Raw genomic sequence first — 72,089 nt, forward strand, 5'->3', positions numbered from 1 at the left:
ATTGGGGAGGCCAAATCCTCCCCTCTCTTTAACGTCAATTAGCAATTTGTGCTTTATTCTAGGTCTCCGACCTTCCCAACTGAATTTAGATATGTCCTTCTGCCAGGTTGTTAAGCAGCCTGTTCCCCCCAAGAAAAAGCATTCTTGGGAGGATATTCATTTTAATTATCAATATCTGTCCCCCAAAAGATAATTTCAGTCTATTCCATATCTCCATATTTCTTTTAATTTCTGACCAAGCCTTAACGTAGTTATCACGGTAGAGATTTATATTTTTTGGTGTTATCAGTATTCCGAGATATTTTGTTCCGAGATATTTCCCATCACAGCCGAAGATTTCACCTCCCATCAGCATTTTATAATTTTTGGCCCCCAAACCATTGTTTGTTATTAGGCAGGTTGTCAGCTGCCTGCAATACCATACAGGGCCCAGGATGTCAGACAAAAGGATTTTTTAGTGAAAATAATGAAACCATGGAAGTTTCCAGCCACAACCTTGTGGGACCATTAAACCCCGAGATTAAGAGTCTCATGCTCTGCTGGCTGAGCTACCCCAGCTGCTTGCGCATAATGGGAGAGTGCGGCAGAACAGCCCCTCTCTAGAGAGGTGGCAACCTTACAGCCCATTATGCAGGAGAATGTAGATTGATGTCAATGATAGCTTCTGCTCAAAGAAAGCCTTCTTGGTTTTTTAATAGCTGTGAATCAAAGGATGTCGTGGGAGTCTACCCCCACCTACCAGGATACTGACGTGGGTGATTTTTGAAAACAGGGGCACTCAGGTGGGGTCTTCCATGCCAGGTGTTGGGGAGTCTATCCAAGAGTTGGATCTGAGCACAGAGCACAGGCTTCCCGTCTCCTCAAAGCCAGTAGCAATTTGTGCTGGCTACCCACCAACAAAAATCAGAGACAGAAGAGAACCTGGAGTTCTTCATCCGCCTCTGCTCCTTAGAATGAAGTGTTCTGTGAAAGACAAAGTTGTGTACACTCCCCCTCCCCACATCATACCAGTGCTAGGTATGTGCGGAGGTTGCATTTGGATACCATCTGTGCTTGCCTCTCTGCAGTCAGAATCTCCCATTCCAATGGAAAAATTAACTCCCTCACTATTGCTGCTGTAAACAGTTACTGATGCAGCATAAAGGGATAATTGAAGAGAAGCAAGATCACTGTTATTTATTATTTTTATTTATACAATTTATACAAATTCGCTAACTTACTGGGAGTTAAATACCAACGGTACATCATCTTCATATAATTTTATTTCAGTGTATAACAGCGCTTTGTGACACTTTCATTCTGGCAGGTGCTTGAGCTGAAAGCCCTGATGCAAACTGCCCATAAACCTTAAGAGAACCTCTATGGCTCCATAAGCCTCAGGTTTGGAGAATGCAGGCATCGTCCCCCCGACCTCACCCCTAATGCCATGGGCCCAGCAGCATTCCAACTGCTGTTTGGTTGCGCTTGTTCGATGTGATTTTTGTTCTGGCAGACGCTTTCATTGCTAAGGAGAAGAGATGATAAGAACATAGGAAGAGCCAATGGCCTCCATTCCATCATCCTTGTTCTCTTCCTGGGAGAGAAGTCATAGTGTTCCTTGCCTCTCAAAGCCAAACTAGGCAAAATCTAGGTAAACTAGGCTAGAGATCCGTCTGTGATTGGATCCCTTTCCTAGCTTCTTTCAAGCAGTCACTGAGGAAGAGGAGAGATTTGGACTGAGTCCATGGCGCTGGGGGAGGAGGAGGGAGCTGAATAATTTCTCTTTCCCCTCTTTTCCAATGCAAATCTTCCCCCTCACTACCATTTGCCCTGATGCAGGGAGGTGAGGCTGTGGCTCGGGACAGATCACCTGCTTTGCATGCAGAAGATCTTGGACTCAATCCCCTAGGTAGGGCTAGTAAGAGACTCCTGCCAGAAAACTTGGACAGCCACGGCCAGTCAGTGTAGTGTAGTGGTTAAGAGTGGTGGACTCGTAATCTGGTGAACCAGGTTCACATACCCACTCTTCTACATGCAGCTGCTGGGTGACCTTGGGCCAGTCACACTTCTCTGAAGTCTGTCAGCCCCACTCACCTCACAGAGTGTTTGTTGTGGGGGAGGAAGGGAAAGGAGATTGTTAGTTGCTTTGAGACTCCTTAAAGCAGTGGTGTCCAAACTTTTTTCAAAGAGGGCCAGATTTGATGAAGTGAAGGGCCATGGGGGCCGACCCCTTCGCTGGATGGACTTGTGGGAAATTGCAGTCAAATATAACTAGCAAACATAGGGCTAGGTAATGCATGAAGGGGGGAAAGACTACAGAGCTGTGTTCCTAGACTCAGTTAGGTCACGCCCCTCACCTGGAAGGAAGTCAAGTTTCCTCCTTTGTTCATTCTGTTTTTCACCATGTGAACTGCAAGCTCAGACCATATGTTTAGAGCTATTTCACCATATTTTTGTATCCCAAAATTTCTGCCTGTTTACTAGCTGCTGCATGGATAAATGCATGAGCCCATGGGCTTAACCAAGGGAGGGATAGCTGCCCCCCCAAATCAATAAAATCAATAAAAATACATAGTGAACTGAGGTTCTGCTCCTACCCCTAACAAAAGGCCTGCTCCCCCTAACAAAAATCCTGGCTACGTCCGTGGATGAACCTGCCTTTTGGAATTTTGAAAGTAAAAAATTTTAAACTTACTAAAGTGTGGTCTGTTTAATGCTAAGAGGGGTAGAAATGGAGACGCTCTGGTAGCCTACTGTGACTTTAAAACTCTGCTGGGGGCTCTTTCTCTTATGGGAGAGCATGTTTAGTCCCACTCTTTGGATCTATGATCCAGCCACGTCTTTGATTAATTATGACTACATGGGTGATCTATATCTATTTTCTTCCACAGGACCCAGGCTCAGGCTCAGTATAAGGTAGCGTGCTATGTTCCTATGTGTTTGCTGCAAACAATGCAGAAATCATAGGGAAAATATTCTGTAACTCCAGGAAAGACCAGTTTAATGAGAAGGCTGACATGTTTATTCATTTAGGCTTAACTAGTTCCTGTTTTAACTAAGAAAATGTGGAAGGCAGCTGCAATATGTCAAGCAGCTGGAAACTACCCAACCAGAATTATTTCAGCTGAGAGAACGTTATGAATTCCCAAACAAAACAACAGCGCTTATTTTTTATTTGTTTATTAGATCATCATATGATATATGTTTTTGGCAAGAAAGAGCCATTTTACAATCCTGAAAGGAGAAGAAATTATACACACACACACACACACACACGGTACATTTGTTCAGAAGGCAAGCTTTTGATGAATTCCAGTCCTTTTGCCACCTACTGTCACATCTTAAATTATGTAACAAAACTAATTTTACTGATAAATTACCAAGGTATTAACATGTGCAGAAGCAATTCAAATGCCTGCTCAGAAACCCTCTTTGGAGACTTCCCCAACCCTTTTCAGTCTTCCGACATGTACAGTCGAAGCCTGATAATTAACCAAAGTGCCTCCAAATATCAGAACACTGCACCAAATAGATGCACAAAGCTTGAGTAATTCATCCTTAGCTGTGATCTTTGTTTCCTTTTGATGTTTTGATTCCCACCCCTACTAGTGTCACTCATTTTTTTAAAAAGCTGATAATAACTGGGACCCTCAACCTGCTCCCGCAGTGATGCTTCTGCCAAGCAGGAGAGAGGAGGTACCATTAGTGATTCCCCCACCCACCTACAGTTCCTTGTGCTCCCCCTCAAATCTGGTCTGGAGGATAATAGATCCCTCCTGGGCTACTTGAGAGTTGGCCTAAAGTGCTGTAGGAGGGAGAACTGGTGATAAATCTCTCCCCTTTCTGCCATCAGGACTCTCAGGTCCCCCCGGATCTTGGTTCTGACTGTGAATCCAGGGAATCTAGTTAGCATCAAAACCATTGTGCTCAGAATCACTACCATTAAGGATCTGTTTCCAGGCGGCTTCTTCCCATGTGGTCATAGCCCACAGCAGACATTTAAAGCAGTATGATACCACTTTAAACTGCCATGGCTTCCCCCAAAGAATTATGGGAGCTGTAGTCTATTAAGGGTACTGATAGTCAGGGGTGCCTGAGGCAAAAACGCCCCCTCTGCCTACATCATGACAGAAGACATGAAGCTCTCGCAAAGCCTTGATATCCTGCCAGGATGGATGAGAAAGCTTCAGAAAGCACTTCTCATGGAGGAGAACCACTTTCTGAAGCTTCCTTCCTGCCTGGCGGCAAAACTGGGTGGTAGAACATTTCCACTCTCAACTCTTTAATTTCCGCCGCCTGAGGCAGCTGCTTCATCTTGCCTCACGCTTGAGCTGGCTCTATTGGGAGTCGTTACAAGACACCCTCTTCCCCTCACAGAGCTACAGTTTCTCTCTCTTTAAATATTCTTTATTGATTTTACATTGATTAATTATATACATTTTCCATTCGTTCTTCAAAATACGTTAACTTATACACAAATGTGAACCAAAATAAATCAATACTTCTTCACACGTGACTTCCCTCCACCTTATTGCGGCTTCTTACTTCTTCCTTATCTTTTAAACTGTGTTGTTTTCCTTATTTCACTTCTCTTGCATAATATATGTTATCTATCTGTTATTTACTTTGCAAACTTTAGTCAAAACACATTAAAGGTTTTGTTTGAGAACAATGTTCTTCCAGGTACTCTTTAAAACAGCCCACTCCTTTTTAAAACTTTGGTTTGGTTGATTTCTAATTCTGTCATTTTTGCTAATTCCAAATAGTCACACAATTTGATTTGCCATTCTTCCTTCGTGGGTGTCCTATCCCCTTTCTAATTTTTAGCAATCAGCATTCTTGCTGCAGCTGTAGCCAGGGCCGGATTTCGATGAAGAGCGGCCCTAGACTGCTCCACTTGTGAGCCCCCCCCAACCCCCCACCCTCACGACTAGAAGAAAATGGAAGAGTGTTATAAACAAAATTCAGTGAAGCCAAGGATGATGATGGGTATTAAAAATTCTGCAATTCTCAATTTCTCCTCTAAAGGACATAAGATGTTATTGTTAAATACCATGGTGATTTTTAAAAATGCATAAAATTAACACTGAAAAACTTTTGCAATACCTGAACTTTGTAAACCTTTTGTGTAATAAGCATTAATTTTTAGGAAAATGAAGTTGTAATGTTATTCTTAAAAAAAAAACACACACCTTGAGTTTACAAATTATATTGCCTGGGAAGCGTAAATAATATGACCATGATTACCTGACAGTGTGGCACTTTTAGAATCTACTGTATGTTGTCATTAAAAAGTCAGTTTTAAAATACATATTAAGAAGTAAACTACAACCATCAAATACTGGAAGGCTAAAATGTTTTTTTCCTAGCCTTCCTCATAGCAAAATCATCCAAAACTTCATCAAAATTTGTTTGTCTAAGTTTGTCACTTTCAATGTGACATCATGGCCCTTAATTCATTTTTAATTCTTTTGAGTCTTGAAAAACTCCTCTCTCCTGAGCAGTTAGTGGCCATAAGGATAAGAAATAGCTGGAAGATTCCTATTGCTTCCACATTAGGAAAGGCCATATGAATTTTGTCCTTATATATAATTTGATAAAGTTCTGTATGAGACAGAGAATGCGCGGCTGTAGGCCTATGGCTTTGTGTCACGTACAGGTGAAAGTGCAAAAGTTCATCAATAGGTTTCAGGTCAATATCTTCTGGGTATGCTTCCATCAACTGTTCAACACCTGGCTTAATTTCTTGCTTAGATGCTGTCAAATTAGCAAGAATGGCAAACAATTCTGCAACATCACTGTGCACAGTACTTCTTTTAAATTGGCTTCAAGTGCATCTAATAATGGGTAAAGGATTTTATCTTAAACTTATCTCTTGAAGAAAGTGCATCTTAGGCATCAGGTGCACTTCTGTCATTTCTTTGCCATTCCCTCACTTCTTTGTCTCCTTGTTTTGTAGTTGACGTTTGGCAAGGTGGCTTTTGCTTGTTTCTCAAGCTCATCAAAATCATCTCTAATTTTCCTCAAAAAATCCAGAAGTGAACTGCACAAACTTGTACAAGAACTCAGGTCTGCTTTTTGAAAAGCTTTGCTGACCTTGTGAAAATGACCTAGCACACAGGTCCAAAAACGCAGCATAAACACAGATTCCAGTTCTTCCATTTTCTGCAAAAGATTGTTAGCTTGGAGCCTGGTCTCCCGCTTCCCATTAACATCAGTCAGGATGAGGTCCAGTTACCAACCTGCAGCCTGGCCTCCTGCCTTCTACAGGTGGTTCTGGATCCCTCCAAGGATCCCTTCCCACTGCTGCCTTCCCTGGTCCCCAAGGCCACTCTCTGCCTGTGGGCAGTCTGCAGTGCATGCTGCAGGCACCAACAGGGCTCTGTGAAGTGTGAAAGATAGACTTCCCTGTCTGGGAGGGGAGAGGCCAGTGCCAGTCACGTGTGCTTGCCTTGCTCTGTTCAAGCCAAGAAGGAGGGAAGGAATGGAAGAGACTTGGGAAAGCCTAGTCTATCTGGCCCAGGCAGCCCCCCACTCGCACTCTCCCACTGATTAAAGTGCAGCACGTGCCACTACTGACCTGATCCTTGAGCTGGGGAAGGCTGTGCAGCTGGGTGTTGACTCTGGGCCTGCTGGCTCTAGATTCTGAGATGGAAAATTTTGGGGTGTGAGGATACTCAACAGTCCAGCTTGTCAGGGCAAAAGTCCCTGCAGGTCTCTGTGGTCAGCAGAAGGAAGTTCCAGCCAAATACAGGAGCAAAACAGCGGTCAGTAGACCACAATCTTTATTGTTGCGCAACAGGTCTCCACACAGAGTAAGAACCCCAAACATGGGTTACAAGCTCTTTGAAGACATTCCCTCCCTACCCAGAATACATTTCCAGAACCGTCATTGAAACATCACTGATACATCACCATCATCATCATCATGTCACAAGGAGGGAGGGGAGTTGTGAGGTTACCCAAGTTCATCAACTTGCCCTGGTTATCAGATCATGTTCCTAGCACCTTAAGAAAAGGTAAAGGGACCCCTGACCATTAGGTCCAGTCGTGGGCGACTCTTGGGTTGCGGCACTCATCTCGTTTTACTGGCCGAGGGAGCCAGCATTTGTCCGCAGACAGCTTCTGGGTCATGTGGCCAGCATGACTAAGCCGCTGCTGGTGAACCAGAACAGCGCATGGAAATGCTGTTTACCTTCCCGCCAGAGCGGAACCTATTTATCTACTTGCACTTTGACGTGCCTTTGAACTGCTAGGTGGGCAGGAGCAGGGACCGAGCAACAGGAGCTCACCCCATCGCAGGGATTCGAACCGCCAACCTTCTGATCGGCAAGTCCTAGGCTCTGTGGTTTAACCCACAGCGCCACCCGCGTCCCAACACCTTAAGTACCTGCCAGCTAAAAAACAATACAACTATCTATGCCTATATTTGCCTTCTGGCCTTCCCAAGGATGGGCTGTGGGAACACCTGGCCTCAGGAAACCCATCAACAGATGTTCACTGTTCCCCTCAAGGGAGGGGGGCTCTGTAATTGACTGTATATCCTAAGGATTATGGAGAGGGTGTATCCAAGTTGAGTACATGACCTCACTTAGAGGATTATGGAGGAAGGCGATGTCCAAGTCCACCTTTCCTTTTGAAGCAAAATGTCATTGAAATAGAAGAATTGGTTATGGAATTGATTTTATGTGATTTTCAAAGGTCCATCACCACGGTCAAGTACAAGGGGATACAATTTTGACACTTTCTTACAACAATGCAACAAGTTTTGCCAACAGAAACCAGATGGGATACAATTTGTGAGCTTTCTCCATTAACAGTGCAAAGGGGGTCCCCAACTGGGGCAATCTAGATGGATTGTATTTATATCTCTAAGATTCCAAGTTGGGCCCCAGAGCTTCAAATTGGGCCCCACTGGCCAGCCCTGAGTCTTATAGTTGCTGGGCCCAAGTTGCCCTGCCCTCGCATGAAGTCTTGGGTTTGCAATTTTGGGAGAGGGGAGCAGGCGGGCTGGGGAGGCCCCCTAGATTTAGAGGCCCTAGGCTCCAGCCTACTCAGCCTATACATAAATCCAGCCCTGCTCCCTTGTTCCTCTGCTTATATTAGCAGGCTGTGCACAAGAGCAAGTTTTTATGCACCCACATAGCCCAGCCTATGACTAGCAATCCACATGATATTCAGAACCAGCTCAGTTTCAACTTGTGTTCACATGCTTTTTGTTTTTTAAAAAACTGAAAGTATTTGGAGGGAAACATGCAAGTAGTCAACAAGTGACTCATACATTTAATCACAACTTCATTTCTTTTTATCTAATTGAGTACCAAATACTTTCACCAGACCATAAGTCTGTCTTCATTAAAAGAGGTAGAATGATCCACTATCAATAACATGAAAAACCACATTTTAGAATTTTTTTACTTTGTGTTAAGTTGGATTTCAATGTACAACATCAGTGGGTTCTACCCAAGGTTAAAAAACAAATTGTCAGTTCTCAAGACACACTGAATTGTTATGGGAAGGGATTACGAGAGTCAGTGCTTTTTTCTGGGGGTACACAAGGGTGCGCAGTGCCAGCACCATTTTTTTCTAGAAGAAAAGCACTGGTTAAAAGTGTGGCACTCACTGTAACAACTTCATTGTGAGTAGGGGCCCTTTTTTAAAGAAGAGTTGTCAAACAACATCTGATGAGTGCAATATTGGCTATACTTGATTTAATGCTTACAGCATATTTTCTTTTTCCTTTACTTAAAAATTGGCACTGTTACTAGATCCATCAAAGACATGTTGGGAGTAATATAAAGCAGCCATTTTCAATTAAAGGTTCGATCTGAGAAGCTGTGCATTGTGTGTTCAAGTGATCTGCATGGGCCACATGTGCAAATGAAAGGTGAAGCTTACACATTACTCCAGTTCAGTCTGAGTAACATTGAAAGCTGATTTCAAAACAACAGAGATTAAATCTAGAATTTAGTATTTACTGCACACACCTAAACAAATTTACTTTGATGCAAATCACCCAAAGTTCACGTTATTTATTATTATTATTTATTAAATTTGTATACCGCTGTTCAAGCAAAGATCACAGGGCGGTTCAGAACATAAAAATGAGAACACAAAATACATAATAAAAACAGATACAAAAACTAAGCAATAACCCCTCTCCATATCCTAGTTTATGTCTTTAAGATTACAGCTTTAGGGCCATTTCACATTATATGTGTCAGACAATTCTGCCTTTTTTGTGAATGCTCCTGTAGAAGTGTCTGCAATGACACGTTCAGTACACACACTTTCTAGATTTGTAGGTACACACTTAAATAGCCTAGGTATACATCTAAGAATCTAATCTGTTAAAAGTCTTTAATTTCATAGAACCAGAGAGTTGGAATGGATCCAAAGGATCATCTAGTCCAACCCCCTGCAATGCAGGAATCTCAGCTAAAGCTTCCATGTCAGATGGCCATCCAACCTCTGCTTAAAAACCTCCATGGAAGGAGAGTCACAACCTCCTGAGGGAGTCCATCCCACAGTCAAACAGCTCTTACTGTCAGAAATGAGATTACTGCCAGAATCTTATTTCTAGTAACTTGAGGCCATTGGTTCGAGTCCTACCCTCCAGAGCAGGAGAAAACAAGCTTGCTCCATCGTCCACACGACAGCCCTTAAGACATATGAAGATGGCTATCATATCTCCTCTCAGCCTTCTCTTTTCCAGGCTACACATACCCAGCTCCTTCAACCATTCCTCATAAGGCTTGGTTTCCAGACCCTTAATCATCTTGGCTGCCCTTCTCTGCACACCTTCCAGCTTGTCAACATCCTCCTTAAATTGTGGTGCCCAGAACTGGACACAGTATTTCAGGTGTGATCTGACCAAGGAAGAATAGAGTGGTACCATTACTTCTCTTGATCTAGACACTACATTTCTGTTGATGCATCTGAAAATAGCACTAGTTTGGGGGGGGGGGTTGGCTGCTGCTGCTGCATCACACTGTTGACTCATGTTAAGCTTGTGGTCCACCTAGATCCTTTTCACATGAACTGCTAGTAAGCCAGGTGTCCCCATCTTATATCTGTGCATCTGGTACTTCCTGCCTAAGTGCAGAACCTATTGAAATTCATTTTGTTAGTTTGGGTCCCGTTCTCCAAGATGTTAAGGTTATTCTGAATCCCGATTCTGTCTTCTGTGGCATTAGCTACCCCTCCCAATTTGGTGTCATCTGGAAATGTGATGAGCATCCCCTCAGTTCCTTCATCCAAGTCATTTATGAAGACATTGAACAACGGGCCCAGGACAGAACCCTGCAGCACCCCACTTGTCACTTTTTTTCAGGATGACAAGAATTCCTATCCCGCTTGGACTCCTTTCTCTTTGAGCATTTCTGACCATGTGATCAAACCCAGGAGCTCCTTCAGCTTTTCGAAATTGGCCTTCTTAAAGTCCAGAGTGTGTGTCCAACTACACTCAGTTTTCCCTTGCCTTTGTATCATGAAACACAGGGGGACATAATCACTTCCTCCCAAGTTTCCAAGTGCTTCCACTTTGTTGATCAGTTCCTCCCTGTTGGTGAGGACCAGGTCCAAAATAGATGACCCCCTTGTTGCTTCTTCCACCTTCTGGGAAATGAAATTGTCAGTGAGACATTTCTTCAAAATGTATTTGTTTGATTACTGCACAACACTAGAACTCATTCAAGGTTCTGAGTATATTAAAACCAAAGTTTGTTTTAAATATTGCTTTCATAATATTGCCCATTATAGCTCAGTCAGAAGAGCATGAGATTCTTAATCTCAGGGTTGTGGATTTGAGTCCCATGTTGGGCAAAAAGTTCCTGCATTGCAGGAGGTAGGACTAGATGACCCTTGTAGTACCTTCCAACTCTACGATTCTATGATCACATTCAATAATAACTGTAAGACATTTTTCTAAGACAGAGAAAAGCCCACCTCTCAAGTCCCTTAAACATAATTGCATACTGATTCCCACTTTCCCTTAAACTGAAGACTGGGGTTCATTGTTGTGGCGTGTGCCTACACCTGGGGTCTCTGCCCGATACTTTGGTGTGTCGCCTGAGGGGCCTGGTTGATACAGCAGGTGAAGGAGGAGAGTGAACAAAAGTGGGTGACGCATATGGGAGAAACAGCCACTGCCTGGCCTCCCAGTTCAGGAGCGGAAACAAAGCAATGGGGAAATCTGCAACCTGGCCACCCTCAGCAAGGTCTCATCTGCTCTGCAATTACAACATACCAAGAGTCTGAGAAGCAAGTGCAGGTGGAATCTTTGTAATCCAAACCCAGAAGGGCATAACAATGGAAGACAAATGAAGGACATTTATCGCAAGCAGAAACTATGGAAGATTCCAGTATTCTTTTTTAAATAATAATAATAAGCTCACCATGATATGGAATGAATCTGTTGTTTTCTAGTGGTCTTAATTTCTACATCATTTCTTCATCATATCCTGGAAAACTGCAATCATTCCCTAGTATTTGGTAACTCTTACATCTCCTATGAAGTTCATTTTGAATAAATCAGTCACCACATCAAAAACAATGAGTAAAAGTCACCTTGAAGCAACTTTACCATGTTAAAAATGAAAGACTCAGGCCCATGAGGAATGCGGAGGAAGAATACTAAACATCCAAATATTACCCATGGGTCATCTGACACATCACACAAAGAAAGGCAAAACCACCAAGTGTGTACTCAGCAGGCTACTGCAACCAATCCTGGAGCTCTGCTGAGTGCCATTCACATCTGTCACACATTTTCAGATGCATACAATGAATATCTTCAGTGTACGCCTAAATAATGTCATGCAAAGGGGCCCAAAGTCAATAGGAAAACTCTGATTCAAAGACTACCCATTTTATTTTATGAAGTCTCTTTAGAGAATAAATATTTTCTAGGCAATCAGTTTTTTTGTTGCTAGACCTCTGCTTATCATTGTTGGCGCTGAACATTTTTACCTTCCACACAATTGCTATGATATTCACACCATCAACAGTACATCACAATTTCAGTTCTTGGCAGAAAGACACTCCTTTCCTCCCAAAAACAATAAAGGGAGCCAGATTTAAGATGCTAGGGTTGGACCACAGGCAGAGCTGCTATAATCCTGTTCCACCCAGTGTTTGTTCAAGTGAAGCAGGGCGATGGATCTTTTCCCGCCCTGGAACCATTTCCCACACTTTATCTTACCATAGTTCCTTGGAGTCGGCATGATCCAGTCGCTTCCTTGATTAACAAACATCACTCATCTCACAAAGACCACTTGCTTCTGCTATTACCTCCTGTCCTGTGCTCCTGGTTTCCCATATTTAAAATACAAGTGACTCCAAGGTTTTTAGGCTGGTATACATTGTTTTGTGCTTATTACCATACTGTGCTGCATCAATATGTTAATACATGTCTTAAAATCACAAATACCATTTTTTTAAGTGTATGAGATTTAAATATAGGCTTCCAATAAAAAGCACTATAAAACTTTCAGTCTTGCTTTGAAGACATCAGAAAAGAATTCCCCCTGGGGCTGCACATCCACCAGTGTCCAAACAGTGCTAACTAGGAGGAGAGCAAGTTCAACAGAGCACTAGCAAGTCTTCTGCTGTTCCCAAGCCTGCTCTCTTCTGCCCAAGTCACAGTTCACTGCAGAGAAGAGAGGTTAAGTGGAGGATTTCACTGCCTGCTCGTATGGTGGTGGTGGGGTATTACAGTAAGAAGGGAGAGGAGGGTAAACTGGGTTCACTTGTGGGGACTTAGGTTGGACGTGGTAAGTCATAGCCATGGGGTTCATCATAGCTCCTTCTGGGTCTGTGTAGTATGCCATCCCTGGCTGCTGGGCTCCTAAAAGTGGGAGACACAAAAGAGTAATGCCGGGCATTGGTCTGTGTTGTTAATATTTGAAAGGAGTCACAGATGATTTTCAAGGCACCAACAGAACCAACTTGTTCACTTCAAAGAAATCCCTTTCTTTATCTATAATACATATGTATTATATGTACACACACACAAAATGGGTGCACCCCTGCTTGCTCCACTCTCTAACCCCCTTGATATTCCCCCCCAGTAGACCCACAGAGCCTCCCCCTCCCTACCCCAGTGCAAATCTAAGCTTGCTATTCACCTTCCCAGTCCTATACTTGGAGGGCATTCTTGAAACCCCCCACCCTGGATCACTCAAGCCAAAGATGGGGTGGGGAGCTTGTACATCTTTACTCCTGATGCAATTCATTTCTGTCATTTTCCAAATTTAACGTCATCCAGCAATAAGGATGTTTTGGGGCCACTTAATAATTTCTATTTGTTCTAATTGTTACATAGGAACAGTTCAGTACTTGCTGTTCTCTTCCATATTTCCTGTCACAGGAAGCAGCAGGCACAGGGAAAGAGAAAAACCAGCAGGAGAGAATTATAAAGTATAATGCAGTTTTAAGTGATCACTTGGCCAAACACATTGGCCGACTTCCTGGTTTTCAGCATTCAGCAATGGCTATAGAATAAGTTACTCACTGGTCTGCCTAGATAAAGGCTCGCATGCTAAGAGTCTGGTTATATTATCCTCAGATCAATCACAACAGTAGTCTGTGGCCAATAATTATTGTCTCACATAGCAGTACTAGTAGCAGGATGCAATTTCTGACCTGCTGCAGAGGGGTTAGGTGGCCGGGTATACGACACGTTGTATGTTGTTTCATCAACCAGCGGTGGAGGATACATCCGCCTTCGGATAAAAAACCCCGCCCCACAACAGAACAAAACTCCCATCATCAGAAGGAACCTGAGCAAAGGGGAAGGAGAGAAGGAACAAATTTAAGCAGAGTTTCCACAATTTGTAAAAACCCTAAACATTTACGGCATTTCCGTGCACTGCTCTGGTTCGCCAGAAGTGGCTTAGTCATGCTGGCCACATGACCCAGAAGCTGTACGCCGGCTCCTTGGCCAATAAAGCGAGATGAGCGCCGCAACCCAAGTCGGTCACGACTGGACCTAACAGTCAAGGGTCCCTTTACCTTTAAACATTTACTCAGTAGTTAATTGCAGATCCAAGTTTTTTAATAATAATAATAATAATAATAATAATAATAATAATAATAATAATAATAAATATTATTATTATTATTATTATTATTATTATTATTATTTACCCACCCCTTATGCTAAAGTCACTTGGGGCATCACACCTGGGGAGAGAAAAAGCTAACTCCCCCCACCCATGATGATCACTGACATCAAAAACACCCCTAGATCACATGGGTCTGAAAGAAACCTTAGATTACCTACTTTAGGTAATGGGTGGTGTGGAGCCACAGCTGGGGAGGAAAAGATTATTTCCTGTCTAGCTGTCACTGCCTTCCCTACTGGCAAAAACATCCCTGTGCACGATATGTTCAAATAATAAATCAGCCTATTCATTCTACGATACTTTTCCTCATCAAGTGTTATTATTAGTAGCAGTAGCAGTAGTAGTAGTAGTAGTAGTTGTTGTTGTTTAGTCGTTTAGTCGTGTCTGACTCTTCGTGACCCCATGGACCAGAGCACGCCAGGCACTTCTGTCTTCCACTGCCTCCCGCAGTTTAGTCAGACTCATGTTTGTAGCTTCGAAGACACTATCCAACCATCTCGTCCTCTGTCGTCCCCTTCTCCTTGTGCCCTCCATCTTTCCCAACATCAGGGTCTTTTCCAGGGAGTAGTAGTAGTAGTAGTAGTTAATTAATTAGTTAGTTAGTTAGTTTATACCTTGCTTTCCCCCTGACAGGGACACAAGGCAGCTTATAGATAAAAGTAATTGCTGAGGATCTCCAGCAGAGACCCACCACACTTGCCCTGAACCTCAGTTCCCAGGATTCTCAAGGGGAACCCAATTATTATTACATTCAAATTAAAACTGATATAAATTTGTAGTGTAGATATAGCCTTAGAGCAGGAGTCAGCAAACTTTTTCAGCAGGGGGCCAGTCCACTGTCCCTCAAACCTTGTGGGGGGCCGAACAAAATTGTTTTTGGGGAAAAAGAATGAATTCCTCTGCCCACAAATAACCCAGAGATGCATTTTAAATAAAAGGACACATTCTACTCATATAAAAACATGCTGATTCCCAGACCATCTGCGGGCTGGATTTAGAAGGCGATTGGGCTGGATCTGGCCCCCGAGCCTTAGTTTGCCTACCCATGCCTTAGAGAATCCAATTAGAAGATGCAACCGTAAACTTATCAATAGTTATCACAGCCTTACCAAAAATACCATAGACGCTGGATAGACAAAGTTCTTATGCAGCATCTTGAACCACAGCAATCTTCATAGGAGCGGCATCTGCATAAGAATAAAAAGAAGAGGACATTTGGAGATTGCAAAGCAAAGATGCAGCCTGGCAGAATAAGGCATTGACAGGAAAGGAAAACCTCAGTGGGCTAAGATTCTGTCAAGCCTCATGGTTTTAGCTGTCAACACATTAGCTGAAGAACAGACGTGGAAGATGCAACAATTCCAATGCAGAGAGATCTAAGAATGTCATTTGTGACATTATACATCTGGAGGCTGTACCGTAGCTGTACCGTGTTGCTATGGTTGCACAAGACACAGCTGGGCTAGGATGCTCCCTTGAGACTCGAGAGCAATGCTAATTTGCGCCTGTAAAGAAGCCAACATTGCTAATGCCCTACAATTGTAGTCACTAATACAGAGAAGTCCTCAGCTCTGGATGCCACTGATTTTTATTTCAATCATATTCATGGTCTTCCACTTGGGATTCTCCAGGAGATAAAAAGAAACACACCCACAGCTCTGAATTAATTTCCTATACGTAGTTTCTAAAACAGGAGGTAACTCTGGGGTGGTTCTCACACACGATTGCAACATCAAGCAGATACTTGTATGCGAATACAGGTCAACCCAAAGAAAAATGAAAAGGTATAGACTCTGAAAGGTGAAAAACACCAGAAACAACAACTAATGGAAATATTTACAAAATCAGATCAATGTTAGTAATATGCAAAAATTCAGTTGTATATTGTAATGCATTTTAACAGACTGTACTATAAATGACTATACCAGCTAGTCACAAAATGCCTGCATGAAAAACCTTATTTAATTTGATATACTGCCAAACAGCAAATAAAACTGGAAATCCACAAAATTGAAAGATGGCTGAACTCAGTCATGGCTGGCAGATCACTGGACCCATTTTCACAAAGCTCTTCACCAGGAGTCAAAGTAAAAAGAAACTTCAATGCTGGTTGTTTAACATATCCTGCCTTTTAACAGGATTGAAGGCAGCTAGGAAATGCCCATGAATCAAATGCAGTAAAAGAAGAGATTAACATAAGCAACACTTTCTTTGGAGGGAAATCAAAGAAACAGGAAAGAAAACAAGGTAAGTGAAAAGGAAAGCTGTGCAGCACTGAAGTGATGTCATCCTGAGGACTCAGGAGAAAAACAAAATAATGCTGAGCTGGAAAAGAAATCCAAAAGTTATATCTGAAATAAAATATTTCTTTGAATTAGTACTTTATTTTTCACATTTCTATCCTACCTTTCTACTACAATGTTCAAGAGCAACTTTAGTGGTGAGTTCAAATGTATTTTAATTTGTGGGAAGAGAGCGCTAAGAATTAAGGTCTGACCTGTTGTTAGGAAGTGTTTTGCAAGACCAATTTACGTCACTCAAAGTCTGGTGCAGAGGCCTGCTTCACACTGGAAGCACATATGGGACAAAAGAAGCACGTTTAGACAGACATGCATCATACAGGTACACAAATCTGAAAGCCAACATTGGCTGCAGCTCCTTGCCATGAGCAAATTCTTCATTGTGAACGCTGGTGCACTGCCACACAATTTGTGGAATGGCATTAAGACGTTCTAGTACTACAAATAACAGGAACAGATGGAGAACAATGAATGTTTCAGCAATGCTTAAACCATATTACTGTGTGAGCATTGCAGGGATATTATTCCAGAAAATAAACAAACAAATGCACACAAAGATCTGGTTCTGTATGCAAGTATAATCAGGTTATGGTCAATCCAGAAGTTTAGTATTTTCTTTCAACCACAGGAACCCCTTCTGTTCCTGATGTGAGCTCTGAAGCCTTAGGACACAGTGCCACACTAGACTGGATCCCAGCCTGTTCATAAGCTGCCAGTTCAAGCCCCAGAGTCCCTGACACTAGGCTAGTTTAAAAAGCATCTGTTCATGGAATACAGAGTTCTCAGAAAGCAACACAAAGAAACCTGCAGATACTATTCGAGTATGAACATAAATCAAATAATACAAAGCCAAGAAAAGATGCATTAGGACTACAGAGGCTTGGGATGTCTCCCTCTCCCACATGGACTTGCAGGGGGGAAAAGATGTTAAGAACACCTCGTTTCTCTTTGTATACAGTAACAGGCTTTGAACAATGACCAAGCATACAATGTGTTTAATGAGTTGGAGAATATCAGATCTCAATATGTCACTGGTTAGACATAACAGAAGCACAAAAGCGAGAGGGAAATCTTCCTTATGACAGCTCATTCACCCAATGTTTATAGATTAGATGCTAACACAACAGAACAAGACCAGATCTCCTCTTAAAAGTGTTCCCAAGGTCCTGGAGGCCCTAACAGTGTTTGGCAGCCTGGCTGGTTTGTACACCAATAAAGAAAATACCAAAATGATAATTAAAAATCTGGGGAAGGAGGCAAAATAAAATTTGGAAAAGATTTCTGGATTTTGGGATGGGAGGAAACATATGTATGGCAGAATCCTAATAAATTCAAAAATTGGTTGTTCTGATTGGATAATCAGCAAGAATAAAAACTAATTAATCTCTTTAAGCCAGGGATGAAACTTGGGCACAGGAGGACTAAATAATAAAAATTACTACTACTACTACTACTACTACTACTACTACCAACATGATGAAATCCCAGCTGTTTTCTACTCAGTCTTCACCAATACATTATCAAGCCCTGACCATGAAGCCTATGTCTTCATGGTGCAAGATTCTTCAGTTAGCAGAACCTTCTGCAAAGTTTTGCTAAAATGTACCATCTCAGATTACAAATAAGGAATAGCATGTTTGAACACTCTCATATAAAAAGTCTTCTGCATATAGAACACTTGCAAGTTAGGGACACAATTGCTTTTTTATTATTCAGTTGTATGGAGCAATGGAGACAGTGTTTTCCTCCTGGCTGGGGATAGGCAATTTGTGGTAATATCACAAATTTTATGGTCTGGCTGTTTTTTTTAAGTATACCTTTGCTTCTTAGGGGCCACCCCACATTTTCTTCAAAAAATTGCTTTGCACAGGTAACTACCATACAGTTATCAAAAATATCAAAAGTAGGGGGTCCTCAGTAATTAGCTAATTGGGAATGACTGCTCTAGAATAAGTGCTGATATAAAGAGCTTAACAGGGGTCAGCAAACTTTTTCAGCAGGGGCCGGTCCACTGTCCCTCAGACCTTGTGGGGGGCCAGACTACATTTTGGAAAAAAAAATTTGAACGACTTCCTATGCCCCACAAGAGATGCATTTTAAATAAAAGCACACATTCTATTCATGTAAAAACACCAGGCAGGCCCCACAAATAACCCAGAGATGCATTTTAAATAAAATGCCACATTCTACTCATGTAAAAACACGCTGATTCCTGGACCATCCTCAGGCTGGATTTAGAAGGTGATTGGGCCGGATCCAGTCCCCAGGCCTTAGTTTGCCTACCCATGGCTTAAATCTATCTCCCAACATTGTAAACACACAGACACACACATCTACAGATGAACACAGAGAGAAAAGGAGGATCACTTACATATAATATGTAGGATACACCCCTTCAAAGTACCAGCACTGCTTTTTGGCCTCTGAATACTGAAAAGAAAGGAAAAAGAGGACATTGTTCATCATTTAAAGCAGAATCTGCGAGTTATACACAGCATTTAACAACTGTATCTACAAGAAGTTTTAACAGAAAATATGCCTTCAGTTCACAAATGAATATATTTAGGATAACTAGAAGCAAAGTGAGAGCTAAGGCAAATGCCACGATGGGGTTTGCAGGGGCTGGGTGCTTCATCCCTCCTAGACATGCTGACCTTGCAAATCCTCACCCCCCCCCCAAGGTTCTTCCAGTTGCAGAGGCTGGTTCTCCGGAAGGGGGAGTCCAGAATGACTTGGGGATCTCTGCAAGGAAGAATATGTCGGCTGGGAAAGGCCCATTGACTCTCTGCAAGTGTTTTCCTGCTCCTGTTAGAAGCAGTCTTAGGAGGAGTTGTATCCTGGAAGGATATTGACAAGTGTAATCAATAAATAAGAGGAAAACATGGTTCTAACTGTGGCAGAGGAGAGGGAATTACAGCAGAGGCATCTTGATTGCCTATTTGACAATCTGCTCCTGTCAAAATAGCCTGTTCTATTAGACTTATTTAAATAACAGAGATTAAAAGCACTGCTCTATGTTATTACATAGCAGATGGTGAATACATTTTTGACCTAAAGCAATGGGGCTATGATTGAGCACAATGCATTTCTCTCTCTTCCAGAAAGAAAAGGTATTCATATTTACCAAGCTAAGCTAAAAAAAAAATTGCATTGTGAATAGGTAATATCTAAGGCAATCAGCAGATATGCAAAAATGAATAAAAGTGTGAAGAAACACAGTTTGCTTCAGCTTCAGTTTAAGGGAAACATGTCTGCTGTAAACAAAGACAACTCACAATTCACTTTTAAGTGGTTAGAGGGCCTATAAGCGACTGTTGCACTCCCATGGTTGTTTCTCCTAGAATAGACCACCATGCTGTGCCTTCACACACAACTGATGCAACAGCTGACTTGCACACACACAAATTGTGTCAATGGCTGCTTCCCACCCAATTAAGTCTATTTCTTCTGGGTCAGCACAGGGACTTTGAAATGATGAGATAGCAAAGCAATCAGGACCCTGGACAGCAGCACAGAGCACAACGAAATATTGCCAGCCTTGGCTGATTGTTTGTTTTGAAAGGTCTGAGAGATGGGAGTTGTAGTCCAACAACATCTGGAAATATACAGGATTCCCCCCCCCCCAACCTACAAGAAATCAGTGTTCTCTCAGTCTCACTGTCCATCTCCAGCAAGGGGATAAGAATTCTGACATCTCACAGCATGTTGTTAGGATTACTAATCTAGCATATGTTAAGCACCAAAAGCACATATAAATGCTGTGTATTATTATTTACATGTTAAAATAGACAATCCTGGTGATGTTCAAATTGCTTAACTTTGCAACCACTAGTGGCTACCACTAGATCTGATACTCATTGACTATGTGACTTGTTAGGGATTAGGCCTAATTCACTTATGCATAAATAAAGCTTCGTGATCAATTTATGAAGATTCATTTCACCTGTTCATGCTTGTGGTGAACTAACCATGTGAACCGGCTGTCAGGATATTTGGCCCCATGAATTCCCTCCCTTGGTTCATTCCAACAATGCTGCTGGTGTGTGCTTATGGCAGTCAACTCATGCAATCTATCTACCATGTGAATATTAAATACAGACAGAAGAGGAGTAATAATATTGAATGAGATAAGCCCAAATTCTGAACACATCAAATAGCTCTAATAAAATGTGAACTTGGTATTCTAAAGAGTACTAGACATTCCGTTTTGGTGACTGCAACCTGGTTGAAGGAGTCATCTGGCATGTAGCTTATATCTCTGAGCTTCTAACACTGGTATAGACAATGGTGCAGCAAATTCCTCCACTTTATTTACTAAAATAAAGCTAAAAATATATATTTAAGAACTACCAATAATATACTTTAACTGAATAGTTCAGGTACACCAGATAGCTACAAAAGATCACAGAGAGCAGGGACTACATATTCATACCACTGTTGTGATACATTCCATACCCAGTGCAGAACCATCAAAGCTTCCAAGTTTTGAATCTGGCACAAAAGAACCACTACTGAAAAATATGAAAATTTAGGGATGAGTTTATATGGAGTCAGGACTGACATATTCTCTCCCCTGCTCCTTTCCCAAGGCTACCACAGACATTCAAAAAGCTCAACTAGTTTTAATTAAACCGATTAAGATTTGCAAACACAATTAATAGATTAATCAACTAAAACTGGCGTGTAACTTTGAGGAACACCACACAGCTCACTGGGTCCTGGCATCTGGCAATTAAGTTACCAACATATACCAAGGCCCAACCTACAGCTCAGACTAATTTTCAGATATTCAGCAGATGTCGAACAAATTAATCTGATTACTATGGATCATTTCTGAAGTAGACTTGGGTGGTTCCTTTTCAAAAGAAAAACAATATAGGCGGGTTCCATTCCCAGTCCCCGCGTATAAGTGTGCCCAACCCCATTCCACCCTCTTCCAGATCCAAAAGGACCCACACATCAGTGACCAGAGATCAACTGGACATGCCTAAAATGGTCACTGCCTGTACTTGTAAAGTAACTAAATTTACAATGTCAGAATTCAGTTCATGTAAACACACACACAATTTAGCTTATATGCTTGCCTAAATATCACAGATATTTTTTCCCTTCAAAACCACAAGAACAAGCATGGGCTGTCCTTCAGCATTTCATCTAAGTCCTCAAGGATTGGACTTCCGGAGTCGGCGCCATCGGCAATGGCGGATTCCCTCTAACTTGGAGGAAGATAGCTCTACGGAAATCGGGTCTTGCCACTGCGGCGAAGCGGGGACCCTTCAAAAAACCACAGGCGGGTGAAGCCTGTGACCGTGGGACTCGGCGGGCACCTTCAGCGCCCACCCAATTTGCAAAGGAACCCAGTTGCGGGCTCCGGAGCGAAACGGGGTGAGTGGCGCGGTGCTGAGAGTCAATTGCTTCTTCCGTGGAGTGAAGCCGCACAGCTGTTGTCGGAGAGCGCTGACTTTTTTCCTGTGACAATTCGGCCAGCAAAACAACTACCGTGAGTAGGTTGAATTTAAAGATTTGAAAATAAGGGAAGAAAAAGCACTAATTTGGTACCAAAAACGGGAAGGTGTAAACAGGAAGTCCGCCTTCCGTTTCTTGTAAACAGATCAAAGCAAAGACTATTTAAACTAAGACCTGGAAAATCGCTTTAAAAGGACTTAAATCCTAACATCAAGACAAAAGATCAACCTCCCTGAATTGCAGGAGAGGGGAGGGAAGAGGGAGAAGTATTTTTGCCTGCAAAAAGAGAGGAAAAAGAAACAAAGACCACTGCTTAATGTCTGGGAACGGGCTGTCAAATGCTAATAAGATTGCCGTACTGTGAATCGCGCTGTTTATGGACATTGTAACCTTTTGACAGTTAACTCTGCAAGAGAGATACTTTTGATTCTGACTGGCTTCTCCAGACTTTAAGGAACTGTAAAGTAACTGAAATTGAAATTGAAACGGTTGTTTACTTTGTTAAATGGGGGATTTGGAAAAGTTACTTTAATGCAACAAGAATTGACTGTTACTGTGTCCCCCTAGAGGAACTTTGCAATTGTTACAACTGGCCAGGGAATTTTCCACTCCAAATTGGCCAGGGGAATTTTCCACAGCAAAATAAACTCCGGCCGTGGGACTGACCTTGAGCTTCAGATAAAGTGTTATGGCAAACTTGCCTCAGGAAAAAACAACAAGATCTGGGAAAATTCGGCAGCAGCGAAGAGCATCAGCATCTGGCCCTTCTGCACCATCAGGGGCAGCACCTGTTCAAGTTGATCCAAAAGGAATGGCATCTGAAGATGCTTTAGCTGTGGCATTAGGCAAAATTAATGAATCTCTGGAAAAACTGAGGAAACAAGTAGCTGAAGCATCAACTATAATTGATCAGAATACTACAAGCATCAATAATTTGGGACAGAAGGTGAATTCTAACACAGAATCTATTGAGAAATTGCTGCAGGAATCTACTTTGACCCGAAAGACAGCTGAAGAAGCAAAGGAAAAAGCACTGGCCGTAGAGGAAAAGATACCACCGATATGTAGGCAACTTGAGGACCACAGGTCAATGTTATCTATGACTGAACTGAAGGAAAGACAGACAAATTTAAGGATCAGGGCGGTACCTGAACCTGAGAAAGATAACCTAAGTGACTTTCTTATGCATGAATTTGCAGACTTCTGGAACTTTGATTCAGAGAAGCAAGATATCAAGATAGTAAGTGCTTTCAGGCTCGGAAGAGGGGGGAGAAAGAACAGGGTGAGAGACTGTTTGATTACCCTCCGAACAAAAGAGGAGAGAGACAAAATATTGAGTCTGCATTTTTAGGTCTAACTACGGAGACCTGGTGACCCTGTTGAGAAGTAATAGAATTGTTTTCAGGTCGGAATTCCCTCAAGGCCTATCTTTTACTTTCAAAGGAAGAAAGTTAAAAATAAGATCAGTGGAAGATAAAGAAAGATTTTTGAAAGATCACGGAGAAGATTTGCAGAAAGAATCTGAAGAAGAGCTAAGAGCACTAAAACCAGGAATATTAGACATATCATCACTATCATTTGGATTGGACAACTTAGAGAAAGTGATACCACCGACAGAACAAGAACAATTGCTGGGTGCAGTTGGAGGAAAAGCAAAGTAACCACGCCATGGCTCTGCAACTATTAAGCTGGAATATTAATGGTTTTAACTCCCCGGAGAAGAGGAAAAAAGTCTTTCATTTATTGAAAAAGGAACAATTGGACTTGATTTGTCTACAGGAAACACATGTGATAAGGCTGCATAGGAAAGTATTGATCAATAAAAGATTGGGTCAAGAGTTTATTTCATTGGACAAGGTAAAAAAAAAAAGAGGTGTAGTGATCTATGCAAAAGAGAGCCTATCACCGAAATTTATGTTTAAAGATGACCAAGGAAGATATGTGGCAATTGAAATTCGAGCACAAGGAGAGGAATTTCTGAAAGTAGGAGTTTATGCACCAAATGAGGGGAAATCGGAATTTTTTAAAAAGTTGCATGAGACATTGCTGGACTATATGGATTATAACATTATCATGATGGGAGATATGAATGGAGTGGTATCCACATATATGGACAAGGCACAGAGACAGGTCGTTACTAAGGATGGCAGACTACCAAAAACCTTTTTTGAGATGACTGACAATATGGACTTAATTGACATTTGGAGAACAAAGAATCCCTTGGGTAGAGAGGGAACTTTCTTCTCTGAAGCCAAAATGACATGGACAAGAATTGACCAAATCTGGATAACTAGAGGACTGGCTCCTAAGACTCGAAAAGTGGAAATTTGCCCTAAAACTTGCTCCGACCATAATGCTGTGAAAATGGAGATGAAACTAACACCAACTGGTTCCTTCAGATGGAGGATGAATGACACCCTGTTTAGAGATGAAGAGGTTACTAAGAAGGCCCAAAAAACCTTGAGAGACTATTTTGAGATAAATATGAACACTACCATTGAAAAAAGAGTAATCTGGGACGCAAGCAAAGCAGTTATGAGGGGGTTTCTAATTCAACAGAATGCAATAAAGAAGAGAACTCAAAATGAGAAAAAAGACAAAATTTTGGAAAAAATAAAAGAGGGTGAGAAGAAACTGAGAGCGAAACCAAAGTCACAAGAGATTCTGAGAGAAATAAAGTTATATCAAGTTCAATATATGAAAATGATGAATCAGGAAATAGAATGGAAAATTAAACAGATGAGACAAAGGACATTTGAATCGGCCAATAAATGTGGAAAACTGTAGCTTGGTAAATGAAAAAAAGACAAAAACTTAACACCATTACTAACTTGGAAGTGGAAGGAAAGAATATTCAGAATCCAGTGGAAATTAGAAAATGTTTCCAGAGGTACTTTAAACAGTTATATACACAAGGGCCACAGAAAGAGTTCGATATAGACCAATTCTTAAAAACAAATGGACTACAAAAAATCTCTCAAGAAAACAAGTTAATGTTGAACTATAAAATCACAGAACAGGAGGTGGAAGGTGCCATCCAGAATATGCAGTTGGGCAAATCTCCAGGGCCGGACGGCTTAACCTCAAAATACTATAGATCTCTGAAAGATTGGATAATTCAACCACTAAAGGAGGTTTGTAATGAAATTTTGGAGGGGGGAAAAGCGCCAGAGTCGTGGAAGGAAGCTTATATTACACTTATACCGAAAACTGAGTCTGAAAAGACACAACTTAAGAACTACCGCCCCATATCCCTGCTTAACGTGGATTACAAAATTTTTGCAGACATTTTGGCTAAAAGACTAAAAAAAGTATTAGTGGAGGAGATACATAAAGACCAAGCTGGCTTTCTCCTGGGCAGACACTTGTCTGACAACACGAGAAATATAATTAATATTTTGGAAAAATTGCAAGTGAATATTAATACTAAAGCAGTCTTAATATTTGTAGATGCGGAGAAAGCCTTTGACAATATTTCTTGGAGTTTTATGAAGAAAAATCTTCAGGGGATGGGGGGATGGGGGTTGGTCAAGGTTTTGAAAACGGTATAGGTGCAATTTACTCAGAACAAAAGGCCAAACTAATTGTTAACAATGTGGTGACAGAGGAATTTAAAATAGAGAAAGGGACACGACAAGGCTGCCCAATTTCCCCATTGCTCTTTATTTCGGTCCTGGAGGTTTTGCTAAATATGATCAGAAGGGACCGTTTGATTAAAGGTATACAGGTCGGAGCTAAACAGTACAAATTGAAAGCTTTTGCAGATGACTTAGTACTGACGTTACAGGAGCCAGAATCTAGTACTAAAAGAGTATTAGAATTGATTCAAGAATTTGGTCATGTGGCAGGATTTAAGTTGAACAAGTTAAAAATTAAGGTTTTTGAGAAAAACTTAACACCGATTGAGAAAGAGAGGTTTCAGAAGGTGACAGGTTTAACATTGGTTAAGAAAGTAAAATACCTGGGGGTTAACATGACCGCTAAGAACTTGAATTTATTTAAAGACAATTATGAGAAATGTTGGTCAGAAGTGAAAAAGGATCTAGAAATATGGTCAAATTTGAAGCTTTCCTTGTTAGGTCGAATTGCTGTTATAAAGATGAATGTATTGCCAAGAATGTTATTTTTGTTTCAATCATTGCAAATTTTGGACAAAATGGACTGTTTCAAGAAGTGGCAGAGAGACATTTCTAGATTTGTCTGGCAGGGCAAGAAGCCCAGAATAAAATTTAAAATATTAACTGATGTAAAGGAAAGAGGTGGATTCGCCCTGCCAGACCTTAAACTCTATTATGAATCAGCAGCATTCTGCTGGTTGAAAGAATGGCTGCTTCTTGAAAACACAGACATTTTGGATTTAGAAGGTTTTAATAACGTTTTTGGGTGGCATGCATATTTGTGGTATGACAAGGTTAAAGCACACAAAGCATTTAAAAACCATATTGTCAGGAAAGCATTGTTTAATGTCTGGATAAGATATAAGGACCTACTTGAAAATAAAACCCCAAGGTGGTTGTCACCGATGGAAGCAAAGGCCCAGAAAAAGCTCAATATGGAGGCCAAATGGCCGAAATATTGGGAAATTCTGGAACAAGAAGGAGACAAACTGAAATTGCAGAGTTTTGAGAAACTAAAAGATAAAGTGCGAGATTGGCTTCATTATTATCAAATAAGGGAGGCTTACAATTTGGATAAAAAAATTGGCGTCCAGGTGGAAAAATCAAAATTGGAAACAGAACTGCTAGATCCCCAAACCAAGATACTTTCAAGAATGTATAACTTGCTGTTGAAATGGAATACTCAGGATGAAACGGTGAAATCTGCTATGATTAAATGGGCACAAGATGTTGGACATAACATTATGTTTGCTGACTGGGAACAGTTGTGGACCACAGGTATGAAATTCACGGCATGTAATGCCTTAAGAGAGAATATTATGAAAATGATATACAGGTGGTACATGACACCAGTCAAGCTTGCAAAAATCTATCATTTGCCCGATAATAAATGCTGGAAATGTAAGGAGGTTGAAGGTACATTTTTTCACCTCTGGTGGACGTGCCCAAGGATTAAGGCTTTCTGGGAGATGATATAATGAAATGAAAAAGGTATTTAAATATACCTTCTTGAAGAAACCAGAGGCCTTTCTCCTGGGCATGGTCGGCCAATTGGTGTTAAAGAAGGATAGAACTCTTTTTATGTATGCTACAACAGCAGCAAGAATACTTATTGCAAAGTATTGGAAGACACAAGATTTACCCACTCTGGAAGAATGGCAGATGAAAGTGATGGACTATATGGAATTGGCGGAAATGACTGGCAGAATCCGAGACCAGGGAGAAGAGTCGGTGGAAGAAGATTGGAAGAAATTTAAGGACTATTTACAGAAACACTGCAAAATTAATGAATGTTAAAATGATGTCGGAATGAAATGAAGCGGTTTTAGCAACAATGTTAAAAAGGAGTATGTAAAAATGATTTGTTAATAGATGAAAATATAAGGTTATAATATGTTAAGATAAAGAACTAAGATAAAAACAAAGAGGGAAAGGATTTGCTGAACCAACTACTCGAAATGGAATACAAAAAAGGGAGGTGTGAGGAGTTCAGGGAAACAAGTGAATGAAAGGCAAGACATTGAAAGATGGACTTATTTTTTACTGTTTTTTCTTTTTTCCTACTCTGTATTTTGTATTATTTGCTTTTTTTCCTTTATTTTCTTATTATTTTTGTAATCTTTTTTTGAAATTTGAATAAAATATCATTAAAAAAAAAAAAGTCCTCAAGGATTACCCTTTATAGTACACAAAGGAGAAACCAAAAGAAAAAAGAAAACTGCCCTCAAATACACTGATATGTCTCTTGATATTCTCTCTGATTCTCTGACCTTTTGCAGTAGAACAACGGAGCTGAAAGCATCAGCTGAAAAGCCACAAGACACTGAGTGCTAGCTGTGGGGTCACAATCCCCAAAAGGTTAAGTGGGGTGGCAGTGGAAGGATTTCTTTGATGTTTCTTAAGGAATCAGAAAAGCCTGAGTAGAGGACTTCAAAGACTTTGTCCCATTCATGTTCTATTTGTGTTTTCTCTCCCCCCCCCTTCCATGGGAGAAAGGGGGGGAAACCCTGATGTGATTGTGTGTTCTATAGTATCTTTCCCCCCTCTTGCTCTTCGCACTTATCCCCAGCATTAGCCATACTTGCTCAATACTTCTTTCAGGGCCAAAGAGAAAATGTTTATCTCAGGAGGTTTTTCTAGAGTGTTTATTTCGGAACGCCAGTTATGAAATCACAAGCCCCTCTGCAGCTTCAAAGTTCTGACAGGCAATGCTTTTGCTCTTGCAAGAAAAAGATAAAAATCGCAGAAAGCTTGACAAATAACAGGTAGAAGGGCAAAGGGCATATGATATCGTTACAAGTCTGTGGGGAGCCTGGACCCTGCTTCTAATTCCTGGACACCCTTTCTAATTCCTGGGTGCCAGACAAGCACAATGTGGGCCGACTATTTGAATCCAAGGCTGCAGCAATGTGAGCCCCTCCACTGTACGCTCAGGTTGTATATACGTGTGAATAAAACATATATCATAAAGACACCACAGTCTCTGCCGTGCCTTATTTCCAAAAGCAAACGCGGACCCTGGGCAAGTACCTGGAACCCTTGGAATCCTACACAGCTTGGAGACTGGGGTGCTGCGCAACTATATATTGAAGTCGAAACAAAATAAAATAAATAAAATAAAATAAAAAAATTCCTTGCAGTAGCACCTTAGAGACTAACTAAGTTAGTTATTGGTATGAGCTTGTGTGCTCGTACCAATAGCTAATTCACCAGACTATACCCTGCCAAACTTACCTCTGGGGTTATAAGGACTGAATTTTTTTTTACTTCAAACTCCCTGTGTCTCTGGTGTTTATTCTAAACTATATTAAAATTCATTTATATTTTGCATTTAAAACTGCCTTCAACTTTTTACAGAGTTGTGCTGTTCCCTGAATCAAGGTGTAACGGACCTACTGCTAAGTCCAATTAAATGTAGCAGATCTCACCGCTAACGGCCCCCAATTAAACCTGTAGTGAACCTACAGCACGGTACGCGAAATAATTACATTTATAAATTCCCACAGGTTATCATTTTGGGTTCTTGTGTGAGGGAAGATCTGGAGTCTTACGCAGAAGCTGAATGAATAAGAAAGGTTTTATTTACAAAACAAAGTTGATAAAACAAAGATGGGTCAATGAGTTGTGCTCGTTCAGGAAACAGTTAACTTATTAATTACAATAATTCTAAAGATGTCACAGGCATTAAAACAAAGTAGTAAATGCACAGCAAATCAGTTGTTATGCTTCAGGTAGATGTTCAGGTTTCTAGAATAGGTGGTAAAATCTTCACTCAGTTTCTGTTATTTGCTCTCATTTCTTTATGTAGTTATGACAGGTGTTATAGTTAAATACTTTGACACAGCACAGCTTCCTTCATAGCTTAAAACTTTGTTCACGAGCAAGAGCCACTTTTTGTCAGTTACCCAACTTCTTAACAATCCCAGTCCTAAGGTATTTCCAAATAGTATAACCGACCCAGGGGATCCCCACACCCCTCCTAACAGGCTTGGGAGTCTTCTCTTTCTGGAAGATCTCTCCCCTCCTGACTGGAAGGCGACCCAAGGAGACTTCATCCTCACAGCTTCTACTTCTCCTGCTCAAACTCAGCCCTCCAGTTCACTCCTGTCTGAACACTTTCCCTAGACATTCAACACCGTCTTCCTATCTAAGCTACAATGCTTAGAAAAAGTGAGTATTTGCTCAAAGAACATGTTTTTTGGGAAACATTTCTAATTGAATTAGCTATTTTTTTACTTAAACTGGAAGCTGGAAGAAGAGGATTCCAAACCAAATTTCCTGCACTATAGCCCATGTTCTCCAGCTCTGCCTTAGTGATCCAGATTATCATGCAAGGAAGCTGTACAGAAGAACTGTTCTAGGACTAGCTAGCATGGGCTCTCACCCAGGGGGACAAAATATAAACCACATAATTGTTTATGGTAGGATTCCTTGCATCAATTCAAAAGAAGGGATTTAAAGTTTAAAATATCTTGGGCACCCTAGTTGGGGCCTTTCCAGGGCACAAACCCAGTTGCTTGTGGTTCTGCCAACTACTTAGAGCTTCAGAGATTAAAACCAGAGTTTTGAATGATGCTGCCTTGAATGCTGCAGAGAGCCAACACAGATGCTGGAGCACTGATGCTCTGTGTTCCCCTGATCAAGAGGCAGGAAGTTTCGTTCTGCAAGAGTGCATATTGCAACAGTCAAGTCCTGAAGGCAAAAAACAAACAATAAATCTTCCTAGTTCTCAGCCTATCCCTTTCCATGTTCTTGCCATTAGGCTAAATGCTCTCTGTTCCTCCACTTGCAGTTGTTTACTGTGCTTATTATTCCACCCGCAAAGCTAAGACCAAGGAACATTTGTTCTAACACAGCAGCATCCACAGCATGGAGCACTGCGCTGCCCATGAGACCTTTAAACTAGTTCCAAGACTCTCAATGGGTTACTGTGAATGCAGGGCAATGAGCAAAGAAAGGGAAAAGAGAGACAGGGATTAGACCACATTCAGCATCTTGTGAACAAAGCATGCTTCTTATCAGCACAGCTGATGAGTCTGTCATGCATTTTCCATTAAAGACTTGAATACAGTCTGCATCCCATGTTCACAGGACAGTGAACGAGGTTTGTGTGTGACCAGCCTTTATCATCCCACATTGCCAAATCCACCCACCCCCTTTTTTAAAGCAATGTAGTAATCCACATTTTTAAACTAGTTAACGCAGCCAGATTCTGGAATTAGGTCTCAATCTTCACTCCTGAAAACACACTACAGAAAGTTCAGAATGTAATGGGAGCTACAATTCGAACAGAGTTTGGAGCTAAAACCTGCTTTGAGTACAATAGCTTGGCATCCATACACACTTTGAATAGAGGACAATAGTTCCAGGTCAGAGGGCATGACTTCCAGGCTTCCTGGAATTAGTCTAGAAATTGTAGAACCACTCATGGGTTCTACTCTTAAGGTAGTCTATTCCCAAGACATTTCGGGATTTTAAGGTTAAGACCAAAATTTGGACTAAGAAACAAATGAGGAGACAGTATGGTTTTAAAATTGGTGAGGTGCATTCTATATGTTTTGGCCCAGTTAGTAATCTAGCTGCTATATTTTGTACTAACTTTCATTTACAAACTACTTTCAAGGGCACTGTAGCCCAGTGGCATCTTATTTGTTATTTGTTAATTTAAATGATGGATATACTGCCTTTTAGCAGAGCTCCCAGACAGTTTGCAAAGATGGGGTAGAGCACACACTTTGCATGCAAAAAGTTCCTGGCCTCAATCCCTAGAATTCACAGGTAGTACTAGGAAGTGCTAGAGAGCTACTGTCAATCAGCGAATACAATACTGAAGTAGCTGGACTATATTTTGGGACCCAGCATAAAGCACTGTTCTGTTTACATACAAGACAAACTAAAATTACTAACTAAGAAATGCATACACACTATGAACATTACTCCAAACCATATTTCCACATCTAGAGATCTCATGCTTGTTGGGAACCAATCTTGTTGCCTAGGACTAGACTAAAACCAAAGAGAACATCTACATTACAGACATAAACATGTTTTAATATTCATTCCATCATTGCACTATATTAACTATATTTTGGGATGGGGTAGATCTCTAACCAAACATTTTATCACTGTCTTAACCCAAATAAACCATTTTCTATAGGATTTGAGCAAAAGGCCCACCCAAATATTCTCCACCCTACTTGCAGATGGTGAAATTAGGAAGGAAATTTGGCAACAATATCCCATGAAGTGGCCAAACCTGTGCAAAAAAAAATCACAAGCAACAAAGTTATGTTTTGGTCTATCATCTTGATTCAAAATGGCGCCAAGTGTTCAATAAGCAATGAAGATTGTTGCACACCTTGGGAATCCTTATGTCAAGTTTCATGACAATATCTTAACAGGCAAGATTCAAAATGGTGACTGATGTCCAAACATCAACGAAGAACGCCCCCCCCCCCCGAAATTTTATGCCAAGTTTGGTGCCAATACCTCGAGAGGCGTTCAACCGTATAGAGAAAAAAAAAAGAAAAAAGATAAAAAGGACAGACAGAAAAATCACGTTCCAAAATATATAGAAGCATGAATTGTGCAGGAACTTAGGAGGAATTGTAACAGTTTTTCTGAAAGGCTCTGTAATGCATAAAAACATTAAAAAATGAAAAAATAGTGAGATTTCCATTCAACTAAAATCAGGAGTGGGGGTTGGGTGGGGAAATATGCACGGTCTGACCCTCATTTCAATGGGAAAGGCTTCCCAACATGTGCAACAGAATGACCCCTATGCACTTGGGTGTGTCTCAAAACAGAATCTGTGCCCACCTCATGTTGTAAAATATAGCTTCTATTATATCAATTTCATTGCTGCTAAGGGAAAAATGCATACTTGACAACATAATTACAGCTATCACTCTAATTACTATGTACTGCATTTACAAAGATTCACAGGCAAGGGGATAAGACCCACTATCTATTTTATTTTATTTGCATTGCATCAAGAACCCATTTTAATAAATTTTAGTGCTAGGGAAAGCCTGTGGACTCAATGCAGATGTAAAACCAGGTATACACAAGAAATCAGGAGACCCTACATGTTCATGCTCTATTAATTCCCATTATGTGAATGCACCTGTGACTTTTGGTTTCGACAATGGTCTTGGTTAGCTCCAAACCAGAGTTTGGAGCAGGTTTAGCTAGCATAATTTTCCCCAGGTGCAACACTGCTTAGTTATTTCTTCATTAACACAGAAACATCTTTATGATTGGTTTATCTTATCTTAATAAGCTTTGTGTGCTTAAATAGAACCATTTTCTATAGATAGAACATATCAAAGGTCAGGAGTGAAATGGTCCAGCTTAAATACCTGATGAATCTGCAGTCCTGAGTCATTTAACACGTTTGTTATTATGCATTTATATAAACTTGCCTTTCTCCCAAACTGGTGATTCAATCTGGCCTTAGATCTAGATTTTGATATTGCTTAATGGTTTCAATATTTATTGCATTTAACCTTTTAGATAGAATCCATCAATGAATGATTCCTGTGTGCCTGCATTTTGTAACTGTGTATTTCTGTGTAAACACTGCATGCCAGCCTTCTTGCCTTATCTGACCCTGGAGGGGCAAATGATGCTTTGCTGAAAGTTATTTGTTGGATTAGCATCTGGGTGACAACCAGCATTTCTCCTTGAAGCTATCTGAGGCCTAGAAAGAGGAGATGGGAGACCTCTTCCATTCTCAAAGAAGGTCTGGTTGCCAAGACAACTAGGTTAAAGTGTGATAGTTGAGACCAAATGGCTTGGGGTTCCCCAATGTAAATGTGGGAAGTTGATATCAGTATGGAGCCATGAATGTATACATCCCATTAATTGTAACCTTTATTGATATATGCAGAAGGATGTTTAAGATGTTTTATGGCTCTATGTGGAGTGTTATATATAAAGGTTAAAAAAAAGTAAAGGACCCTTGTACGGTTAGCTCCAGTCAAATTTTGAAAGCATACCAATGTGAGCAGATCAATAGGAACCGCAGCAGTGGGAAGGTAAACAGCATTTCCATGCACTCTGGCTTCCGTCATGGTTTCCTGTTGCACCAGAAGTGGTTTAGTCATGCTGGCCACATGACCCAAAAAGCTGTCTGCAGACAAATGCTGACTCCCTCAACCTGAAAGCGGAGATGAACGCCGAACCCCATAGTCGGTTTCAACTGGAATTAACCATCCAGGGGTCCTTTGCCTTTACCTTTTACCTAACTCTTCTGGACAGTCCTTCCTAATTGATGGTTTGTTAATAAACTTGGTCCTTGGACCACTAAGCTTGCTATTTTTCTCCTGGTTCCATGTTTTATTTAACAGTGTTCCCTCACTTGGGCAAGAACAGGTGATGTAGAGGTAAATTCTTACCACACTGGGATTCAACATTCAAACACATAATTATAAAATACAAAGTAATAAAAACAAACTAGTTAAAAGGAGTAGTTAAAATACACCGAAAATGCATTTAAAACTAGCATTAAAGTGCAGTTTGCTCTGGCAGCAGCCCAGTGGCCAGCATTGTTTTCAAAGGCCTGTCTGAATAGGAAAGCAAAATAAAAAAATTCCTTCCAGTAGCATCTTAGAGACCAACTAAGTTTGTTATTGGTATGAGCTTTCGTGTGAATGCACACTTCTTCAGATCTGGAAGGAATTTTTTTATTTTGTTTTGACTACGGCAGACTAACACGGCTACCTACCTGTAACTTGAATAGGAAAGCCTTAGCCTGCCGGTAGAAGGACAGCAAAGAGAGAGCCAGTCTAACCTCTTGTGGGAGGAAATTCCTTTTTTTTTTTTTTATTAAATATTTATTGGTATTTTCAAAAAACACACAACAAACAAAAACAAAAAAAATAAACAAAATAAAAACAACACAAAAAAGCATATTCGAAACTAAACAGAAAAATAGAAAAAACACATACAGTTTCTGATACTTATTTTCCTCAACCTTGTTTCTCAGACCTCCTCACACCTCCCCTTCTTGTATTCCAATTTAAATTGTCAATTCAGGAGGAAATTCCACATGTCACCACCAACCATGCCTCCCACTTTGATGGACCGCATCCAAGCAGGTGCTCATCCAAAGATTTTAACACCCAGGATATGTGAGCCCAAGCCATATAGGGTGTTATAGGACATAATCAGGGTTGAGTGATATCTGTTTTCAACAACATGATATATCACCAGCTAAACATCATGATTTAGTGATATATCATGATGTCTGAAACATGGAACTATGGGGGGGTAGAGATCAGACAAAGGAGCTGTCTTTGGCGTTCATGCTGGTGGGAGGGGGAGATTGGGCGAAGGAGCAGTCAAGGAGCTTAATAGGTATGTGCTATCTGCACTGTGGATTCCTCCTCTCAAAGGAAGGTGAGCCCTTGCATTCAGAGAGCGAACTCCTTCCGCTCCTCCCTAGACAGAGAGAAGGAAGAAGCAGCCAGCTACTATTCCTGCACTGGGTAGAGATACCACAGTTACTGGGAGGCGCCAAGGCTGGGCATGGAACTGTTCTGCCATCAGAGGGGAAAGGGAGCCAAAAGGGAAGGCAGCCAGCCAGCCACCAGAGGCTTACAATTACACTGCCCCCTGGATTTTTTAAAGGCTGTGCTTCGCAATACATTGCCAGCTAAATTATTTTGAAACGGTTCTCATGATGTGGTCTACAGACTGGTGTTGGATGATGTATTGACACTTTGCCAAGCCCTACCAGTCAGGGGTGTGACTGCAGCATTTTGGAACCTCTGAAGCTTCTGAACATTTTTCAAAGACCGTCCCATGTGGCGCTTGTATCAGTAGTCCAATCAGGATGTAACAAAGGCATGCATCTCTGTGGCCAGATCCAGCACCTCAAGGGTGCTGTTGGTGCACGAGGCATAATGGTACAAACACACTCCTGGCCACCACCAAAACCTGGGAACCCAGGTTCAGGGCAGTATCCAGGAGTACACTCAAAACTTATTGTGGTACAGACTGAGAAAAGAAAGTTTGGGAGGGTGAGGGGGGGGCTAAGAAATAGAGACGTATGGTGCGGGAACATGAGCACAACCACAAATCAGCTTAAGAGAAAACACTGATTAAAACTGGCAAGAAATAAAATTGTAACACAAATGTTTCTATGGGGTTAGTGTAGCAATGTGGTCCTGTCATGAAATATCATGTAAACGTGGCCCTGAGAGAAACTTAGTATAAATAATAATAATAATAATAATAATAATAATAATAATAATAATACACTATACAACCCCCTGGATGGTTAAGTCCAGTTAAAGGTGACTATGGGATGCAACGCTCACCTCAATTCAGGCCAAGGGAGCTGGCGTTTGTCCACAGACAGCTTTCCGGGTCATGTGGACAGCATGTCTAAACTGCTTCTGGCGCAACGGAACACCATAATGGAAGCCAGAGTGCTGCAGCAGTACCTGTTTAACTACTTGCACTGGTATGCTTTTGAACTGCTTGGTTGGCAGGAGCTGGGACAGAGCAACAGAAGTTCAACCCATCACGGGGATTTGTACTGCCAACCTTCTGATTGGCAAGCCCAAGAGGCTCAGTGATTTAGACCACAACGCCACCCACGTCCCTAATAATACACTATACACTAGGGCTAAAGCAAAACATGGAAGAGACAGAGGAAATTTGCTTATGAGAGAGGAAGAGGAAAATGAGAAAGTTACAGTGCGCTCCCGATCTCCTGTTGGCTAGGAGACTGGGCATGCTACACCTGCAAATGGCCACGTGGCTAACACTTGTCAAGTAAATGCTGGCACTCGGTCTAATTAAGAAAACAAGCAGTATCTAATGGGTAGGGCCATTTTTCAGCTATATCAGCTAAACACAGTCTTGCAGATATAGCTACGCCAAACCAAACTGGCATCTTCCACATCCTGGAATGTTTGGCACTTTAGCAAAGCATTGAAGTTAAATCTTCCTTATTTGGACACAGTTTATATTGCTCATTAATCTGACCTCCCAACTGTATACATACTGGGTTTGTCACACTGCGCTCAAGGAAACATTCTCACCCACTGCAAGCCTCTGCAGGGAACAGATTTACAGAAGCACTTTTGTTACATAATCTCTGTTTTACATAATCTGTACCGTGCAAATCTCCTTACACAACATTAAATACAACGAGGGAGGGACGGTTGTTTAAAATAACTGTGCCACTCTACTAAATGTACAGTCCGAGTCTTCAATAAAGGATGCGGCTTTTGATCTGGAAAAATACGGATGGAAAGCCATGATTTGTGTCACCTCAGACTTGTATATTACTTGTCTCACTTCCACAGTGGCAGAAATGCAGTTTGGCACTATGCTGAAAACTACGCCAGCTTGAAGAGGGGGGAATTCTGTTTTAACTTCCTGCTTCCACAGAACACCTATCAGGCATGAAATCACCTCATTCTCTGCCTTTGAATCCCTTCTCAAAACCCACCTTTTCTGCAAATCCTTTGCTATAAGGCCTTAGCCCTCTCCCCTATGGAATCTGGTCTAAAGATTTGTAACTGTATTTGCATATATTCTTCCATCTTCCTTTCTCTGTTGTCTCTGTCAGTGTCTACACTGAGAGCTTATTGAGACAGGAGTTTGTTACATCGCTCTATAAAACAATGGCAGTTTTATACTTCAGTCTCCCCCAAATCAGACAGAACTCTCATTAGTATTTTCCCTACTAGTCCCAACATGTAATCCAAAAGGTAAAGAGGGAAAGTTTTATTGGATCTGTTATTACATTTTCTGCAAAATGTTGAAACTGAGCTTCACAATGAGAAACAATTAGCAAGAGCCAGATAATAAAACTGCACCAGTGTGACTACAATATTTTGCCTTTATCAATGCTACTGTGATCTGCCACGCGTCTGTGATGCTTATTTAGATAGATGGCATTTAGATAGATAGCATTTTCATTTCTGCAGTTCAACAACCAAATAAGCATATGCATCTCAGGTACAGGAACAGGTTTTTAATGCACCATTGTTTTCCATGCCAGACATGCAAATGAGATACACATCCTTATACAATACAAAGGAGCTCAGTTTGAGTTCTGAAAATATATGCAGATGTGCATTTCCAAAATCTTGGTGATGGAAATGTTTGAGAGTAACATTAATCTAGTGCATTTTCATTCCCCCAACAGCAAAGAGGCCGGCCTGTTTGACATACTGTAGCTCTCGCCATTTCCAAAAGAGCAAGACTCCATTTCAGAAATCAGCAGAGCCCGGCTGCTTTGGTTGGGATGTGTATTTCCTTCTACATCACCTAGGCAACCAAACACTTGGTCTCCTGCTCTCTGTATTGCCAATATAGTGGCTGTCATCCCTTCCTGTTTGAGCATTCTTAACCATTACTAATTTCTGGCCATTACCTCTTCCTGTAACAATTACCTCTTCCTGTAAGCATTGGTTTTAATTAGAATGAACAATGGAACAGGTTATAATGGAACAATTATCAGCCTGGATAACTCCATTGATTAGAGCAGGCTTCCTCAAACTCGGCCCTCCAGATGTTTTGAGACTACAGTTCCCATCATCCCTGACCACTGGTCCTGCTACCTAGGGATCATGGGAGTTGTAGGCCAAAACATCTGGAGGGCCAAGGTTGAGGAAGCCTGGGTTAGAGCATAGCGCTGATAACGCCAAGGTAGCAGGATCGATCCCTGTAGGGGACAGCTGCCTATTCCTGCATTGCAGGGGGGTTGACTAGATGATCCTCAGGGTCCCTTCCAACTCTGTGATTCTAGGTGGAAAGCATTGGGCCTTAAGAACTTGCTCCCTCTCCCATTTGGCCTTCCAAGCCATAACAGAGGCATGGGTTAAGCAAGATGGCGAGTGCAACAGCCGTGCCGAGCTCATAGGGGCCGCCAAGACCAACAGGGTGCTCTGGCCGGTCCCCACACCGCCAACACCGATGCTGCCACAAGCAGGGGGGAGCCAGGGGGGCCAACGTGAAGGTCGAGAGGGCTGTATGCAGCCCCCAACCCCCTATGACCTCAGCTCCACTAGGACTGGGATCGCCCCATAAGTGATCCAGCAGAGCTCAGAGGTCTGGAGGCTTCGGAGCTGAGCAGACAACTCCTCAGCTGAATGCCCCCCAGCCTCCGCCACCACAGCCGCTGCTGCAGCCATTGAGAGAGAGAGGTAGGAGGGGATCAAGAGAGCCAGGGAGGCCGCCTAAAAGTGTGCAGCCCAGTCCAAACCTGGCCCCAACCCGACACCTCTGGTGATCAGCGCAAGGGAAGCGGGAAGGGGCCCATTGGGGAGCCGCGCAAAGGTATTGCCTGGGAGAAGACAGGCGCTGGGCGGCCCCTCCCCTGCTGGCGGATGGAAACGGACACAGAATCCAAAATTTTTCTTTTCTTAATTAAAATAAATATTTTAAATACATTATTCATTCATTCATTCCAACTCTCAAGAATTAAAATGACGGTGCCCATAAAGAGGCCCTAAACCAACACAGGCCACTTCCTGCCACCACAGCTTCAGCCGTGATCCCTCTTCTTTTTTGTTTATTTTTATTTTATTTTAATTAAATGGGGGAGAAATGGGGGACAGTCTTTTTCTCCCTCCCTCCCTGCCCTTCCATTATTATCATCACCTCTCTTCCCCCCAAAAAAACTTTTTATTCCACTTTATTGTTATTGCTATTATTTTTCCTTTGTTCTCTTTCCTTTTTCTCTTTAAAGTGTATCTATCTATATCTATCTATCTATCTATCTATCTATAATAAATAAATAAGTAAATAATAATCCCCCCTCTCAAAAGGGTTTTCTATATACTTTTTATTTTATATATAGATAAATAAATAAATAAATATAGATAGATATAAAAAAACCTTTCAGATACCACCACCTCAACATCTTCAGTTTTCTTCTTCTTTTTCTTCTTTCTTAACTCCTAAACTCTCTACTCTTTCCATCCCCCTCCTTCTTCTCTCTTTTCTTTTCTCTCCTTCCTCCCTAATAATAATAATAATAATAATAATAATAATAATAATAATAATAAATCACATACCTACATACATATATCTCCCCATCTACCCTCCCCTTTTGTGGTCTTTTACTTCATACTATAACTTGAATCACCACTGCAATTTTTTATCATTACTAATTACTAATTGCCCCCTTTATTTTTATTTTTCATTTCCCTCTACTTTCCCTTTCCTCCCCCCCTTCTCCCCCCCCCTTTTTGAATACAACCTTGCCAGCCTTTGATTTTTAACTTTTTACTACGAAGCCCTAACCCCACTTCCCACCCTTAACTGGACCCTACTCCCTCATTTGTGGTATGAGTGTGTAGGCATCTGTGTATCCACAAACAACCCCCTCAACACACACCCTCCCTCTGGCCCCACCCCATGGGTCTCTTGCATCTCTGCTTGTTAATCCCTTTATGTCAACTGTTGGTCTGTCAGTCTGCTTGTCTGCCTGCCTGTCTGCTTGTCTGACCCCCGCTTCACCAACCCAGCTGAGGTGACTACAGTGACCCTTAAAACACAGCCCAGACATGACAAAAATGGCCACCTAATCCTGACACTCTGCAAAAGCCACCAGTCTACTGCGTCTGTTCAACTCAGCAACTCAACAACATCCAGGAACCATCACCACCAAAACTCCTAACTACAACACACTCTGCTCCAAAAGGACATCTCAAACCAAAGCCACCAGAGAGACTGAAATGGCACCAACCAGGGAGATGGTGAACAGCACTGAGACCACGACATCCCCACAGGATGACAACAACCCAACAACAAAATGGGACCTGAGGAAAATAGAACAAAGACTAGCAGAACTACTGAAGAACACAGTGACTCAGGAACCTGACCTCCAAAGTGGAAACACTCACTAGGACCATCTCCACTCTAGAAAATAAAAACCAAATGCAAGAAAGACAAATAGAATGGTACTGAGAGGCTCTAAACACACGTGTGAAAAATGAATTGGCTGAACTGGTAAGGCACCTGGAAACAAAGCACATAAATGAGAACTAAACAAGCAGACCTTGAAGATCACAGTAGACATTGCAACATCCGCTTCCGCAACTTCCCCGAAAAAGGACAAAACCCAGCAGACCTCATTGTATGCTGGCTAAAAACTATGATTCAAAGAACCCCTGATGCCCTACATGACTCACCTATTCAACAACATCATAAAAGGAGGCCCCATTCCTAAAACCTAGACCTCCTCCAAGATAGTCTCTATCCCAAAACCACTCAAAGACAGCCTCAAAGTAGAATCATACTGCCCAATCTCATTAATAAACCAAGACTACAAGATATTCACATCAATCTTGGCTAACCGCCTAAAAAAATTCCTACACAAATTAAATAGCCCTGGACCAGACGGGCTTCATCTCTTGTTGCAATGTAACAGACCTTATCAGGAAACTACTGAATCTGATCAAACACAGCAAGGCAACTAAACTCCCACTGACAATTATGTCCCTAGACAACCTCAAAGCTTTTGATTGCCTAGAATGGAAATACCTACTAGCAGTACTAACTAACATAAAATTTGGTCCCAACTTCTTACAAACCCTCAAACAAATCTACTCCTGAGCCTCAGCAAAATGCAGGACTAACAGTATGGACTCTAATACCATAGCAATCCAAAGAGGCACAAAGCAAGGATGCCCACTGTCTCCCTTCCTATTCACCCTGGCTCTGGAACCTCTAGCAATCCGAATCTGAGCAGCCACAGACATCAAGGGAGTGGAAATAAAAGGCAGAACCTATAAATTACGGCACTTTGAAGACGACCTGATGGTCACAACACCAGACTCCAAAAACACAGCAACCTTCCTAATCAGAGAACTCAACACATTTGCAATGGTGTCGGGCCTACAAGTAAATTTTGCAAAATCTGAGGCTATGTGTTTCAGCACCCCACTCGCTCATATCCAAAAAGAATTCACCAACATCACCAAGATAAAACTTTGTTGCCCAAAATTCAGATATCTAGGGGTACAAATAACCAGAAACCTCAACAAACTATACCTCCACAATTACAACCCCCTGTGATGACAAATCAATAAAGGTTTGAGGAGATTGTACAATATCAACTTCACTCTCGGACAAAATAGCCATGATCAAAATGACCACCCTCCCAAAATTAACCTACATATTCCAAACCCTCACAATCTGGATTCCCCCAACCCAACTCCACAAAAAATCAAGAATAAACCCCAAATCCACCAACCAAATGCGCCACATAATCCCGTACATTCTGGAAGACGAGACAAAACAATGGGTACACTTGGAGAGAGACATAACCGGAAATACCTCTACCATAGCATACCCGTTCCTCCCAAACAACTTAAGGGAAACCCCCACAACACTAAACAGGTTCACACAGACCATGCTTAAATCATGCAAGGAAGAAGCAGGTAAACTGTCCACAACCCCATCCCCACTAATACCCCCTGGTATACCAACCCCTATTCCACGACGCAGCATGTAACCTCTAGATAAAAACTTGGCAAGCCAAAGGCTTATTCTACCTAGCAGACTTCTACATGAGAAGACAGGCTCCAGCAGACTGAGTGGATGAGACCAAGAGGAGGTCCAACAGTCAAGAAGGCGGCTTCTGCATGTGCTGTAGAGGGAAAGGAGGGGCAGATGGGGCTTGTCAGCCTGGGAAGGTAGCCCATCTAGGAGAAGGAAAACTCATCCTAAACCTCCGCTACTGTGTAGCTATTCTCATTTATGAGGAAGGCTTTGGGAGTAAACCCCAAGGAAAAAATCCTTGCAGGACATCTTTGGGAGAAGAAAAAGCTATGGAGTAAACCCTACGTAAATGCAGAGTTGGGAGTCCCAAGGGCAGTTGGATGGTGTCTTGTATGCAGTGTTAGAAACTCAGATATATAAGTTAGGCACCAAATGGTTCCTTAAACCAAAGTTGCAGTCATCAAAGTGGAATATCTGGTTGGCATTTTGGGGTAAGACAGTTCTAAAGTCTTGTTTTTCAAATGATGGACTGACTGTGATTGATGGTCAGTTAAACATCTGGCAAATTCAGGTGACAACCTTGAGCTAGGTTAACAGCTCTGAGAACTTAAAGAAGAATTTAAAAGATCCAGGGACAGTCCACATATATATTGGCCTGTTCCCACCTATTTTTCTTAATGGTGTCTACTCAGGCTACACAGAAAAAGCATTTTGGTTCCTAAAATTCATTCTGATTGTGCATATAACACATAACTCATGGAATTTTACAGGATGGGGTATTAGTGTCTAAAAACAGTCCAGATCCAATGATCCCTAGGCATGCACCTCCAGGTGGTGGAGGTATCACGCACCATCCTGGCACCCAGGCATCTTCACTTGGTCACAAGTGGTCAAAGTAAGGTAAAGGTAAAGGTACCCCTGCCCGTACGGGCCAGTCGTGTCCGACTCTAGGGTTGTGCGCCCATCTCACTTAAGAGGCCGGGGGCCAGCGCTGTCCGGAGACACTTCCGGGTCACGTGGCCAGCGTGACGAAGCTGCTCTGGCGAGCCAGCACCAGCGCAGCACACGGAAACGCTGTTCACCTTCCCGCTATAAAGCGGTCCCTATTTATCTACTTGCACTTAGGGGTGCTTTCGAACTGCTAGGTGGGCAGGAGCTGGGACCGAACGATGGGAGCTCACCCCGCCACGGGGATTCGAACCGCTGACCATACGATCGGCAAGTCCTAGCCACTGAGGTTTTACCCACAGCGCCACCCGCGTCAAAAGCCAGGTGCAAAAATGCACCTCGTGCCTGGCTAATTTTGAACACTGCTTGTATGCCTCTTTCTGGCAACTTTTGCAGTCAAGCTTGAAGTACATCAGCAAGGCTGAGAGGGAGGCATTTTCGTTGGGGCAGCCCAGGAGTTCTATACACACTGCCCAGGCTTCAGCTCCAGAGAGGTCTCTTCGGTGCTGCAAATACAGCAAACACTTCCACTGGCGGTAGCACTCTGAGGAGGGCCTCAGCAGATGACCTTAAGACCCAGAAAGGCTCATATGGGAAGAACATAATGAACATATATACAACACAACCCAGTCAATGATAAATGAGTGTTTGTTTCTTTAAAAGGGGGAGGGGACTAAATTCCAAAAATCCATTATAAAAGAAGGTCTGAGTCTTCCTAGAAGCCATGCACACTTCCTGAAAACTCCAGGTGTGTTGAGGCCCTAAATGCTTAGATCAAAGGAAATTCTGGTATAGCAGCCAAAAAAAGCAAAACATGTACATGAAGCATTAACAACTTATGCTGAAACACCCTGTTTATAAAGTCAATTAAAGCTTACAAGGAATACTGCAGGGCTTCTCCTAAATGGATTGAACATTGAAAGCTTAATCTTCTATTGTGCTGCCATGTGCTTTGCTGGGCAATCACTGTTGTACATTCTGATTACGTTCCTTGGGGTGGGGGAAGCAGGGGATGATTGACAGTTATTAAGTTCCTAGTGGACTTTGAGAAGCCTTTGGAGCCAAGCTAAAGTAAATGCTTCCATGGACAGAATATTTATCAGTTTCTCTGTTCTATTACACAGGGAACTTGAGATCAGAAAGATTAGGACTAGAAATACCCTTGTGCATTTCAGAAAAGGGATCACCATAAACCACCTCTGATTTCCAGAGGCAAAAGAAACAGAACATGGGTCTCTATATCTCACACCACCCACCCATGTGGACAGCTTCTGCAATGAGAGGAAGTGGGGAAAAGCTACCATTTTTTCTGTGACTTTTCACACACCTTGCATGTGAAAAGCCACTCAGGTCATATGTGCAAATCCAGTTTCCCATGATAATGATGAAAAGAGCTGCAAATTGCTTCTTCCTCCACCACCATATACACAATACACACATCAAGCTGGCAATACCCCCAGCTCAGAGTTCAAAAAAATGTGTGCAGTCGATCAATCTAGAAATCTGCACTGACAAGTGTGTTCATGATGACTCCTTAATATGGAGTGATCCATATGTTTTGATCATTCGATGAGCATGCAATCTGAAATCCCATAACTAACAGAAAGAAGACATTTATGTTCCTGGATACCTCCTATGATAGGGCAAAGAAGGAGTGTAAACACAGTGTTTGCAAAATTATTGGGGAGATTCACCGCCTCATGAATCAATACAGTTCAGTGATAGGGTAGTTGACCTCTACCTAAGAGCCATTGTGTCAAATCACAGCCCACAAAGAACTTCCTAGAGGTGGTCTCATATATTACAACACAATACAGATTCTGTCAAAATCAAGGGGCATGGGTGAAATACCAGGCTTAAATTTAAAAAATCCTTCCAGCAATACAGTCCTTATGGCTATTCGTCTTTACAGATCAATCAAAGATAGAGTCGTAAAACAGACAGACCCCATTTATGAAGCTGGAAGAATTCTCCTAAGCCACCCTATGGTTTGAATAGGTGGTGGTGGTGATGGTGGGGGTCGTACTACCTAATCACTGCTTCTATTACGCAAAATTAAGCAGTGCCGAATCTAGGAAAATGCCTTAAGTGCTTTACAAAGGCAAATAGGCCAAAGAGAAGAGACCCAGCTACAAACAGTCTAAACCCTCTTTGATTAAAACAAAGCAAAACAGCATGATGATGTAGCCAAAGAAGATTCATGAAAATTACTCTCTCAAACACAGTGAATCTTTCCTGGCATGGCTAAATAAAGGCACCTGAACAGGCCTTGCAGTGAAAACTTCTTTTCCTATTTTTTTCTTTGGATCAACTCGCTGCTCATGAAACAAGGAAGTGCTGCCTCCAGCTTAACTGAGCCAGGTTTCAGACAGTTCACCTGCTTGAATGCTGGGGCTGGGCTTTTACTGCGCCAATCCACCATGACCCAGTAGTGCATTCACTGAGTCCTTTGCCCCCTTGCTCCCCCTAAAATCCCTGGGTTTTTAAGCACCTGTAACTTGACTTGTAACTTGTGACAAATAAGAATCTCTTTTTTAAAAAATAATTTTTATTAACTGGCCAATCACATCAAATTAAATCACATCACATAAATTCCAAATTACAAAGCCAAATTTTTAAATTTTGTTGGGGGAACCCATGCTTCAAGATCCAAAGGGGGATTCAGATCATCTTATTACTGTGTTAATGTCCAAATCAGTCCCAATCAGTCCAAACAAAATTCATAATTCTATCCAGTCTTATCTTGGTGTTTCCACATCATATCTTGTTCATATAATTTCTATTTTTCCTTTACGATCTCTTCTGTTAATCTCCTTAAGCCGATAAGCAAAATAATAATCCTGTGTGGATTTCCCGTTCCTCCACTAAGTCCAGATGGTTTCCATATATCTCCTTCGTAGATAACATCGCTCTTTCCATCATAAATTTGGCATTTGTCGCTCTTAAGTCCCACCGAGAAGTTGATCCATGATATGTAAACAACTCTATTTCTCTCTTTCTCCTCCCAGACCCAAGAGCTCCAACAATGCCTCCCAAAATGGCGACAGCATTTTTAACTGCGTCATTCCAAAACTCTTAGCTTTCCAGCTTCATCTTGAAACACTGCTTTGGTTCAAAAGTTTATCTCCACACAGCCTTAAATCCACAGCTTAAGTCCTTAGTTTCTGACTCATTAGGGGAGGGGATTCTTGTTAAATCACATAAGAAAAAGGAAGGCAGGTTTTTCCCCCCTCCCCCCTCAGTCATACCGTATCTTGACGTATCTGCTCATATTTTATTCTTGTCTTGTTATCAGAGATCTCTTCTGTCAGCAGTCTTTACTCCCCTTTTTCCTTGAAGCATGTGCAATTTATCTCGTCCAAATTGTTTCTTTTGAAGATGCTTGCAACTAGCGGCGCGAATCAGGGACAGCGTCCAGGAGTGCCGAAATCCCACAGGAGGGCTTTGTGCCTAGTGCCCCCACCCCCACAAATTCGGGGGTGGTATAGGGCACAGCAGGCAAGGGCCGTTCCCCCCACAATCCTGGGGGAGTTAAGGAGGCTAGTTACCCCCATCATAGCCTCCAAATTACCTCGTGTGGGTCGGAGAGATGTTATTGTCAGCCATCTTCCGATGCGCCACCTAGTGGCCCCCCCGTGACAAATAAGAATCTCTCCCAGACAGCCAGACTGGTTCCCTTCCCACCCCCCAGTATGGAGAGAAGACTGTGAGGCCACCTGGAGTGAGGAAAGTCAGACAGCAGTGGCTCCTCTTACATTACTTCTCCATTCCTGGTGGTCCTCTTTCAACAGCTTTCCTTATAACAACAACACTCTAGTATCTGGATTATGATACAAATATTGGCACACAATGTCCAGTTAGGCCCTGTCACCAAGCTAACTGAGTAGCCGCTCAATTTTGGATTGTACCAACACAGCCCATCCATTCTTGATTCTGAAAAATGTAGAGTATATTTCAATCACTATTTGAGTAGCCACAGCCTACCCTTACTTACCCAGGGGGTGGGGGTGGGACTTCCCTAGCAGGCAGAAAGCCCTAGGCCTCTTTACTTAAATAAAATAACTACTGAATTTAATCTACGTAACAGGATCACATTTTGGAGGAGGACACGAAGCAATAATAAGAAAGTACTTTAATGAAAACACTAATTATTTTGCAATACAAATGATTCCTGGTGATTAATAAAATTTGTATTATATTTATTTGCAATGCGCAGGAAGCTAGTGATTTCAGATATTTCTCTATAAATAAAAACTCATAATGGTGAGGATGAGGAAGAAACAAGGCCTGTGCTATCAAAACTGTGTAAAACCTTCACAGCTGATTAAAAATGAAAATGCACCTAAGACGTATCAAATCTGTGTATCGACATCACATTTAGTTTCCTGTGGAGTTAACATCAGCAGTTAGTAATAAAGGAGTCCTCAATCCTATCTATGAACATATGCCTTCAAATCTACGAACTAGTTAGGCCTATTTCTCCAGGTCCAACTGCATGCAACATTAAAATAAAATGAATTAAAATAAACAGCTGTCATGGGAGGCTAGAACCTTTAACTCTGCATGGGCAGAGTGTAAGGCTTAACTGTTTCCCCCAAATCATTTTTCTACTCAAAATCCCTCTCCCAATATATTTTTATCTCCACAGTTAAAAGGAAAAGTGGTCATGGATCTGCAGGGGAAGGGGAGCAATTTGGGAGGGGGCATTACTTCCAGGTAAATGCCCTGAAGGAAAAGGGTTAACTAAGCAGCCCTGCCCCACCTTCGCTTTGCTCAAGTTCCCGGCCTCCCTATGGCAGCTTTGCATAAAAAGAGTGTGTCTGTGGAAAATTCTATACACTTACCTGTGCCATCCAGCTGGACAGGGTGGGAAGCCTGTCTGCAGGCTGGAAGACTGGAAGCGAGGATTTGCCCACGACTGAATGCTGCTACTCTGAAGCAGCACAGCTGGGACAAGAATATCGCTTACCATGATCTCAGTAAGAATGAGGCTATTCCCTGCCTATGTTATATGGCCTATAATCGTCCAGGTCTCCATTAAATCTCAACAGGGCTTCAAATGCATAGGAGCACATTGTGGACGGCAGAACACACTCAACCCCCGAGCATCTATAATGAGAACAGTAGCAACAGCCATCCCTAATAATACTGCTCTGTCTTACCTCCAGGAGCAGGAAGAGCAGCAGTAGGATCCCCTGCTGAAAATGGTTCATCTCTCCCTCTCTCCAGCCGGCGCCCCTTTCCCTCACACGCGCGCGGAAGCAGCAAACAGCCGCGGCATCTCGGCCGGGAAGGCGGAAAAGGGCAGGCGAGCCTCCGGGAAAGGAGCGCGGAGGGAGCGGGAGCCTCGGCTTCTCCCGCCCGCCTTTGCTCGGAGGCGAGACCGTTTATTTCCGAAGTGGCCACAACAGGGACTTTGCGAGAAGCGACGAAGGGGATCCGGGCAGGTCCGCCCGGCCTGGCGAGCAGCTGCGGGGTCGCGCCCCCTCCGGCTGGGCCGCTGTCCCGGGGCGACGGGAGGGTCTCCGCCCGCGAGCGCCAGCCAGGGCGCACAAAGAGGAGGAGGAGGAGGAGGCCCAGCGGCGGCAGAAGGGCCGGGCTGCGAAGGCCCGCCCCGCCCCGCCGACTCCGCCTAGCAGCGCCTGCCTGCCTCCGCCCAGCCAGCCGGGGGCCGCGAGGCCACTGCGGGCCGGGAAGAAGCGAGGAGGAGGCCTTGCAGGTTGGATGTGTTCCTGGAAGCGGAGCGGGAGCCCTTGAGGCTGTCCTAGCGGGGAGTCAGGTGTTCCCTCGAGTGAGGACAGGGCTGCTGCAGGATCCCTAACACGGTTTAATTCGAGTAAGAAGGGAAGCAGCCACGTCCTAACTCGCTTGAAAAGGTGGGTTAAAAAAAATACAATTCAAGCCTGAATTCTGTACAGCCTTCCAGGAGGACTTTAATTGCAAATGGGCACGAGCTGCCTATTCAGCAACACACAGGCGACAGAAACTGAGGAAGAGGCTACTCTTTCTTACTGCTCTATGTGTTGAGAAGCAGCAGAGTATCTTCTCCTGCTTATCAACACAGAGCAGCAAGAATGAGGTTGCAGCCTTGGCTGGAAAGCAAGGGGTTCTTGTGATGTTTGAATGGTCTTCCACTGAGAAGAAGACATCTGGCAAAGTGAAGGCCAGCACATCAAGCGGAAAGTGTCTCTGCGCACTCTTGAGTAGCGAAACTCATAGCACGAGCCCAAATTATTGGAGGGGCTCTGGAAGGCTAGGGACATTTTAGATGGTAGCCTGAAGCTGGAAATTAGTCACCTCTAATTTGATGGAGGAATTGTATTCTCGGATTTGGTTCATGGCCCTTATGGAAAAACTTGGTTGTCAATTGAAGGAAAGAAAGATTCCAAGGAGAGAGAGAAATATATTTTGAGTGAAATGGTTTTCTAAATATGTTTGGGTCAAAGAGCATGATTGGACTCTATATTTGTGGGAGATTTTCTCTTGTCTACTTGTTTTGTTCTTATGTCTGCTATAATCACATGTCTATGTGTGTGCTTCAAGTTTTTATTTTTTCTTTGCCAGCTTTTCTTTGATATAAGTAACTACTGTATACAACCTTTAGAAGACATATGAAGGCAGCCAGGTATAGGGAATTTTTTAATGTTTAATAATAATAATAATAATAATAATAATAATAATAATAATAGTTCTTCTATATGCTGGAAGCTGCCCAGAGTGGCTGGGGCAACCCAGTCAGATGGGTGTGGTACAAATTGTTGTTTTTGTTGTTGTTGTTGTTAGTCCTAATAAACTGTTCTTTAAAAAGAAAAGCGGGGGGGGGACCCAAGCCCATCTTATTACCTTTATTTTCTACTTTCAGGAAGTGCTGTTTGTTTATATAGGTGTGCATTCAAAACCGGTAACCTTCATCTCTGTTGCAAAGTTATGCTTCAAGTATAGATATAGCCTTCCTAAATACTATAGTGCTATTTTTCTAGAAAAAGAGGTACCAGAACCTATCACTCAACTAAGCCTGAAATACAATTTGATCAGCGTGAATCTCCAACACTATTCCAATGATAGAAAACAAAAACCATCCCAGAAAATCCTGATCAGAAAGAGGCTGCTTTTTCAATCAAAGGAAGGAAGGGTATGGTGTCAAGTACCTGGGAGAGGGCAACCAAGAAAGATCAAGCATCTGCAATACACTTCTTCAGCTCACCTTGGTCCTCTATTCCTGATTTCAGTCTCTAAAGGCATTTAAAAATAAAGCCACATTTTAAAAAGACAGAAGTGCTCCAAGAAGTAAAAAATCTCAAGAGATTCTACCTCTCAAGTGCCCCCTACAAACAGAAACTGAATAGTTAGACCTCTACTCCAGTAATAATATTAATAACCTTATGGTTTCCAAAATTACAAACAATTATAATTACAAAGATAAAAATAATATAGTTTTAATAATATGGGTTTTCTGTTATAAATCCCATCTCAGCTCTGATAATGCCATAAACTGATTGAACTATCCTGTAGGTAATCGATTTATAATGACTGCCCAACTGGTATCTTACTGTCCTAGAGTCATTTGCTTTTCCTATCTCCACCAGCAGACTTGACAACAGTAGTCTCCTGGGAGCTGAATAAACATGGCACTGTAAGAAAAATGATACCTTCCATTGCCCATGACCCATAAATACCTAAGTGTTGCTTTATTGGAACCTTGGTTTGGTTTTAACACAATTACTTAGTTCTGTGAAATTTATATTTCCTCTCCCACCCCCCAGCTCTGATCTAACTGATGGTTGCTGCAATGTTTTAATCTCTTGGTCTCTGTGATAAAGTGATTTGTTTTGATTTTATATTTTCCTTATTTTGTCTCATTGCATTTCTAATTTGTTTTTACTTTTATGTCACCCAGATAACTTTTTTGTTTGTCGGTTGATAAAGTGAATAAATAAGTAAATCTTAAGTGTAACAACCTGATAGATATTGGAAAGTAAATGCTGTTTGTTCAGTGCTGTTAAGTCCTTTCCCAAGCTATGTGTAATACAGAGGGGGATGTGATGGCCTGGGATTCAGGCTTGGACTTGGAACTGGAGGAGTTTCAGTCTGCACCGGGTCCTCTGTCTCAGGCAGCATCTGAACCGAGTCTGGGGCCTGATTCTGAAGAGCCCCAGTCTGCACAGGTTCCCCTGCAACAAGCACCAGCTGGGCCGAGTCAGGGGCCTGAGCCTGCCCTGGCTCCAGATGTGGGGATGACCTCATTGCCTCCAGCTGGGCCATCACTTACAGCTGCTCCACTACCGGTTGGGTCGTCTCCCAAGCTGCAGAGACTCAGGTCTGAGAGAAGGAGAGACCTGAGTACTCGCAGGAGGAGTGCTCGCCCTCGGGCGAGACAGGGAGGTGAGTCACCGGGGGATCAGGACTGCCCGTTACCCCGACAGAGATAAAAGGCTGTCAGACCCCGCCCCAGGTTGCAGGAGCAACATTGCTGCTTGCTGGAACCTATCTGAGACCCTGTGCCTGACCTAGCCTGGTTTCCTGTCTTGTGACCTGCCTTGGCCCTGTTGGACTGACTCGTCGCAGAATCCTTGGATTCGAGACTGGACCTGGATCACGTTGCTCGAGTTAACCCCCGGGCCCAGCACAGGAGAAATCTAAACTTGGAACTTGCTCCATGTCGTGCTGGATGACATGTTCCCTGATAAGTCTGCCTTTAAATATTGTTTGTACCCGCCATGGGTCCTCATTTCTCACATTTTGCAGTTAGGGAACCTTTTATTTATTTATGATATTTAATATCCCACTCTTCAATATAATTTCTGAGTGTGGTTTTCAGAATAAAATTAAAAAGAGCAACAAAGTTAAGAACTAATAAATAATATGCAAAACATAAAAACACCATAATGAGATAAAAACTTGTGGTTTTTGTTTGTTTGGAAAAAAACCTCTACAATAATCTAAAAGACCTGGGAAAATGAATAAGTCAAAAAGACAACAAACTCAGCCCTAAGTGAACACTTCTGGGGAGAACTTGCAAAGCCAAGGTGCTACCACAAAATAGGCCCTGTCTCTGGGCACCGCTATGCACCTCAACTGAGAGCAGTTGGTCATGAAAGTGAGTCACTGAAAAGGGTAAACTAAGGTTACCAGATGTCCCCGTTTTCCAGGGACAGTCCCCAGATTTACAAATCAGTCCCCTGGCAAAATCCATCTATTTAGTAGGAAGTTGAAAAGTGTCCCCAGATTCATTGAAAAAATCTGGAAACATTAGGGTAAACTCCTGGACAGGTTTACATGGGAGGTGGTCATCCCTGAGGTGACTGAGTCTCAAGCTGCATAGATCAACACTTTTGATTGTCCCCAGAAATGTGCTGGAAGCCACTGTAGCTGTTTCAATGGTGGCATAATATGCCTGAATAATAGAATCATAGAATAGAATCATAGAATCATAGAGTTGGAAGAGACCACAAGGGCCATTGAGTCCAACCCCCTGCCAAGCAGGAAACACCATCAGAGCACTCCTGACATATGGTTGTCAAGCCTCTGCTTAAAGACCTCCAAAGAAGGAGACTCCACCACACTCCTTGGCAGCCTGGTTGCAGTCCGTAATCAAGCTGTTATATTTTGGAGCAACTGCAATTTACAAACATTATTCCAGACAGGGAAAGTGATTTAGGCTTCCAAATAACATGGTCTGCCCCCGGTAAATAAGGCCAGTTGGAGCATAGGCCTGTGTACGGCCACTGAACCGAAACCTTACCAGAGGCAAATGTTAGATAGGTGTACGAGATGGTGGCTTCACAAGCCATATCCACTGTTTCAAATCACCCTCAATTTTAAATAACCATTGATTGATTTTAGCCTAAATATGTACCATGTAGTGGCAAATATGATCAGCTGAACATTTCTGTGAATCGCCCTGAGACCTCCAGGTATAGGGCGGTATATAAATTCTAATAATAATAATAATAATTTCTCTGTTATGCATAGTGAGATGGGTTTTAGCTTAGAATTAAATAGATTCACACAACCTCCCTCAACACTGAATGCATACGTCAGAGGTTGCAGGGTCACACCAGCTTAGCCCTTCCTGCTATGACAACATGTTCACTGGCCATGCCCCCTACTGACCGTTCAAATGGCAGTTGCTTGAAGCACAGGTGTAGGGCTGCCCCATGTGATGGGGAATCTTAAGTGGCTCAGAATTCCCCCTCATGTGAAAGAATCCTGCACAGCTGCCTCAGGACATGCAGAGGGGCATTTCACATACCTGCTAAATATGTGGTTGGTGGAAGACATAACTGCAAACACGGTGAACGTGGGGTGGGGTTAACCAGCCAGACCCCTTGACACACAACTCCCTTCCTATGTGTGAGAAGGTGTGTGTGCACCCCTTTCATACCACAAAGAAACAGAATGAAATTGGAAATCCATTGAAACATAATTCTGCTTGAAAAGAGATTATAGATTTGCACTATGTAGCAGCAGAGCTAGTCTTACAGGGAGCATGTATAGAAAGAGACAGAGAAATCTCATTATTCTACCACATTTCTCCTGGTTTTCACTTTATATCGGTTTTGTAAGCCTATGTACAATTGTAAAATGCAACAGCCTACCAGACTCTCAATTATGGAGCGGTGCAATTAGATTCAGGGCTTGTTTCTTTTCACACTGCAGTAAATCACCATTAACCCAAATGGAATCAATGAAGCTGCAAGAGGAATAAAAAAGCATGAGGGGAACATCAAGATCTCAATCCCTGCCTCTTTCTTTTAAAGTGAACTTTCTAATTAGACAGTTCCTCATTTAAAATAGGGCTAATTTCCTCCAATTTGTCATGAGTCTCATTGTCTCTTGCCATCTGGGTGTCCTCCACAAAATATCCTCTAGGTCCTTTAGCTATTGTATAGTGCAATCCAATACATGACACCTGAAAAGCGTGTCCCACTGAGTTTAGTAGTACTCTCAGGTAAGCAAGTTTAAGATTGCACCAAAATACGAATGGAAAATTCATCGGTTTTCCGGAAGTTAGAAGCCAATACCTTAGCTCATGTCCCCCAGGAAACTGCAACTTTTTTTAAATTGATTGAGCCAGAAGATAGAGGTGAACTTATTTAATAAAGAAATGAATTTACAGTGCCTCAACATCTGAAGAGTTAAAGCTGGCAACACAGAAACCAGCACATGAAATTGTTGAAAAGCTTTGGATTTGTAAAACAAAAATAAGACAACTTCAGTTCTGGGAAGTTGCAACTATGATCAGGGGCTACTTTAACTTGGTTAGCATACCCCTTGATCACAGTTGCAATTTCCCTAGAATTAAAGTTGCTGTCTACTTTTTACAGTGAACATTTACTTGGTTCATTGTAACTGACTGCATGGTAGTAATAGATTATTTTGAAACTCTCTTTAAAATAATGTGTGACGTGGCAAATGAAAGTGTGTTGAATCCCTTTGCAGCTGCTGGATGAATATCAATATACAGACTTGTCAGGGTTGTAGATTTTTCTCTTCTGGCCACTACTGTAAAGCGTTTTATAGAGGCTGTTGAGAAATGTGCTCTCTGATAATATGAATTATGTATCATTCTCCCTTCTTATTTTTTGCTTCAAGAATGCCCCTAACGTGGCAAATTACATGTAATCCCAGACATCAATTCCGGCAATGAAAAAAGGACTTTAGGCTACAGTCCTCTGTGAATCAGCTCCACAATACACTGTGGGACTTGTTCCTGAGGACCAGACTAGGCTACAGTGTCCAGAATTCTTTGAGGGGAAGTATGTGCTTTGAATGCACTTTAAAAGTGTAGTGTTTACACAGACATGTTATATGCATAATCACATTAAATGTGTTGGCTTTTTTTAAGTGGTTGAGATGTGGGGAGGTCAGGCTTGATCAGGTTCAGGATTGTGGCTCACAGGGAGAGAGTTAACTCTTTTTGCCACTCCTGTCCTGGAGAAAATGCCCCCCCCCGGAAGGAAGCAGCAAATAACAGGTGTTTTTTGTTGAGATCATAGCACAGTGAGGGGCAAGGTTATACTTGCCTCCATCTCTGCCATGGTCTCAATCCTAATCCAGGAACATCTCCAAACTACCCACCTGCTTCTTCATGGAGAGCCACAACCCCATCCAGGATAGGCAAATTACCCAGCCTTGTAGCCAACCTTGGCATGGCTCAATGTGGTGTGGCAGTAAAAAAAGGACCAGCAAGGTGTGAAGTGGTTGCAAACTCCTCTCTAGGCAACGGCAGGTTTCCACAGTCTCACTAAACAGGTAGTCTCCCATCTTTTCTTACCCAAACATGCACTTGGGGACCCACTTCTTTATCTTTTACCATATAACTGCAGGGTGGTAAGTGTGCCTGTTGCAGCCCACCTTAGATCAGGCCATGACCCATGTCATGTGAACCAGGCCATGGTATTAAACAGCTGCATGACAGGCCGTAACTTCAGCAGTGGAACTTTTTCTTGGGATTGAGCAGGAGGGGAGAAAAAGGGCTTTTGCCTGCTTGAAATTTGGCCTGATATGGTCATCTCAAAACTACAAGAGTCTGGGGCAAGTGGTGGTGGGAATAACTTTTTGAAGTGTAAATAAGATAGGTTATTGGCTCCAAATTGAATGTCTTAATATTCTTCCACTGGAACAAATTCAAAAGCCTGATATGTGATATTTTGAAACTGCTCTTTATAACTGCTCTAACAGAAATAACCAGTCTCCCTTGCACTTTAATAAACAAAGGGGGTATAATTATATATCTTAAACCCTATATTTATAAATGTTAGCATGTTCTCTTAGCCATTGTTACAAATGGATGTTCAATACACACACACATACACAAAGCACAGCATGCAAAATGAATCATCATCAGATAACCAGACCAAATTAATCTGTTCTGGGCTGATGACCTTTACTTTTAATCAGGTCAGCACAGTTATGAAATCATGGCCAAAAATCGCTCTGCCAAGTCAAGATAACATAATATGCTAGCATTAGTAAAGCAGACAGGGCAGGTTTTAGGAAAATGCCAACAAAATCTGCAGTAATCAGTCAGAGTGCTTGCTGCTGTTACTGTATTGTGTAATCAGCATACACGGACAATTGCAGAATAACGTAAGTATAATATAGGTCCCTGCATGAGAAATGTACAATCTAAATGCAGCCACTGGTGATGGACAGAGACAACAGAGTGCAGCTTTGCTGACAAGTAACTTAAGTGCCACATTACACTATATTTTATTTTCTACCTGACTAGGAAAAAAAATATGTACATAATGCATGCCCCCCCCCATCCAGCTTTGATTTTTCTCTAAACTTTGTGGTGTTTTGTTTTTGTATTTATTTATGAAACACTTGGGTTCTTCCAACCATGATGGTCCTTCTGTCTTGGTTCTAAGCAGTGCTTTTTTCAGGGAGTACTCAAGGGGACACAGTACCAGCACCTCTTTTTTGGTGTTAAAAAGTGTGACGCTTACTGTAACAACTTCGTGGTGAGTACCGGCACCTATCTTTCTAAAAAAAAAAGCATTGGTTCTAAGTGCTTTTTGCAAGGGTGCCTGTCGCTCCTCGCCACCTGAGTCCACTTTTAGAGGGAGTGATCTGATTTGGGGAAGCATACTTTTCATCTTAGTTCTCAGCCAGTCATCAGTGAGGTATTCAGGGCAGAAGCCCTTTTCATAGCACTCCACACAGGGCTGGCCCACCTGCGAGGTGTGGTGAGGCAGTCACCTCAGGCAGCAGACTGAGCACAACTGTGAGGGGCGGCAGATCTGCGCCCCAAGGAGCAGGCCACTGACTGCCCACTCTGCCACTGCCACCCCCCAGTGCCGCCTGCCCCTCTCTGGCCTCCTTCAGTGTGCCAAGGCTCTCCCAGACCACCTCCAATTGCCTCAGGCAGCAGCAGTGGGTGTCATGGCAGACATGAGAGGTCTGCCATTTTCTGCTTTGCCTCAAGCGGCAAAACATCCTGGCTCTATGTTTGAAGAATGCGGAAGTGTTTCACGGGCTTGTAGGCTAGGAGTTGGGCTGTCAGGTTGAAACCCAGGGATGTGCATTTTACCTTTAAACTCACCAGTAAATCTCCCTCCTGTTTTTGTCTGTGATGCCCATTTTGGAAGTATGGAAGACATCTCAAGGTCTGGATCTGACAGCCCAATCTAAACAGGAATAGTAGCAGAACTTAATTTTAACCAAGCCTTCACCCTGGGAGTTGTTTTGAATGCCAGGATTCAGGCTGCTGGTGAGTGAACAAAGCCCATGTCAGTACCTGGAGGCCTTGAATGGCTCACCAGCACAGATGTCTGGTCCTTTATTTGTCCATTCCTTGTTAGTAATGGAAATGCCTAACCAGTGGCGTAGCGTGAGTTGTCAGCACCCGGGGCAAGGCAAGTAATTTGCGCCCCCTAACCCGTGGATTTGCGCCCCCTAACCTGTGGATTTACGCCCCCAACCCTAACCCCCAGATGTTGCGCCCGGTGCGGCCGGCCCCCCCTGCACCCCCCACGCTACGCCACTGTGCCTAACCTGGTAATGCTGCCCAAAGGAAGGCTACTGGAGCCAGGGATGAATGGACCACGTAATGCTTTGCTGAGGGCTGCTCATACCTGGAGCCTATCCTGTGAATGAACAGAAAAGTAATACCTCAGTCCCTCTTAACAACAGGGTGGGAGTTCCGTGCCATTGAATTCAGAGGAAGAGGTATGATTTGGTGCAGCTGCTGATAGACTGAGCCTGTACAATGCCTGGTTCAAATCTTACCACACTAGATTATATTAATTATGGGGGAACTTTGGGGAGGCTTAATAAAAATCTACAAGCCCCAACACTCTTCCAATTTTAGCCAAACCATGGCTGTTGCTGTAACAACAGTAATTTAGAAGGCTGACCCAAAAGAGGAGCAGAACTTTCTTGTCCCCCTCATAATTCTGAACAGCATGTCTCTGAATGACATTTACTAAGAACTGTAAGCAGGGAGATGCTGTTGCAGTCAGGGACCTGCTTGCAGGCTTCCTGCTGGACGCTGGGATAGGTGGGCCGTTGGCCTGGTCCAGCCGGACTCCTGGGTGCTTTGTCTGGAGCACTGGCTTTGGCCAAGTCACTGTCTTTCATCCTCAGAGCCCAACACAGCCATACTGGCCTTACGTGATTTTCTGTAAAGACCACTGTGGGCTCCTATGCGAGGGGCTTTGAACACTCACTCTGTCAGTCAGATGTTTATTACAGCAAGCTGACCAATGTATAAAATACAAAAGGCACATCCTCTATGAAGCCAGTTGCCCCAAACAAATTCCAAGCTAAGAGCTAACAGTCATTGGTGATCTAAGGGACGTGACAACATTCTGACATTTTGCCACCTGTTCTGTAATAAACGTATTTGTACCCTAAAGATCTATGCTAATTAATATTGTATCCCCGTTAAGTGTATTAATTTACTATTAAATGTGTGTTGGACGGGGCTGTTATAAAGCAATTAATTAACATGAGAATATATACATATGTAACAGATAATTGACATCATTAACAATATATTAAATTATATATTAAGGGATGTGGGTGGTGCTGTGGTCTAAACCACAGAGCCTAGGGCTTGCCAATTGGAAGGTCGGCAGTTCGAATCCCCGTGACAGGGTGAGCTCCCATTGTTCGGTCCCAGCTCCTGCCCACCTAGCAGTTTAAAAGCACATCATGTGCAAGTAGATAAATAGGTACCGCTTCGGCAGGAAGGTAAACGGCGTTTCCATGCACTGCTCTGGTTCGCCAGAAGCGGCTTAGTCATGCTGGCCACATGACCCAGAAGCTGTCTGCAGACAAACACTGGCTCCCTCGGCCTATAGAGCGAGATGAGCGCTGCAACCCCAGAGTCGTCCACGACTGGACCTAACAGTCAGGGGTACCTTTACCTTTACCTTTAAATTATATATTCAAAGCTTGAATTCAGAAATTAGCGTGCTGATGAGTAGGATGGTAATTTAATATGAATTTCAAAGCACTAAGCAAATATCAAAGAGTTGCTTTGAATTCAAGGATGTGGCAGAAAGAGACATACTTGCTAGTAGGTAGAAGGTGCTCTTACTTGCTTTTATAGCAGTTTCATCCTGTCTTACAACCACTGAGTGACCCCAGTTCTCTAACTGACGCAGAGGCTGTCAGCCGTCGCTTGTTTTGTCTGAAGCTAGTGGGCCTTAGGAACTTTCTGTCCTGGCATGGGGTGTGACACTATTGTCTTTTGGGGGGAAACATGGGGGGGGGGAGTGGGCACTTAGAAATGGAAGCAGAGAGAGAAAGAAAAAGTTAAGCATTGTCGAAGTTCATTGTAGAAGTTCATTGTGTTTTAATTACTTAAGTAATGTTTTAATTGCATAACCTTCACACTTTCTTTACTTCTGCCTGTCCAAATGGGACTTTTTCAGATAAAAAATAGAACTGCAGAAAATTGGTCGCCGATCTCGTTAGGCAGTGGAGTTATGAGTGGGACTAACTTTCCGTGTGCCAGGGTAGAGAAACAAGGCTTTTTATTCTGTGAACCACCCTGAGATCTTATGATGAAGGGCAGCATATAAATTTAATAAATAGTAATAGTAGTAGTGAAAACAGGTGGTTCATCTATTGAATGTATTATTCATTTTATTCAACTTTTAAAATTAACATGTATTAAATATTTTTGGGGTTATAAAAGTACATACAGTGTCTCTGCTTTGGGTTAATAGAATTCTTTTTACAAATTGTTCATATTTGATGTGAGACAATAATGTTATAGACAGTATAAAGTTGTGGGGAAAGAGAAGTAGGGAGAGAGAGTGGGAGGTGAGAGAAGAGGGGATAGTAAACTTTCATTCTTCTACATAGGTTGCAAGGTTTTGTGTCAGCATCACATGGGTAGGTTCTCTTTCTATTCATTTATTACTTTTCATTGGCAGTGAGGGAGACTGGGGGACCTAGGGCATGGTTGGTTGCCTATAGTTGACTGCAGTGAGTTTTGTTTGTGTGTGTTGGGTCAGCTTAGCCATGTCAGTTCATAGGCTGTCGGTGGGTTCCTGTTGTGGTCTTGCTGGGCTGTGTGTGGAATAAAGGGGAGCCACAGCGGGGTGAACGTTTCCTATTTGGTTTGTCCCTGTGCTAGTTTCAATTTGTTGATTAGCTTTTTCTAGGAGGGCTGTTTCCCATACAGTTTGGTACCAGTGGTCAATGTTTACTCCTGACAGGTCCCTCAAGTGTCTAGTTATGATGCTGATTACTGAGAGTAAGTGGTTTATGAGTTATTTGCAGTGTGTGTGTGTGTGTGTGTGTTATTGTCTTGGAAGATATTTAGTAAGGACAGTTCTAGAGTGGCTTCTGGTACCTGTTTTGTTATTTTGAATATTTCTTGTAGGATTTATGTCCAAAAGGGTTGAATTTTTGGGCAGTCCCACCACATGTGGTACCACCTATAGATTAGCTTCCAAAGTGAATTCCCCTTTTTTGGCTGAGATGATTTTAAGGATAGTTTAGATCACAGTTTAGTTCATTGGGTAGGGTTTATTTCATAATCTATGTCATGCTCCCGTTGTTTTTTGATTGAGATGTGGGGTTTCAACTGTGTTTATAACCAATGGATTTTCATGAATCCTAAAGCAAAAATGAGGATGCATTGCACTTAGCTTCCAGTGCTTTTTATTAAACTGTTTTTTTCCTGAATTGAATGAGCTGTGTCATTCAACATGCCACTGTCTAGTTCAGTGCCATTACCATTATGAATCCTGACAAGAATTTTCGCTCCTGGCTTTTGTGCAGAAATGTAAACGATAACAGAGCTAGACAACTTATAATTCAATTACATAACATGTGAAGCTCCTGCTGCTAGAACCAGGGCAGAACACACCTTTGGCTCTGATGTCAGCTTCTCCTTCTGTGCACTGTGCTCCCGTGCTTTCTCCAACATTTGCTTGTTGTTTTGTGAAACATACTGGAGTGTATTCAGCTGTTGCACTTAAACCTGCTTTGGGTTTCCCCTCTTATTTAGCTAATTATTCTAGCAGCAAAAGATTGCCTGAGGACTCATCTGCACAGCTGCAATTATAACATTATAAGTGTGTTATAAAAATGTGACGCCAGATGGCGCTGTAGAGCTCAATGACAAATTGAAAATACAGTGGACGCTCGGATTCCAAATGTGATCCGTACAGGAAGCATGTTCGCAACCCGCAGCATCTGCAACCCGTAGCGCTGTGCAAGGGTTGTGATTTGGTGCTTATGCACAAAGCACGATTTAGCGCTTCTACGCATGCGCAAGCGCTGAAACCCAGGAGTAACCCGTTCTGGTACTTCCGGGTTCGGCGTGGTGCGCAACCCGAAATCGCGCAACCCGAAGCGTCTGTAACCCGAAGTATGACTGTATATTTTATAGCATTTTTAATAGCATTCTCATAGCGTTTTTTATATCTGTGTAGATCCAGCTTAAGTGTAATCAGTTCTTACTGTTCCCAACCCTAACCCTGTGGAAAGCCATCTAATTAGACTTTAATTTGATTTTGACCTGTTTTTAGGAGGTAATTTAATTATTGTTTGATTTTATACTAATGTTATAGATCTGATGTTAGCCGCCCTGATCCCGACTTCAGCCGAGGAGGGCGGGGTATAAATAAAAGTTTATTATTATTATTATTCTACATGTGTGAGAGAAAACAAGAGAAAAATATTGATTCTGAATTCAATCTTTGACTAATGAGCTGGAACTACAGCACCTGTCTTGAGCACAAAACAGAAAGTTACTCTGTCTTGAGAGCAGGAGGGGGTGACCTTGTTCACAATCCTTGCACCTACCTTCTATTATTCCCTTTAGCCACTCTGTGCTTGCTTGCTTGCTTGCTTGCTTGCTTGTTTGCTTACTTACTTAATTAATTAACTAAACACTTTTTCTTCAAAGGAACTCAAGTTGGTGTACATGGTTCTCCTCCTCCCCAGTTCATTTTCACAACAACCCTGTGAGGTAGATTATGCTAAGAGATGGATTCTGGCCTAGGGTCACTCAGTGAGCTTCATGGCTGAATGGGGATTCGAACCCTGGCACTACACTGGCTCTTACAGTATTGTGCTTGAGGCAGTGAAGCTTTGGATACTGTTTGCTCAACCAACGTGATAGCTTGGACTATCTAGCCCCGCCTTATAATACTAGCCAGCTCATGCCTTAAGATATTTGGAGAAGGCTCCTTGCCAGGTCCCATACTATCTCAAAACAACCACAAGAAGTTTTGTAATGTGGTTGGAATGGCACTGATCAAACCTGCATGGATTCTGGGAAGCAACATTGATGCCAACCAATATGTGCTTACAGCACTAATGCAAACATCATTCACTGTTGCTGTTTTGTTGGGGAAAGCTACATTTCCCCAGCAAATCAATATTGCATTATGAGTGTTACAGCAGTGCTAGTTTGTCTTTACATATTAAAGTTTCTGCTATGAATTACTACTACCATATCTGCTTGCATCCACACCACAGATTCAAAGCACACGGCTTCCCCCAAATAATCATGGGAACTGTAGTTTGCTCCCTCACAGAACTACAGTTCTCAGCACCCTTAACAAACTATAGTTCCGAATATACTTAGGGTAAGCCAGGTGCTTTAACTGCATTGTGTGGATGTAGTTGTTCTTCTGTACTTTAACTTAATGTATTGTTTCCGCCACTCGCAGTTTCTTTTGGTGCCTACCTAATTTGCCCTAGTGTGCATGGGAAATCCCTGCCCATGTGGCAACACTAGCCAGAAAGATAATGGCAGGAACATGGTAGCAGGGTCTGGTGGTGGGTCTCTCAACCATCTCTGGATCCCAGTAAATGGTTGGCCCTCCTGCAGCCGCCATCAACTTTTCACTGTGCGCACACGAGCCGTGGTGTTTTCCACTCCCTTATCTTCTGCTCCTTGAACAAAATTACTGTCTGCCTCTAGCCGCAATAATTTATTTAAATTGAGACCTTATTTAAGTCACTTGGTGCCATTGATTTTAGTACATCAACCAAATTGGAGTGGTTTTGCACAATGTCATTGGCCTGGACATATTGACATAATTATCAAATTAAAGAAAGAAATGAAGCCATCCCTCTGTTTGTTCTAAATAATTCATGGCAACAATCAAATTGGGAATACATTTCTGACAAATTCCAGTTAAGCTCTTTATCTCCCCCTCAGCAGATGGTTGCGTTTCTACCTAGAAGGGAGGGAAGAAATCATGTGAACTCTGGAAAAACCCCTCTAAGCTTTGATTAAAATGGAAAACGGCATAAAAAAGAAATGAAAGCATTTTGGAGGACTGAAAAGCTCAGTGTCTTGTGACCTTTCTATCATGAAATCCCACAGATTTTTAACTCATCATTTTTAAGGTAGCAGATGAATGAAATCCTTACCACATGACTCACGGCAGGTTGAACAGGATGAAAAGTATTGACACAGATCTGTAGGAAAGATAAATTTAACAATAATCGGGACTGCGTGTAGACTGATTAAGCAGGAGTACTGAAAAATCCTTATATGCTTGAAATTGAAAATGTATGGAAAACCTGTGCCAAAGTGGCCGGATAAGAGTGGGTGAATAATATTTCTAATGCTTGGAGAATCATGTTGTCCTTGGGATTGTCTTTCTAAATAATCATTCAAGCACTTCCATTCCTTCTTGACTGTATTCATTGACTCTATTCAAGTCTTATTATATCCGTCAATTTGGCCAGTTGCAAATATTCACATAATTTACATAACCATTCCTCATTGGTTGGTACCTGGTTACCCTTCCAGTACTTAGCCACCAGGATTCTCGCTGTAGATGTCGCGTACAGGAAGAATTTAGTATTTTCTCTACAAATATCACGATTCAATATTCCCAAAAGGTATGCTTCTGGTCTTTTGCTATGTGAAGTTCTTAGTAACTTTTTTATTTCTTCATGGATCATGTCCCAGAACTTTCTGATCTCTGGACATGTACACCACATATGGTAGAAAGTTCCAATCTGCTTTGTGCATCTCCAACACTTATTACTAAGCGATTTGTTCATTTTAGCCAATCTCTCCGGTGTTAAATACCACCTATGGTGCATTTTCGGGACACGGGTGGCGCTGTGGTCTAAACCACAGAGCCTAGGGCTTGCCAATCAGAAGGTTGGCGGTTCGAATCCCTGCAACGGGGTGAGCTCCCGTTGCTCAGTCCCAGCTCCTGCCAACCTAGCAGTTCGAAAGCACGTCAAAGTGCAAGGAGACAAATAGGTATCGCTCCGGCGGGAAGGTAAACGGCGTTTCCGTGCGGTGCTCTGGTTCGCCAGAAGCGGCTTAGTCATGCTGGCCACATGACCCGGAAGCTGTACGCCGGCTCCCTCGGCCAACAAAGGGAGATGAGCGCTGCAACCTCAGTCGTCCACGACGGGACCTAACGGTCAGGGGTCCCTTTACCTTTACTATGGTGCATTTTCAGGTAGTTTTCTCTTATTAAATAACATGCTGTAAAATTAATATTTTTTGTCCACAGGTTTTTTCACTCTTTATATTCAATTACATAACCTAAGTCCTGCTCCCATCTTATTATGGCCTTTCCCTTTCCCTCTTTTTCTATTTGAGCATTTTGTAACAGCTTGTACATTTTGGAAAGAGTCTTTTGGTTGTTCTGTAAAACCTCCTTCTCTAAGATCGATGCTTTATTATCAGACCCTTTTAAGGTCTTATCTTTTTCAAAGGCCGCCCTAAGCTGGTAATATTCTAGCCAATTTACCCCTAGTTGTTTGAGTTCTTCAAACCTTTTCAGTTTGGGACAATAATTTATCTCATCCACCAAGTCTCTGTAAGTTGGCCAGTTATTGTTCATGTTATTGTTATGAATGACAGTTGACTCTATAGGTGGTACCCACCAAGGGGTTTTTGTTATAACTTTGGATTTATTCCTCTCCCAAACTTCGAATAAGGCCTTTATGTGCTTTTATTTTATCGTGGCATAAGTAGCCACGCCACCCAAAAACCTTGTCCCAGCCCTCTAAATCCAAGACTTCGGTTTTCCTAAGCAACATCCAGTCTTTCAACCAAGTCCAGTATGCATCCTCAAAGTTCATTCTGAGGTCCGGGACTGCGAACCCTCCTCTTTCTCTGGGTTCCGCCAACAATTTAAATTTCATTCTTGCTTTTTTGTCCTGCCAAATAAAATTGGCCAGGTCCCTCTGCCAATCTTTAAAACATTTTGTCCCAATAATTATTGGAATTTTCTGAAAGAGAAAGAGGATTTTGGGAAGTACTGTCATTTTAATCACTGATATTCTGCCCCATAATGACAGCTTCAATTTACTCCAATTTTCTAAATTTCCTTCCATTTTTTGATGTAATTGTCTTTAAATAAATTAGTGTTCTTATTTGTAATCCAGACCCCCAGATAGTTTACTTTGTTTGTGGTCTTTAGACCTGTTATTCTTTCTAGGTCCTCTTGTTCCTTTTCTCCCATATTTTTTGTTAATAATTTTGATTTATCTTTATTCAGTTTAAATCCCGAGACCTTGCCAAATTCATTCATTTTCACTAGTGCTTTTTGTGTGCCTTCAAATGGATTTACAGTAGTAATAATTACATCATCAGCAAATGCCTTTACCTTGTAGTATCGGCTACCTAAATTGATGCCCCTTATTTCCTGGTCTTTCCTTATTGCTATTAAAAGAATCTCCAATGTTGTGATAAATAAGAGTGGGGACAAGGGACAACCTTGTCTAGTCTCTCTCTATATTAAATTCTTCAGTGATTTCATTATTTATAATTATTTTGGCTTTCTGGTTGTCATAAATTGCCTTAATTCCATTCATGATGTTGTTTACTATTCTCAAGCTCTCAAAAGTTTTAATTAAGAAGTTCCACAACACACTGTTGAAAGCCTTCTCCACATCTGCCAGTAGCATTGCTACCTTTTTGCTTGGTTTCATTTCTGTATATTCCAGTAATAATTATCCTTGTCTTATTTCTTATTTGCCTCCCCGGCAAAAAGCCGGCTTGATCATTTCCTATTACCCTGTTTAATAATTTTTTCAACCTGTTAGCCAGGATACCTGTAAATATTTTATAATCCATGCTTAGTAGTGAAATTGGCCTATAATTCTTAATAAGTTTCAGATCCGTACCTTGTTTTGGTAAGAGTGTTATTAGTGCTTCATGCCAGGATTCTGGGGTTTTCCCTTTCTCCAATATCTCATTCATGATTTTTTTAAGCTTAGGGAATAACTATTTCTTATAATTTTTTATAATATATTATCAAAATCCCATCCGGACCTGGCGATTTTCCAACTTTCATTTTCCTTATCACTTCTTTAATTTCATCTGTTTCTATATTTGAATTTAGTAGGCTATGTTCAGCCTCCTCAATCTCCGGCAACTTGTTTTCTATCAGGTATTTTTTAACATTATTCTCATCTTTGCGTTCTAATTCATATAGTTTTTTTGTAATAATTCATAAATTTATCTTTAATTTGGTCCGGGTTGATAATTTATTTTCCCTGGTCTGTTATTTTATTTATAACTCTTTCCACTTGTCTTTCCTTTGTTAACCAGGCCGGCATCTTGCCAGGTTTATTGGCCAATTCAAAATATATTTGAAATCATTTTTATCTTTATTGTACTGCCAGCAGATGGAGACTTGTTTACTGTAAATTTTGGGAACTCTGTTGGGAAAACCATTCACTTATTTGTAAAGCTAAGTGTCTGTGATTTATTCTAGCCTAAGTATTTTCACAGGGAACATTTATTTAAAGGTAGTTGAGGGCAGATGCAAATTCTAACCAAGTATTAATGTGCTTGGAGCAATCACCATTTTGCTGCTATGAAAGAGTAAGGATTTCTCCCCAAACTCTCTCTCCAGTTGGCTTTCTCATTCAGCCTTATGAATTCTAACACTTCAGGCAGGCACTTGGAGAGCTTTTCCATGGGGTTGTGCTGGCCCTGGAGGCAATGACTGCAGTAGCACCAGCACAATATGCAGGACCTCGCACACCCTGCCAGACCTCAAACTGTCACTTTTCAGATCTGAAAGGCAGGCAGGCAGGCAGGGAGGAGGCGGAAGTGGCTCCACCAGAGAGACTCATTGCCTTCAGAATGTGGAAGGTGTCCAGTTTTTCAAGTAAGATCTGGGACACTCATTGCAGAGGCACAAAAGAAGCAAAGAAAAGGGCATTGTCCTTCCTTGGAAAGACACTTAGTTCTACATGAGTGCTAATTGTTGTCAACTCCCTTAGATTGGAGGATTCTGTGGGCACACGCAGGAGAAGGAGGTTTCACATCAATTGCCAGGCAACTAATGTGTGAGGAGCAGCTGTGTTTCTGACTCAGCCAGGATCAATAATGACCCCCCTTCATGCTTTTCAGATGCTTTCAATTAGCCACCTGAGTGACATTAATCATCCCATCTCCTCTCTCTGTAATAGAAAGACGTTTATATATAATTTGATCTAATGTTTGCTCCCAAAATATGAGCTGCCATTTTTTAACTGGCACAGAACCATCTCTGCTTTTCATCCACCAGGGACAGAGGATGAAAAACAAGAGCTGATTGGACTGCAATTTAAGTGGAGATTCCATTTGTATTTTCTGTCTCTTTTCCACTGGAACAATTTCATTTGATTCTGCTCCCAGGGTAGTTTCCTTGATAATGACTTTACTTCTGTTTTATCTAAGCAATTTAGTCCAGTAACCCCACTGAATTTCATGGGATTTGCCTCTGAGTAGACATAGGATTGTACTGTAAATTAATCTAAAGCCATTACTCTCTTTCGTCATTCCCTTTCACTGGCTTGGGCAACAGAAACATTGATATCTCTGGCCTAAGAAATCAGGTGACAACTGGGGATGCCCTCTTTCCCAATCACATTCAACATCCAGGTCTTCTCTTTTGACTGGCAGAGCCAGTATCTGTTACTGCAGTGGTTTTCAACCAGTGTGCTGTGGCATCCTGGGGTGCCTTGAAGGATGGTCAGGGGTGCCACGGGCAACACTGGCCTCTGTCCCTCTTCCTTCCCTCCTCTGATGTCCTCTCACATCTCTGCCTCCCAAAGGCTTGCACAGCTGTTGCAGCAGCCCTGGCTACAAGCTCCGCAGGTGAATGGTGCCTCTGGGGCTGGCCAGGGGGTGCTGGTTGCCAGGAGCTGAGGCGGCCTCAGAGCAAGCAAGCAAGCGGGTGAGGGAGCCCAGCCAGTCCACCAGACCTTGTTGTTGGGAATGGATGGACAAGTGGGAGGGCAGGCAGGCAGGGAGTCACTGTGCTGGCCTGCCTGGGAGCTGAGTGTCTGGTGCTGTCCTGGCAGTGCCCGCTGCTGCCACTGCTGCCTCCCAAGGTAAGGTGCTGGCCTTTGACCAGACTCTGTTGGGCCACTAAGGCTGGGGGCATCCCAGTGTGAGGAGGCGTCTCTCTTTGTCAGTTCAGAGACTAGGGCGGCGGCAGGTTGTACCATGGCAGATGGTGTGCAGTTGAATGTTTGAATTTCCTTCAGATAAAGAACTCCGTGAGTGTTCCTGACTAGCATAACAGAAAGAAGACTAAAAGAGAGCCTTCCCCTGGAAGTGCTAGTTTTCTCTATGCAGAGTGTAGTTGTTTTTAATATAGAGGGCAACGAAATATTTCCTCCCCCAACTGCATTCTAAATGCTGCCGTTCACCATCACGGAGTAGTGCCATGTGGTATATTGTATTCTGCATTTCAGCTCTAAAGGTATTTTAGAGGGCATACTTGTAAATTAAAGTGTTTTTTACCTCCCCCCCCCCATCAAAACATTGTCTCCCTACTGCTGGTTGCTAGTTGCTCTGCAGCACCCTCTGTGTCACATTTTAATACAGTGGTATCTTGGGTTACGAACTTAATTTGTTCCGGAGGTCCGTTCTTAACCCAAGACCATTCTTAACCTGAGGTGCGCTTTCGCTAATGGGGCCTCCTGCTGCTGCTGTGCTGCCACCGCGTGATTTCCATTCTCATCCTGGGGCAAAGTTCGCAACCTGGAGCAACTACTTCCAGGTTAGTGGAGTTTGTAACCCAAAGCGTTTGTAACCTGAAGCGTTTGTAACCCGAGGTACTACTGTAATGCATTATGAATATGAAAAGTAGGATGCCATGTGTCCATATAGTTATCAAAACCATTCCTTAACCCTTCCTTAACATTAAAAAACATGAGTGTAGATCTGCCCTGGGTCTCCTGCAGTTTTATTCCTGTTGCCTTCATTAGAAACAATAGAGCCCTGTATTGGATATTCAGAATCCCCCTCCAAAGTTGTCCTCAAAGGGCTGTGCTGTGTTCTCACCTGCCAAGAGAAACAAGCTTGAGCCAATGGTCACAATGCACTGTAGGGAGAAGTGGACCTTTCTAGTATGGGGAAATTAGTAACAAGACCAAGAGTAATCAAATGAGCAGTTGATTGCACACCTAAAAGATTATTAATAGTGGCCACATTTAGACCGGCTAGTGACAGTTGACCTAAATCTATAGAGGAGAAACAGGATCAGGGCAGAAAGAGGAAGAAGAAACATTCATGCTTGTGCTGTAAGGTAAAGGTAAAGGTACCCCTGCCCGTTCGGGCCAGTCTTGCCAGACTCTAGGGTTGTGCGCTCATCTCACTCTATAGGCCGGGAGCCAGCGCTGTCCGCAGACACTTCTGGGTCACGTGGCCAGCGTGACAAGCTGCATCTGGCGAGCCAGCGCAGCACACGGAATGCCGTTTACCTTCCCGCTGGTAAGCGGTCCCTATTTATCTACTTGCACCTGGGGGTGCTTTCGAACTGCTAGGTTGGCAGGCGCTGGGACCGAACGACGGGAGCGCACCCCGCCGCGGGGATTCGAACCGCCGACCATGCGATCGGCAAGTCCTAGGCGCTGAGGTTTTACCCACAGCGCCACCTGCGTCCCTTGTGCTGTAGTAGAAGGCAAACAATGTTAATTCCAAATAAAGGAAGGGAAATATGCAAGAGAATGCTTTGCTGAGAGAAAGTGACCCTGTCTGAGTATGCTGCCAGGTTGATAAGGGCAAGCAGAGACAAATTCTATTCCCCTGCATTGCCATCCCCCTCCCCCTCCAGATAACAGGGTGCTTCTGTGTGAAGCGGGGAGCCTCCTCTACTTGTGAAGGTGCCTCACATGACTAAGAACCTCAATTCTGCAGAGTCCTAAATTGCCTGAGGAGCCTGTATGAGTCACCCTTCAGGAGAGTGGAGCACACTCCTCTCCATGGATCCCGGTTGTGTGTAGAGTTCACCTGTTCCAAGCAGAAGGAGTGTATGTGGGTGGGGTTCTTTTTCCAGAACTCAAAGTCGTCCTTGCCACCAGGATATTGCCTGTGGCATTGTGCATTATAAGGCTTTAGGAATAGAGACTTGGAGGGAGAATACAAGACTGTGTGTTGCCTTGGAAACCAGACCAAAATAATAAAGGAAAAGATGGCTCCCACCTGAGAGGTGCTGGAACTGAGTTCTGATTGGAAAAAAGGCCTGAAGAGAGAGGCAGGGGAGAAAACTGCGGAAGGAAGGTGGATGAGCTAAATAACACTGACTAACATTTTCATGGTTGGATCGCCTCTTAAGGGCTTTGTATAACTCTCCAGCAGTTTGACTTTCACCCCCAAAGTCTTCCATTGTCTCCTGAGACAGGAGATAGACAGATGACAATGACAAGCCAATGAAGGTTTTTTCCTAGAGCACAGGGAGAAGCAGCAGCACCTAAGTCCCTAGAAGGATTTAAGTGTTTTTGCTCACGGCTGCTGAGTGAGAAATGTGGGATGCAAATGAGGTTTAATGTACACCCTGATGGATACTAATACAGTGGTACCTCGGGTTACATACGCTTCAGGTTACAGACTCCACTAACCCAGAAATATTACCTCGGGTTAAGAACTTTGCTTCAGGATGAAAACAGAAATTGTGCTCTGACGGCACGGCGGCAGCAGGAGGCCGCATTAGCTAAAGTGGTGCTTCAGGTTAAGAACAGTTTCAGGTTAAGAACGGACCTCCGGAACGAATTAAGTACGTAACCAGAGGTACCACTGTAGGTGCTAATGGATAAGTACCTATCAGAGGTGTGTGGTGAAATTTTTCATAGGGGAATAGTTAGGGGGTCCCAAGGGTCATCTAGTCCAACTGTCTGTAAGGCACGAATCTCCACTCAAACATCCCTGGCAGATGCCTAAAAACCTTCAATGAAGGAGAGTCCACAGCCTCCCAAGGAAGTCCATTCTCTGGAGGATCAATTTGCCAGTTCCTAGAAGCTTGCAAAAAGAAGAAAAGTTTGGCTTTGCTTTGTTTTTTGAAAAAGACAACCCCAGGCAGAAGCGTGGATTCCGCCCCCCCCCCCCATTAAAAACCCATTATTAACACACACCCTTTCTTCCACCTCCCTTTCTATGATTGTGGTGTTGTTGGTTGTTGCATGTTGCTGCTGATCCTTCAGCTTCTGGCAGATTGGGGCTGGGGGTTTATTTTATTAAAACACCATCCTTTCAAAACACACACACACACACATACACACGAGAGAGGAGGGAGCTGGTGAGATATTAAGGTTGTAGGGATCTTGTCTTCCACCCCCCCCACCCCACAGGCACTTCAGACTATCTGACTGCTCTTCCTTAAAAAATGAAGAGAAGGGGCTGCAGTTCTGCTTCAAGCAGCTGCTTTCTGCTCAGGTGTGTGTATTGCTCTGCAGGCTTGTTCAGTTTTGCAGCCTTTATGGAGGTAATGGGGGGGGGAGGGCATGCTCACACATACAGGAGCCTGGAGACACTGGCTAAGCAGGTACATGGCAAGGTCCTGCTGGTACGTATAAAATGTTTGTCATGGCTTCCAGCATGGAGCTTCCTTTTGCCAGGGCTCTGCAATGGCCCACCAGTAAATGGCCTTGGATGGTCTGTGCACTAAGTAAGGACACTGCAGGGAGGAAAGTATTTGGGTTTTTTAAGGGTTTGCATGCGCCTCTTTGCATTGATGGGAATCACTTGTGCTGGTTCCCTAAGCTTAGCTTATCTCCCCAGATTTAGGAATAAAGCCAGTTAGGGAGATGCTCATAATGAAAGGAAGACTGAGAAGCAGCCCTTGAGGTTATCTCTAAGCCCTCCCAAATGATTCTAATATGGACCTATTTTAAATGTTGGTGGCGCAGAACATTCAGAAAACAACTTCTAAGACACACTTAGGCAGTTTTTGAAAAGTATGTGACCCATTTGTTGCGTGAATTCTGAGAAGCTCATTAAC

General features: G+C 42.5%; 1 protein-coding gene across 1 annotated transcript; it reads right to left on the reverse strand.

Annotated features, from left to right (window-relative positions):
* Positions 1-8,996: 8,996 nt before the first annotated feature.
* VOPP1 (VOPP1 WW domain binding protein) lies at positions 8,997-48,563 on the reverse strand. The gene is made up of 6 exons (XM_083578362.1): positions 48,340-48,563; positions 48,072-48,274; positions 18,777-18,835; positions 15,215-15,292; positions 13,624-13,760; positions 8,997-12,826 (listed from the first exon to the last, which is right to left on the reverse strand). Exons 2-6 carry the CDS (start codon positions 48,120-48,122, stop codon positions 12,645-12,647), a joined length of 507 nt encoding a protein of 168 aa, XP_083434488.1. The 5' UTR covers positions 48,123-48,274; positions 48,340-48,563; the 3' UTR covers positions 8,997-12,644.
* Between the last annotated feature and the right edge of the window lie 23,526 nt (positions 48,564-72,089).

This window comes from Podarcis filfolensis, assembly GCF_964270895.1.
Source record: "Podarcis filfolensis genome assembly, chromosome: 12".
In the NCBI taxonomy this organism is placed as follows: domain Eukaryota; kingdom Metazoa; phylum Chordata; class Lepidosauria; order Squamata; family Lacertidae; genus Podarcis; species Podarcis filfolensis.

Coding starts and splice junctions, on each gene's coding strand:
- VOPP1 (XM_083578362.1), bottom strand. CDS start 48,122: ATGAACCATTTTCAGCAGGGGATCCTACTGCTGCTCTTCCTGCTCCTG. Junction 15,293..18,776: donor GTGTATCCTACATATTATAT/GTAAGTGATCCT, acceptor ATTCTTATGCAG/ATGCCGCTCCTATGAAGATT. Junction 12,827..13,623: donor ACCTAACCCCTCTGCAGCAG/GTCAGAAATTGC, acceptor TCCCACTTTTAG/GAGCCCAGCAGCCAGGGATG.